At 31.6% G+C, this 66238-nt stretch overlaps 1 protein-coding gene across 4 annotated transcripts; it reads right to left on the bottom strand.

Moving 5' to 3' along the window:
* Positions 1 to 17438: 17438 nt before the first annotated feature.
* On the bottom strand, positions 17439 to 41778 carry LOC132718605 (TNF receptor-associated factor 3-like). 4 transcript variants are annotated; one of them, XM_060702320.1, is made up of 12 exons: positions 41089 to 41106; positions 38122 to 38233; positions 36633 to 36975; positions 35275 to 35379; positions 33079 to 33243; positions 32411 to 32491; positions 31710 to 31784; positions 26018 to 26137; positions 24099 to 24212; positions 23119 to 23320; positions 21818 to 22056; positions 17439 to 20295 (listed from the first exon to the last, which is right to left on the bottom strand). In XM_060702320.1, the coding sequence occupies exons 3-12, from the start codon at positions 36864 to 36866 to the stop codon at positions 19960 to 19962; spliced, it is 1671 nt and encodes a 556-aa protein (XP_060558303.1). In that variant the 5' UTR covers positions 36867 to 36975; positions 38122 to 38233; positions 41089 to 41106; the 3' UTR covers positions 17439 to 19959. The 4 variants fall into 4 exon arrangements, with proteins under 4 accessions (XP_060558303.1, XP_060558304.1, XP_060558305.1 ...); XM_060702321.1 differs by lacking the exons at positions 35275 to 35379; positions 36633 to 36975; positions 41089 to 41106 and adding an exon at positions 41473 to 41778; XM_060702322.1 differs by lacking the exons at positions 35275 to 35379; positions 36633 to 36975 and having other exon boundaries at positions 41089 to 41263.
* Positions 41779 to 66238: the final 24460 nt, after the last annotated feature.

Consider the following 66238-nt stretch of genomic DNA (forward strand, 5'->3'; position numbering starts at 1 on the left):
CAATTGTAGGATAGTACGTCATCGCGCACCTGCTGAATGCTCCCACTGAGGGATGGTTAAAGATCCTGTATATTTTGTGATTGATATTGTTACTGTGTGTATACCACTCTTGCAAAAAGTTATATATGTATATAATTATGCAAATAAAACAATTTTCAAACATCGAAGAATATGTAAAATGTGTACTGCGAATATTTGTGCACATTATACTTAATCAAAAAATTTTATGCATTCATTTCTTATTGGAAAATTTGACTTAGAATTTATAGAAAATAAATTTCTTATTACCTCCCTTTATTTACATGTTATGTTGAATTCGGTAATATATTTATAAATAATGCTTATTGGAACTTACAATATTGACAAATCTTAATTTGAGCAACATATTTATGAAATAAAACCATGAAAAAAATGTGTTACAGGATCTTTAACAATCCAAAGTTAAAAATACAAACAGACAAGGAACGCGAAAATATCAAAAAAGAAAAAAAACGAATGAAAAATTGCAAAACACACAGTAAATAACAACAATGCAAAAAGAAAACAACATAAATGTACAGCTTGATCAGTTTCATGGATACATAGGTTAATAAATTTAGTAAGTAAATCCTTAAAGAAATCAATGGTAGGATACCTGCTAAATGCTCCCACTCGGACCATTTTTTTGTAGAAAATCCGTCGACTCGGAGGTAAAATACAATTTTATTATAAGAAATATTAAGAGTATCAAAAAATCATGCAGCGCACCAATAATGGCTATAGTACTTGAGATAATTGTAAAAATTTTTTTTTATAGATTTTTGCCTGGTTAGGGCCTGAAAACGGTGTTTTTTCTCTGAATGCTCCCACTCGGACTTTTCCCGAAACATATAAGAAATAAGGTTGAAAACCTTCTTGAAAGTTATTTTTAACGTCCCGTAAACCGAGTCATGTTTACACATTTTTTCTATATTAGTTTCAAATCTTTCCATTCAAAAGTCATTTTTTCTTAATTCTTTTTATAAAAATGGAAAATGCTTCCTCTCGGACTCGATTTCAGAGATACTCCCACTCAGACCTAATTTATACAGATTTTGAAATCACATTGCTGTGTTAAGATATTTTTATATATTTTTATATTCAAGTTCATATATTCATATAATCAGTTAGAACTAAATGAAACATCATTTTTAAAATACGATACTAATATAACTTTAGTTGTGACATATTTTTACCATAACAATCTCGTAAATATATCTTCTAAGAAAACAATCTCGTAAATATATCTTCTAAGAAGATCAGTTATCGGCCTAAAAATAAGAAAAAAAAAAGTTCTGTTGAAACAATTCCTCGTTAAATCTGATCGCTGAAATGAGAAACAAATTGTTTATACATTTCAAAAATATGATAACGCTATGTTTTGCAGAAATTATTTGTACTTACGACCAGTATGGGAAATGGTATAAACCACATTGGGACGTAAGGAAGCACATGGCAGGACATCTTGGCAAGGCAAACACGTAGCTGGAACAAACATTTTAGATACAAACTGTGGACATGTTTCAGTTAGGGGGAATATCAAGAAAACACAAGAATAATGGCTGTTTGGAGTAATTGTCTTTTGTTCAGTTATTGGCGTTAATCCTTGGACAATATGTCATAAAGCATCAGACAATTAATTCAATTTATTTGAAACTTCACTGGAGGATAGATTACATTAAGTAAAATACCGCAAATAAGAATGATAACTGTGATCTTTGATTTCTAATTTATATCATTTTGTTGTTTAAGTTAAAAAAAATACGTACATATGATAACTTTCAGACATAAAATTGTCAAAGTTGTCAATCATTGTGATGCAATGGTATGGCAGTTCATTGATTTTTCAACCAGTTCTTGAAAAAAGTGATTTTTACATGTTGTTCTTTAATAAACTATTCAAATCAACCGATAGATATTGACGTACCATTATGATGTATTAAAATCTCAAAACACAAGTTAAACAAACACGAAAGTCATTGCTTTTTGTATTATTAACAAGATATTCAAGTCAGCAATTATTGAATAAATGCAGGCCTCTGATGTTGTCCATGCAGTACTTTTTAATGTTAATACGTACAAATAAAATTTCACATAATTTCACATAAAAAGACACGTCTTCTTTATCAACATCTTTCTAATAAGTACTATATCTAACTGTTAGCTATAGCTATTTTTGGTGCTATTGAAGAGCACTATATGTAAAATATCAAAATATAGGAGATTGTACTAATGTCTAGTGAACAAACTGTAGAACAGTCCACACAACAAGTTACAATATCGCAAGTTGACGCAAATGCTAAGATGAAAGCATATGTAATACTACTACAATGTATGTAGGATGAGTGCCTCCAAGTGTTATTTGGTTCAAGTATTAAAACATGTATATGTAGGATCTCACACGAGGTGAAATTAAGGAAATTTTTCATTTACAGTAAAAATCCTTCTTAAGACCACCACGGAATAAGGGCCACCTCGCTAATATTTATGTATTATTTATGGTTATCGCACAAAAGTTTTTTTTATTAATCACTCAGGCATACCGGCCTTCCTGTTTAAATACGTATTAAAGCAAATAAAATTGTGAATTATTCTGCAATTAAAAATTGACATTTTTGTCTTCAACGTTCAATAGTGGACGATTACAACAAATGATTTGCTGCTTTGTGCAAGTCCAGTAAGAATCTTAAACCAGTATAGTTCTAAACAATGTGTAATGATCTCTTTATAAAACTCCACCATTTTTAAAAATCTCAACAAAACTTTATTCTTGAGATCCAAATTGTCCATTTAAAGTCTTATAGTCCTAGCTTTGTTGTTGACAACAATTTTGAATCACCCCTTCGGCGCTGATACCAACACAAGCTCAGTGTATCTTTTTGTACAGCGATCATGTCAGTTGAAACGTTAATATGGCGCCTTGTTCCTGTCCGACGACGTCTTTCTTCAGAATCAAAGAAGTGATCTCTGTAACAAAACAGAACGAAAAAGTTAATGTCGCCAAAGTTATTGACAAAATGATATAAAAATTGTGAAAATAATCCATAAAAACTAAACAGAGCAGCGTGCTTTCAAAATCTGTATATATCTGGGTCCAAGTGGGAGCATCTCTGAAATCGAGTCCGAGTGGGAGCATTTTCCATTTTTACCAAAAAAAAAAAAAAATAAGAAAAAATAAATGACTTTTGAATAGAAATATTTGACACCAATCTAGAAAAATGTGTAAACAAGACTCGGTTTATGTTCCGGTACGTTAAAAATAATTTTCAAGAAGGTTTTCAACCTTACTCCGGTTGGGAGCATTCAGAGAAAAACACTTATCACGTTTTCAGGCCTAAACCAGGCAAAAAATCTATAAACTTTTTTACAATTATCTCAAGTACTATATATAGCCATACTTTGGCGCGCTGCATAAATTTTTGATACTCTTACTATTTCTTATAATAAAATTGTATTTTACCTCCGAGTCTACAAAAATGGTCCGAGTTGGAGCATTTAGCAGTACGAGATGACGTAGTATCCTACCATTGATTTCTTTAAGGATTTATTTACTAAATTTATTAACCTATGTATCCATGAAACTGATTAAGTTGTAAGTTTTTGATGTTTTCTTTGTATATTGTTGTTATTTACTGTTTTTTGCAATTTTTCATGTTTTTTTTTTTTGCGCGCGCGTTTCTTGTCTGTTTGTCTTTTGATTGTTTAAAATTCCTCACATTTACCTCATACTGACACATATTCAGGGAAACATGCCCTGTTTAGATTAATAAAATAGAGAAACCGTAAATTAAAAGTAAAATAAATAATTATTCTATTTATTTATCTTATTATTGTTATTATCTGTTTTACTACACTCAGAAAGTAGTTTAAAGATAATATGCTAGAAGTTTTCTGAATACTTACGTGTTATTTAAAGCAAATGTTAACAATTTGCATAGCTGTATATGTTTTCACGTATATGTATATTTGTTGTTACAAAAACAATAGATACGATTACTTTATCAATTATCAATTGTTATGCACTTTTGTTGTTATTATTGCTCTAAGTAAATAAATAGATATTATGATTTATTCGGTAAAGCATTTAATTAAACAAATGTTTACCATTTTAATTTCCCATAGCCGTATCAATTTCTATGCACTTTGGATATATATTTTTGCTGTAACAGTACATATATTTTTCTATAAAAAGAAATGCATTAATAGTGTTACAGGACAATATAATATTGTTTGCTTAAAAACTTGAAGGAAATGATTTCAATGTAAACAAATGATTCCTGGAGTCTGGAGAATGCAGTTCAACTGTAAAATTCGGGTTCCCTAATATTAAATTCAATTTGCTGACAAGAGAACTGCCAGTTTGTCAGCCCTTCAAATTTTGCTTTCGTTTAAAGGACTGTCCAGGCCTTTTTCACAAAAATTGGACGGCATGCACAATCCCTATATATGTAAACAACTAAACAAATATACTTTTGTTAAAAAATAAAATTCACTTACCTTTTTCTTTAGTTGTTTTGCATGCAAACGGGAAACCGCGCGCCTCTGAAAATTAATCAATCCAATAAAATTTAAAAAAAGACACAGTTCACTGTTCCACATTAATTCCAATAAATATAATTCATAAATGTGAATTTTTGACAGTTTCTGCACTTTAACTTAATAAAGTCAACATTTAATGACTTAATCAGACCACGTGTGATTAAGTCCGAGACAGACAAAATCTACGCATTCTACGACATTACGACGCAATTACGGCATAATCTGACCTACATTACATAACTATATGAGAAAACGGGCCGTGTAAACCTGTCAACCAATCAAATAATTTGATTAAAATATCTGCAGATCGGATCGCTCAGTACTTAAATTTATGAGAGTGACAAGAACGGTATCAGTACAATTGATTACGTAACAGATCTTTTTTTACTTTTCGTATAAATTCTTTCAACATTATAAATAAAAGATGTCCTCTGTGATTACATGTTTTATTAGATTTTGTTCCCATGTCTTTGTATGCTACATACTGAGAAAATTTAAATAAAACTTGAAAACTTGTATGTATTGCTTGCAAAAGCAGGATAATTTCTTGTTTTACATAATTAATTGTTGAACCGTGTAATAGTAAAAGATGGTAACGACCATGGGCAGATTCAATAAAACCGAGCTTTAATCATTCTAAATTTTGTCGTTTGGACGTCTTTAGTCATATTTTTGTCTAATAATTTTTTTTCTCCATAAACTGCCATGCCCAAATCATATATATTTAGCATGTAGCATTTTCATGTTACCATAAACAATTGTTTGTTTAAATCGTACATATAGGGTAAATATAACACACTACATTCGTTTAATCTTATGGTGGTTCTACTCAGGTGCCCGTTTGTGCCTAAAATAATGTACGGAAGGGCACCTGAGGTCTTCCTCCACCAGTAAAGCTGGAACGTCGCGATATGACCTATACTGTGTCGATGTGACGTAAAACCCAAAACAAAACAAAAAACAAAAAACAAAAAAAATAATCTTATGAAACTCTGAAACAAGGTTTTGTTACCTGAATGTAAAAGATTCTCTTTGAAAATTTTCTGTCATGACTTTTTGATTTTTTGTTGAAGAAAATACAATTTACTGCATTTAAAAGAAACATAATTGTAATGAGGTAGCCTTATAAACAATATGTGGTGTGCTGATGGTGTTAATTTTAATTTATCTTGATGCTCATACTACCTTTACAGCAGCAATAAATTTTAAGAAAAAGATTTATGATTAACGATTGTCTGATAACACGTGAAAATATAACTTCATGAGAAATCATTGCATTTGAACATGGAAATAACTTGAACATCACATTTCAAACCGAGTCTGCAATTCTCTTGTAATTTTGTTGTCATTAATGCTTCCGAGGGATCACTTTGTTTCCAGATTTCAACTTACATCCTTTTTTTCAAAATAAGTTAACGGTATCCAGTCATTCGTGATAATAGACGTACTCAGTAACTCTCGGAATTCCTGGTAGTATATTCTGTGATACGAAGGGTCTGTATTTATCTATTTATTTATTAAAACAAAAATGTTTGGATTGGTCGACTTTTGATAGAGAATAAATCGCTCTAGGCGTTGCAAAATTCTCAGATTAAATTGCCCTTGAATACAAGGTACAGTGCACATGTTTCTATTTACATAGGTACTTCCACTTATTACTGTACGTATATAAAAAAACATATCCATTGCATCAGAGTCAAATTACTAATATACATGTAAATGAGTTTGTTACTGGCAACTTGAGGAAATAAAGAGGTCTTCAAGATTACTTTAATTTTGCTTCAATATTTTATATTTTTTAATTTTGTATTCTTAGATTACTTATTTTTATGCCCCCACAGAGTGGGAGCATATAGCGTTGCACTTGTCCGTCCGAGTGTCCGTCCGTACGTCTGTCCGTCCGTCCGTCTGTCCGTACGTCCCGAAATCTTGTGAACGCAACTCCTCTTAAACGGGATGGCAGATTTTGCTTAAACTTCCAGGGATGAACAACCTTAATGTGTAAATGGTAGTAAAGGAAGGAATTTTTGCTGCGACCAAATTTAAGAGAATTATGGCCCTTTGTTGATTTTTTCATTATATACAATGTAGGAATTTTGTGAACGCAATTCCTCTTAAACCGGTTGGCAGATTTTGCTTAAACTTCCAGGGATGAACAACCTTAATGTGTAAATGGTAGTAAAGGAAGGAATTTTTGCTGCGACCCAATTTAACAGAATTATGGCCCTTTGTTGATTTTTTCATTATATACTATGTAGAAATTTTGTGAACGCAACTCCTCTTAAACCGGATGGCAGATTTTGCTTAAACTTCCAGGGATGAACAACCTTAATGTGTAGATGGTAGTAAAGGAAGGAATTTTTGCTGCGACCAAATTTAACAGAATTATGGCCCTTTGTTGATTTTAGTTTTCAACTTGTGGCACATGTAGTCCAAAAAATATTTGACCTAGAGTCATAAGATTGACAGAACAGTGGTGTGTGGGGGCATCCGTGTCCTATGGACACATTTCTAGTTTTCTGTATATCTGAGGCATTTGCCAAACAAATTTGTTAGTGATATAAAGTGAATGAAATAGGATTTATACATTTTTTTCTGACTTTCTTTTTAACTATGTAAATGAAGCATTGGTGAAGTTGGCGGCCTAGCGGCGTGAAGTTTACGGCCTAGCGGCGTGAAGTTGGCGGCCCAGCGACCTAACGGCCTGAACTTAAAAAGAATAGAAGTTTGGCAAAGAAATTAAAACGACTCTTAATTATTTTTTAAAGACATATCTTACCATTTAAAAGTTACATAAAAAACATTTAGACATTTTTTTATCTCTAGCGACCTGTCAGCCGGAAATTATAATGTTGTAGAAATGTTATAAATATGATAAAAACGTTACTTTATGGGGTTCTTAAGACTATTCTTGATATTTATACGGTATATAAAAAGAAAAGTCATTTTCATAGAACTTTTTTATTTTCTCATTTTTGTGAAATTGGCGACCTGACGGCCAAACATTTTAATGTTGTAGAAATGTTATTTTAACAATAAAACGGCATTTAATGAAGACAATTTTTGTTATTTAAAGGATATATACAAAGAAATAATCACTTTGAGAACACTTTTTTATTTTATCATTTTTGCGAAGTTAGCGACCTAGCGGTCCAGCGGCCTAGCGGTCTGACCTTAAAAAATACAAGTTTGGCAAAGACATTAAAACGACTCTTGATTATTTTTTAAGACATATCTTACCCTTTAAAGTTTACATACAAGAAAAAAAAAACATTTAGACAGCTTTTTTCTCTCTAGCGACCTGCCAGCTGGATACTTTAATGTTGTAGATATTTTATAAATATGATAAAAACGGTACTTTATGGGGTTCTTAAGATTTTTCTTGATATTTATAAGGTATATAAAAAGAAAAAATCACTTTCAAAGAACTTTTTTATTTTCTCATTTTTGTGAAGTTGGCAGCCAAAATTTTTAATATTGTAGAAATGTTATTTTAACAATAAAACGGCATTTAATGAAGTTTTAAAGAAATTCTTGTTATTTAAAGGATATATAAAAAGACAAAAACACTTTGAGGTCACTTTTTTTTCTTTATTTTATAATTTTTTGTGAAGTTGGTGACCTTTTAAAATTTTACAGTTATTGGAATGATATAAAAAGAAATGGTATTGAATGAAGTTTTTGTTATTTAAAAGATATATAAGCAAAGGATCACTTTGAGAGATCTTTTATCATTTTATTGAAGGTATAGCGGCCTAAACTTGGCAGGCGTTGATATTATTTTGCTTAATATTCATTACATACATACACGTTATTTCATACTTCGTGTTTTTGATAATATCGATCAGCCGAACAGAAGCACATAAAAATGACAGACTGGAACGCAGGCTAATATATGGTGTACACTTTCTGTAACAAATATGAATGGTCCTTTATGAAGTTTTAAAACATTTTTTTTTTCGGGTCCCATCCAATTAATTCTCCCTGTTTTGCGATATTTGTGTGTCGTGATGGCTGTAATGGGACATCGTGGAAATCAGAAGAAAACTTTCTGGAACAATATATTTTCCTTGTTTAGCATTTATTAGTGCATGTTCAACTTTTTTCTTTGAGAAAAATGCGAATTATGTTTATTTTATGTACTAGTATTCTGTAACTATTTAAATCATGAGATAAACAATAATTTTGAAATCCGGAAATATAGGCCTAAAGCTTTATACACCAGTATGAAATGCATACACTGTTTTAAATACATGTACTTGTATGTCCCTATAATTGTTTGAATTTGTTTTGTGTTGTCATTTAGGCAAACATGTTTTGGCCCGAACACCATCCGTTCACTATTTTTTTTGTTCAAACTTCGGTTTTACATCGGTTTTTGAGAAACCGTTTTGTGTTTATATAAAACCATTCACGATGTCAGCTTTCTTGTTACTTAACAGTGCTCCAGCCGGAAGAAGACATGGATGGGCTGGAGATGGGTGTCGTGACCCAATAACTTTTCCAGAATTAGAATATGTGACCCAATGGTTAGGAGTCAAATGCTGTATCCATTGACAACTAATACCGTAAGGTTTATGTTACTAAAGTATCGGCTGAATATACTCTTGCTTCGGCATAGATATAACTGTGGATCATATATAAAGTAGAAAAAATAGATGTGACAAATGTAAGATCTGCAACACTTGAAAAATTCAACATGACCCCAAGACTCGCAATAGATGGACACACGGAGATTCGTGCCAAATGTGCTCCTGCATTCATGAACTTATTATGAATATAAATATATAATAAATAAATATTATTTTGATCTCCAAATCGAAGAAACAGCATTTTCCCCCAGAAATTTCCATCACAACCCACCACAGTTAGTTCAAGTTCCGTTCAAAATTTTCAATACTTTTTTACTCGCTTAACAGTGATGTTCACTTTTTAGCAGGCCCTTTGTATATGCTCTTCGAGCTTGTAATAAGTTCAATTTTTGTGTTGACTTCTTATTATATATATATATATATATATATATATATATATATATATATATATATATATATATATATATATATATATATATATATATATATATATATATATATATATATATATATATATATATATATATATATATATATATATATATATATACTTGCAGTCACTTGCAGTCTCTATTTTCTTTGGAGTCTATTATTGAGAGATAATAAATTATAAACCCCCTTCATCATTTCCGATATAGGGCCTTTTCTGTTCTAATGTTGTTTAAAACCGGTTTGTACCTTAAAGATTAAAGTCAAATTGAAAAGTGATAGCGTTTGTGTAGATGATCTACGCAATTCGCGGGTCAGTGATTTCCCGCAAATATTACGAAATTTTCAAACAATATTTTTTGTGTTTATTATTTAGGTAAATGTACGGTGGCACAAAGATGACATGTGTGTGTTTTTATTTATCTCGTGGCCACGAGATACTATGTCGTGGCCATGAGATAGCTAAGTCGTGGCCATGAGATACTATGTCGTGGCCACGAGTTATTAAGTAGTGGCCATGAGATAGCTAAGTCGTGGCCACGAGATACTATGTCGTGGCCACGAGTTATTAAGTAGTGGCCATGAGATAGCTAAGTCGTGGCCACGTGATACTATGTCGTGGCCACGAGTTACTAAGTCGTGGACACGAGTTATTAAGTCGTGGCCACGAGATAGCTAAGTAGTGGCCACGAGATAGCTAAGCCATGGCCACGAGATACTATTTCGTGGCCACGAGTTACTAAGTCATGGGAACGAGATAGCTATGTCGTGGCCACGAGATAATTAACCAATCAGAATACACTATATACATATATACTCGTATATTATGAATTTTTTAAATATAACAACTTATTTTTACATGCAACATTAATCTTTGAAAATACTGATGATATTCACTTTGAGCTAAGTCGTGGCCACAAGATACTATGTCGTGGCCACGAGTTATAAAGTAGTGGCCATTAGATATTCAATTTGAGCTAAGTCGTGGCCACGAGATACTATGTCATGGCCACGAGTTATTAAGTAGTGGCCATGAGATAGCTAAGTCGTGGCCACGAGATACTATGTCGTGGCCACGAGTTACTAAGTCGTGGCCACGAGTTATTAAGTCGTGGCCACGAGATAGCTAAGTCGTGGCCACGAGATACTATGTCGTGGCCACGAGTTACTAAGTCATGGCCACGAGAAACTATGTCGTGGCCACGAGATAGCTAAGTCGTGGCCACGAGATCCTATGTCGTGGCCACGAGTTACTAAGTCGTAGGAACGAGGCCACGAGATAATTAACCAATCAGAATACACTCATTTATTATGATTTTTTTAAACTTAACAACTTACTTTTACATGCAACATTAATCTTTGAAAATACTGAAGATATTCACTTTGAGTTTGTCTTTAGGATCATTTTAGAAAGTCACCTTCCAAGGCCCATCCGACATTAATTTTGACTATAGCTCTTTGTTGGGACAATTTTAAGATCGAATTGTCTGTACGTACTAAGGCCTGTAAACCTTGTTTATACAATAACATGAGAAGGAATAAGTCCTTGTTTATTTTATTGGTAAGGGACATTGCTTGCCCATGGATAGTAGATAGCCTATAAGGTAAGATCCTTGTCTGATGAATAATTTAGAAGGGATAAGCCATGGTTTATATAACTTAAAAAGATCATTGCACCTGGTCAGTAGATGACATCTAATACTTTCGAGGTAATTGGGTCAAAGATCAGGGTCACAGTGACGCTAAATGTAAAATTATTGACAAGTCAATAAGTTGTATAAATGGCACTTTTACAGGCTGGTGAAGTATGGGTATCCTTGTACTACAGCACATGTCTAGTTAGTTAGGGAAATTCACATAAATGGTGTAATCTGATTGGTTATTTATCTCGTGGCTACGACTTAGCTATCTCGTGGCCACGGCATAGTATCTCGTGGCCACGAGTTAGCTATCTCGAGGCCACGACTAAGTAACTCGTGGCCACGCATTGTATCTCTTGACCACGAGTTAGCTATCTCGTGGCCACGACTTAGCAATCTCGTGGCCATGACTAAGTAACTCGTGGCCACGACATAGTATCTCGTGGCCACGAGATAAATAAAAACACACACATGTCACCTTTGTGCCACCGTATAAATGTGTTGAGTACGTTTAAGATAATTCAAGTCCACTATAATGGTGTAAAACAGATCATATTGTATTTATCATCTTTTAACGATATAAATAAAAACTCGTGTCCAAAAAATATCTCATGCATTTGTAACTATTTGGAACAAAACTGGTCAAATAAGAAAAAGATACATAAGGCAGCCAAATTTCATTCTTTTTACAGAGATCACTTCTTTGATTCTGTAGAATGACGTCGTTGGGCAGGAACAATGTGACATGGCAAAGTTTCAACTGACAGGATCACTATACAAAAAAGTGCACTTGGCTTGTGTTGCATCCGAAGGGATAATTCAAAAGTATTGCCAACAACAAGCTAGGACTATAAGACTTTAAATGGGCAGTTTGGATCTCAAGAATAAAGTTTTGTTTAGATGTTAAAAAATTGTGGTGTTTTACAAAGAAGTCATTATACATTGTTTAGTACCATACCGGATTAAGATTCTGTTGGACTCGTGCACATATTAGAGGCCAGCATTTATTCAATAATTGCTGACTTTAATATCTTGTTAATAATTTAAAACCCAATGGTTTGCGTGTTTGTTAAACTTGTGATTTAGGTTTTAAAACAGCATAATGGTACGTTTATGAACATAAAGAAGTCAATATCTATCGGTTGATTTGAATAGTTTATTAAAGATCAACATGTAAATCATTTTTGTCATGAACTGGTTTAAAAGTCAATGTACTGCCATACTACGGCGTCACAATTATTAACAACTTTGACAATTTTAAGTATGAAAGTTATCATGTGTACGTATTTTTACCTAAATTAAAAAATTAAAAAAATAAGAAAACAAAGATCATAGTTATTTCTTTATCACAGTCTTTACCATATTTTGGTAATTAAAGATCATGTAACTTATATTTCAGGCTGTAACCAATTGAACTTGTCTATAAATTAAATGTATTAATATTTATGGTACTAAAACAATTTTCAAACATAAAGGAATATGTAAAATACGTACTGCAAATGCTTGTCCACATTATATGTAATCATTAAAATATACATGTATGCATAATGCATTCATTTCTTTTTTGAAAGATTCAACTTACACTTAATAGAAAATATTTTCTAATTACCTCCCTTTATGAAATGTAAATTCGATATTATCTTTACAAATAATGCTTTTCGGAACATACAATATTGATAAATCTTCATTTGAGCATTATATTTATGAATAAAATCATAGAAAAATGATTTCAGGATATTTAAATGACGTTAAAATAATAACAATAATACAAGAAGGAATCACAGACAGCAAAATCCCCCGCCATAAGGAGGAAGTACATTTCAAAGGGGAAGTAACCCTTACATACGTGAAAAAATTCCAAGTAATGATACTCGTGAAAATTAATGAAAAGTTATAGCCTAGACATAATAAATCATGACAAAAATACACTCCCATGAAAAAAAACAAAGAAAAACAACAAAGAAGCATTAAGTGAACACTTCTGGTCCTTATGCTCTGCTATTCACTTCTATTAAACATGTTCTATATAAAGTTTTAAGTTTATATCTCAAATACCTTTAGAGGTATGTTCCTTGCAAACTAATGATAGTAAATACAAAGAGCAATAACTCCAAAACTGGAGAGTTGTCATTCTTGTTTGCGGTATTTAACTTTATTGAAATCTATCCTGATGAATTGATCCTTTATGACACATTGTCTAAAAATTAACGCAAAAAACTGAACAAAAGACAATTACTTCAAAGAACTATTATTCTTGTGTTTTCTAGAGTATTCCTCCTCAATGAGATATATCCACAGTTGGTATCTAAAATATTTGCTCCAGCTTTGCCGTGCCAAGATGTCCTGCCATGTGCTTCCTACGTCGCAATGTGGTTTATACCTTTTCCCATACTGGTCACAAATACAAATACTTTCTGCAAAACAAAACGTTATTACATTTTTAAAATGGGTAAACAATTTGTTTCTTATTTAAGCGACTCTTTTAAACGAGGAATTGTTTCAACATAACTTTTTTCCCTTATACTAATCCTCTAAGAAGACATATTTACGAGACTGTTTAGTAATTTAAATATTAGTATCGTATTTTAAAAATGCTGTTTCATTGAATTCTTACTGATTATATGAATATATGAACGTGAATATAAAGATATTTTGAAAAAAATAATAATATCTTAAGACAGCAATGTGCTTTCAAAATTTGTATATATTTAGGTCCGAGTGGGAGCATGTCTGAAGTTGAGTCCGAGTGGGAGCATTTTCCATTTTTATAAAAAGAATTAAGAAAAAGTGACTTTTGAATAGAAACATTTGAAACTAATATAGAATAATGGGTATACATGACTCGGTTTATGTTCCGGTACGTTAAAAATAATTTTAAAGAAGGTTTTCAACCTTATTTCATATATGTTTCGGGAGAAGTCCGAGTGGGAGCATTCAGAGAAAAACACTTATCCCGTTTTCAGGCCTAAACCAGGCAATAAATCTATAAACTTTTTTTACAATTATCGCAAGTACTATAGCCATTCTTTGGTGCGCTACATGATTTTTTAATACTCTTACGTTTTCTTATAATAAAATTGTATTTTACCTTTGAGTCGACGAAAAAATGGTCCAAGTGGGAGCATTCAGCAGGTGCGCGATGACGTAGTATCCTACCATTGTCTATAATTCACCGAAAATGTATATACACATGTATATAAATTCAAGAACAAATAAAATAGAAAGCATTATTAATATATTCGAATAACCTGGAAACAACGGAAAACTGTACTAATTAAGAAATAGATAAATGAATACATTAATGAACATCCAACTTGTATTTTCCCTTTTTACTATTACCGATTGTGGGCTGAAATTATAAAGATTGCCTTTGTTCACCAGAAGCACAGCGAATATTAACTTCAGATGCGCTTTGATTTATGAATGTATCTAAACATATCTTGTGTAATGTTTAAATAATGACCATGGTGTCATTATCGTATTTCAGCAAATGCTGGTAAAATATTTAGCAAATTGGCAGAAAGGAAAAGACAGAAATAGATAATAAAAAATCTGTCTAAATGTTTTTATGTAACTTTTAAATGGTAAGATATGTCTTTAAGAATTAATTAAGAGTCGTTTTAATTTCTTTGCCAAACTTGTATTCTTTTTTAAGTTCCTTCCGCTAGGCCGCCAACTTAACGCCACTAGGCCGCTGGCTGCTAGGTTGCCAACTTCACAACGCTAGGCCGCTGGGCCGCCAGGCCGCCAACTTCACACATCTTAAGATTTCACAAATTTATCTGATTCGTTTTAATCATTATATGAAAAACATGAAGTGTCCTTTGCTTTATCATAGTAAAAATTATCGACGAAATAAACAGCCAGGAGGCCATGTGATCTGAAAAAGCAGACTTCGTGTTATCATTACAAAATTTCTTCTTTTTCTTCTTTGTCTGCGTTACGGATATACACGGTGGAAGCAGTTACAACAAAAAAAGATGCGTTTAAATTTTGTTTGCATGAATACAAGTAAACGCTACCAATGAACCTAGTTCATTTAATGTTTTAAGAAGTTGCTTACCAAAAATTCATTGGGGAAAATCATGAATGACATAAAAAAATGCTGATTTAAATTCAGTTCGAAATATATTAGTTCAAATTACCATTAATGAAAGTAAAAGAAAGACAGTGAAGTAGCTGGAGACTTATTTATGTTTCTATATGAGGGTCATGATGGCCCGACATTTTTAAGTAGGACGTTGAATTATCTTTGCAGAGGTCAGCACTACAAGCATGTTGGTCTTTCCTCCAGTGATTTACTTTTCTCAATGTAGAAATTATTGTATTTTAAAGAGTTAAATGAGTTATATCATTTATAAGGTTATTAGGTTTCAAACATATTTCTATGACTGTCAATTTGAAAAAATTATCGAATAATTTTATAAATTTTATAAATGAAAAATGTAGTTTAAATGAAATATATTGAATTGTATGAAAGTTTTATTATCTGCAAATGAATGAAATAAAGTGAGATAAAGTAATTTTATTTCATTTTAGATGATTCAAGCCTGAAGCTTAGCTAAACGGCAAGACACGCACCATCATTATCTTTATCTCCTCTATAACTGAAGAGCATTTTATTATCTACATAAATGCTATATAGTTACTAGTCTATATATGTATTGTTCACTTGAAAATGAAAGAACCTTAAGCGTGGTTCCAAAATAAATTATGAATTATACTTAGCGTGGTTAGAAAACAGAACATCAGCAGCAAGATTAGACTAATAATACCAGTTCAATATAATACAATGTATTTTAGCCTTTACATAAACTTATGTACAATTTCTATCATCAATGTCTATAATGGCGGCACAAGACAAAACAATATATGATAAGAACATGAGTTAAAAGTTACGATTAAAGTTTCTGTATACAGTACGGTGTACAAAAGAAAGTATGACCAGGAAGGTTACGTTAAGAAAGGATATTTTACGCATGCGTTTCGACCAAATAGATCTAAATGAAAAGGTATAACTGTAAATTAAGTGAAGAAATATGTTTCAAATTATATACAACATTCAATTAAGAAACGCTTTAATTATTCTAGCATATAATTGTCATTCTTTAAATTTTGAGCATAACGAAAGATGGTCACAACTCAAAATGTGTTAAGGATCACCCTTTTGACATATATTTCAGTCCTTTTATCATCATATTAAAATCATATTTCCGCTAACGATACACCTGTACGGGGAATCGTGTACTTAAATTACCGTTTTGTCATGTACACCTTGCACGATAAGCAAGTGGAAAAGCATACCCATGTAAATTTGGTATTTTATGTACATGTGCTTTCACTTAAACATGTACAAGCAGCAAGACTTGTCTCGTTTTTTTGTAAAACCGTGTTCGAAATTAACAAACTATGGCAAATCGACAGGTTAGACGTCGTCTTAATGAAGATGAAATGAACAGGGGTATTGGAATGTTGAACAAAATCACGTTGCCCATGTCCTTGTGGTATCCCAGAACGTTGTTTCCAGGATGTGGAACCGATTCCAAATGACTGGAAATGTCTTGCAGGACCACACCGGAGGTCGGGAACGTTCAACGACTCAAGCCCAGGACCGATTTATTTTTCTTCAGGCTAAGCGCCAACGGTTATCGAACGCTACGACCTTACGTAACGACTTCCAGAACGCAACTGATGTGCGTGTAAGAACACAAACTTTTAGAAACAGGTTGCATGATGCTGAGCTGAGGTCATGGAAGCCTGCAATTTGCATTCCTTTGACACAACGCCATATTCAAGAGCGTTTGCAATGGGCGCAGACTCATTTCACATGGACAGTTAACGATTGGGCCCCGGTCCTCTTCATTGATGAGTCAATGTTTTGTGTGGACTTCACGGACAGACTGGCTAGGGTTTGGAGAAGTCCCCAGCATGATTTGCAAAACACGGCCGTTTTGCAGGGGTTCAGTCATGGTGTGGGCGGGAATAAGCGCTCAGGGGAAAACGGACCTACACATCATTGAAAACGGTACACTGACGACAGCAATTACGTAATAAGGTACGTCAATGAAATCTTAGACGTGCATTTACGCACGTACGCTGGCGCAGTCGGCCCTGATTTTATTCTTATGGGTGACAACGCCCGTGTACACAGAGCCCACTTCAAAAACTGATGTTATTGTGATATGTATAGGCCAGTTATTGAATACAATACGGAACAGACTTTTATTAGAATCAGAATCAAAGTTATTTTTTCCATTTCTCAGTACATGAATAATGATCTCATAAACTATAATATTATGTACAAATATTACATACACATATCAATCGAATAACATGTATCATTTAAAATATGATTAAATGGTAATCAAAGTTTTAACATATATCTTAACACACATACTGAACATTCATACAATCCATTTTATCATTTACTTTCATTAAACAAACATAATACTTTTTTTGTATTTTTATAAACAGAAATCTGCCTTGTAATACTGCACTTTGGGGTCAAACGCACTTTAAGGTCCGACCCCAAAGTGCGTCACACTTCGCATCTTACTTTGGGGTCCCACGCACTTTGGGGTCAAAATCGAGAAATTGACTTTGAATTGTATTTCTAAAATTAATAGATGCTGCGAAAAAATATGATGTTCTGTCAGTCATTTACTTGATATGGGTGCCATATTGAGCCCCATTTTAAATATGAAAGTTCTTCACTAACTGATCAAGATCATTTAAAGTCTTCACTGTTTCTACTATAATTCAGGGCACATTTTTTGCGTCTACTTAATACCTTGATATTATTCAAATATGATACATTCAAATAAAATGCAGTTAATATTTTTCCAAAGAACTATAAATATACTCTGTTGCAATGTTCTGGTGAAATATCAAGTTTCTCGATCGGATTATAGATAGTGATTTTTACAAATACTATTAAGCTTATCAACAAACTTAAGTTTTTTTGTAAGCTCCGCCTTACAACCGTTCGCCAGAGGCTTTTTTAATGGGAAATCTTTCATACTTCTTTAGAGTAGGCAAACATGAATTTTATAATGTTTAAATAATGGTATCAGAGAAATGTAAGATGTTTGTTACCTGAATAAACTAGTGATTAATGTGAAATAATTTGTTATAGAAGTAGCAAAATGTAAACAATGTAGTATTGTACTTCCATATCAAATACTAATTCACTAGTATGACTGTTCTTATTGCCAAAAAGCAACATATTTAAAAGGTGGTTCAGGTAATTGGCCAATGAGTAACTTTTGGAATCTATAGAAGTACACCAAAATTAAAAAGCACCCAACCATCACCTCTAGACCCCTCAATAAGAATTTTACATTTTTATGAAGTTCCACTCTAAATGTGTGACTACTAAAAGAGTTTTACTGCCTGTACGGACTACTACTACTTAAGGCCGCATCTACACCTAGTCAAGTTTCTTAAATGTCAAATTTAGATAAGCTAAATAAATGACCCTTTCAACATTTTATCAGGCACATTTTTTTACTGAAATGTGTTATTTAGATTTCCCAAGATTTATATATTTGCCTTTTCTAAGAATATCATATTTCTGTAAATGTATAAATAAAAAAACACGGGGAAATGATGCAATTGGCTAAAAACAATGAGGTTAATGAAATGTGTACATTCATTTAAAATAAATGGAATATGTGAGAAAATATATTTTGAGCTTATTAATTTATACAAATTCTTTACTTGATGAAAGCTCTTCACTAACTGATCTAGATAGTTCAAATTCCATATTGATTTTATTATAATTCAGGGCACATGTTTTGCGTCTATTCAATATTATGCTTTATTGTTATGCTTCCGATCCTTAAAGATCGTTCAGCACGACATTAGTGCTGTGCTTGTGGTAACTTTATTCTTTCTATTCGGCTATTTTCTTGCTGGGTGGTTCCAGTATTCCTCACTTGAATTCTAGGACATGTGGCCTGCTTTTAAAATTTGTCTTTTGACGTCTTATCGGTGATATGCAGGCTTGATAACCTCTGATTTCCTTTCAAAATTCCATTTTATTTAGTACCGCCCATTGTTTTCTTGTTAAGGGCACACGTATGTTTTTACTTGGGGACCATATGCAGCTTTTGATGGAATGGCACTTACGTGTCACATTGAAGGTTCCATGATAACCGCCACATGAACACATCCGCAGATGTTTCTAAATTCAAAATTGTTCCAGTTCATGTTAAAAGTTAAATTCTGCTTAAACCGGTGCTAGGGCGTGGACGGTAACTTGCATTTTCCAGTACCATCCATGAACAGGCTCAATCAAATCCAGCCTGCAACATTTGCAATTGTGCAATGTTGGACTTTCTTTGGGAATTCTTATTTTCTCTATTTTAACACATTGACTTTTGTTTACCATTGGCTTTGACTACAATATATCATTTAAAACATAATGAAAATTAATTTTTATTCACCCCAAAGTGCGGTCGTTTGTCTGATGTTAAAAATTGCATATGTACCTGTTAAACGCACTTTGGGGTCAAAATTGGACCCAAAAGTGCTTAACGCACTCTGGGGTCGAACCCTAAAGTACGTAACGCACTTTGGGGTCGGACCACAAAGTGCGTTTGACTCCAAAGTGCGGTGTACACTGTCTTAAGCAATACAGCCATATTCGATATGTTTATATGGCCGTCATATTGAATTTTAAAGCGCCTAGTTTTAACAAATATTTATTAAAATGTGTAATGTTATTTACCATTAAGTGTTTATGGATGGTTCAGATTTAACAGATCAACATGAAACTTGATCATTATTGTGTCATCTCTAACATACTTAGGTGTTTCAAGAATTGCATGAGATACAAATAGTGGACATCCAGAAGCTATATTCATGTCTGTTGTTGGTTTTCTAAAACTGCTACTGGTTGGATCTGGTCTAAACGAGTCAGAAAGGTTGCACTGTCCTGTCTCCTGGTCAAGAAGTGTCATCGTTACCTTCTGCTGGAACGGCCATGGCAACAGGTTATCATACTCACCTCTCATAACAACAAAGAACAGACTCATGTGACTTCCTTTTCCCATGCCATCTCCGTTAAGATATACCTTTAGGAGAAACCAAAACTGTTAAAGTTCAATTAAAGTGAAGATATATATAGAAAATTCATGCAAAGATTTTCAACTGAATCACTTATTGAAACAGCACCAGTAAAGCTTCTATGTAACAATCATGTATTGTAAACATGCTGATTAAAATGCATTTATTCAAATTCCCATAGAGTTACATTACACAAAGTGTTATGATTACGTGGTTTAAAATAAAATTTCCCAAATGAGTGCACAAAGGAGATAAAAACTGCCTGAATTAAAAATGTAATTGTAAGAAATGTACATTTATGAAGTAAATTTAGAAAGCGACAAATCGACACATATATAATACAAAGTTTGACAACAGAAACTTGTGACAATTTTTAGCAATAATCTAAACTATAAATATGACAGGATACAATATTTACATGACATAAATAAAAATAAGGATAAGTAAGGATAGATCTTAATCAAGAAGTATCAATCAAGAAGTATCATTAAATGGTGAGAAACATTGTCCACTCCAAAATTTACGATAATACATTTTTCGTTCATCACTTTGTTGAAAAGCAACGCATGAATTAAGCTGTTAAAGCCAAACTTCATGTGTCCAGATAAATGCCGGTAAGAAATCGCGTCATAGCCTACATTATTTCGTGTGCGGAAGATCAGGGAGCTCGAAATCGTTAGAGAAGGGGTAGCCAATACACATGTTAATTTGAATAAAAATGAACAATCATTCGAAATGCCATAAAATAATTTTACTTTATACTATTACTTATAACTCAAAGTATTATAATAACATGGATTAATGTAAAATTTCCTGAGTGAGGAAAAACCGCCAAATGGAATGCTGTCCATAGCTTCTAATTAATATAGATATGCATATGAATACAACTTACCTCTTACCTAGATATTTAAAACCAGATGAAAGTAAAATGTATCATAACAAGATCACTTATCATTCATATTTAAACGCCTACCTGCTCTCAACTTTTGCGGCATGTTTTTTTCTTACACATTAAATCCCTTTAACAATAATATGATTATCACATACCTGTGCCGCTTTTGCGACTCCGTAAAAATAGTATTGCAAGGCGGTGCATACATTTTGCCATGCCGTCATTTGCGTTTGTTAAGACGCACTAAATGTTAGCTTACACTATAAGTTATTTTTCATTTTAAACAGTCTTTATTTTGGGTATGTGATAACTAGAATATTATATCCGTGTAAGTTCATTGCTAAATTTATTGAACTCGTTGAATAAAATTTTATCTTGCTCGGCAAAGGCTTGCATATTATAGTTTTGTTCAACTCTTCAATAAAATCAGTATTGAACCTGCACTCATTCAATATCCTCTATTTACCACATAAGCAGAAACAAATACAAACACATTCTCCCGAGAAGGCAACTAAATATAAGAATGTGTGTTCTGGATCGTAACACAGTCCGCAGTGACATTCATGCATTATTGTTTTGTTGCATAATTAACAGTGGAATGTTTGGACCTATCATTATATCAAATTCAACTTACGTACCCGAGCACACATCTTATAGCCATATCTGTGGGTGTAAAATGGCTGACTGTACAACGAGAGTGTTCTCCCTTGAACTGCGTCTTGTTTTCTCCGAGCATAATCCCTCAACTTCCACATTAGTGTACCATCGTAGCTTGCTGTCTCCAGGATCTGAAATCTCAGGTCAAGCTCTGCCATCTGAACATCCAACTGTGCAAATTGGCTGTCATGCTTGTCTATTATACGCTTTAACTCTGGAGCTTTATACAAAATAAATAACTTTATTCTATACTTCTATATTTTCCATATTTTCACTGGTGTTTTGCTGGACTACTTTCTTCTTAATTCAGTCAATACACAAAATATAAGGAAAAGCCTTTCAAATTGTAATTTAAAATATTAGAAAATGTATATAACAAACATTAAATTCGTGTTTATTCAACAGATACAGTATGCATTTTCATCATGTGGTATGAAAATTATCATTTTTCTCTCCTGACTACCGCTACTCATGAAATATTTATTTTCAGACCACTCGATGAAAATAAAACCTGCATTTATAGAAAAAAACTTGAATATCCTCTATGTAAAAATAAAAATAAAAATATATAACCAATGTTGGTCATTCAAATGCAGTTTCGATTAATAATAGGCTCAATTAAATAGAAGTCATTATATGGTTTAAAAATCACAATAATTTTTGGGTGAACCTTTATAACCTACTTATTATTCAAGCGTTTTTCTTATAGAAATATATTATTTACCGAATTTTAGCCTCAGAGAAAGAAAATATTTTAGATAAAATTTCTAAAAATACTTTTCTTTACATATAAATAAGAGTAATATTAAGCATTTGATGTAGATGGTCGATTTTCATTTATGAATGATTTATATCATAGGTTTGTAATAAGAAATGTTTTGAGACAAAGAGGACAGAGCTTGAATGATCCTATTCTAAATATCTTTGTCCGAAGAAAATCAATGATGCTTAAACACTGAACTGTTGCTGCAGACAGATATTCTAACAAATATCATTTAACTTAAATGAAAACGTATTCAAATATTATATTTGTTAATTACTATGTAAATAATATTCACTGTGTTTGTGAGCTATGTAACATGCAAAAATTTGTTTCAATAAACAACTCTCTAATATGTTTAAAATGAAATAATCTTATTATAAACGACAGTGATTAAAATAATATAGAACCTATGACGATTGTACAGTATGTTATGTATCCTCGGTATATAATTATGTCATAACCCAGAAAAATTACTCTTAGACATAATGTATACTTTAAAGTTAACGTCACATATTTTACCTGATGAGATTTCACCCGGACCTGATCTTCCTTCATTTAAATATAATCTTTCAAGTTGAACAACTTGTGCCCTAACCTGTGTCAGAGATACCTGCATGGTTCGAACATCTGTATCATGACGTTCAACAATGTCTTTCTTAGCAGTATTTTCTAGTTGCTTCTCTAGATGAATTACACGCTCTGTTACTGATACCATTTTTAACTTAAATAATCAATTTACAATGGACATATTAACCTTTGTTCAAGATATTAGGGTAATATAAAAAGACAATTACAAGTGAAAGCAAGGTTTAAGATGATACGGTATATTCGCCTTCCAGACAGCAACATTAACTATAAAAACACATTAACTAACATAACTTACGCAATTATTTTACAATTATATATTATAATTAAAAAAAAAGATAGAGCAAAGACGTGATCGTTTATATTTACTTGAAATGACAGAATAAATAAATAATTAATAAAAGTAATTAATAAAACACCCTTGCAAAATCTTTTCTAAATATGTACTGTTAGCTGTGTAACGGCAAATTTATAATACTTGTTCGATATAGAAAATGTCTAATAAGAAAACAAATTTAACGGTTATAAAAGGGAAAAATGATCATGTAAATATATGTACAAATAGATTTTTATGAGCATAAACAAAAAGGCTTTATTGTCTATGAAGAAGACAATGCACTAATGAGAATCACTTACAAGAGATCGGCGTAACGTCATCATTCTACAGGGGGATATGTGTCTCTTAGTCCTAAAGTTTTCATAAGCCGTTCGTCAATGATTTATTTTCTTCCAAGTTTACCAAGGAGTTTCTTTATTAGTTAATGTTCTTGGCTAATTTGACTTCTGATGATATTTTTCTTCAATTGTGGCAAGAAAAGACATTGACATGCCATTTTTGATATATCCTTATGAATATACACATGTATTAATAAGGTCATAATTGACAAAGAAACATGTTATGTGACAATCTTTACCTTTAATTCCTTACATAAATTCATAGCCTTCTCAAAATTGTTTTTCATCAGCGTCATTTCTTTTTTCATATTATCAACCTGTGCACGAAGCTGATCTCTTTCTGATTGTACTACCTAAAATATCAGAACAATAAATACTTTAGACTTGGAATCTTACTTTTTAGCAAACAATGAATAAACTATATAAATAGGTACAGTTTTTAAAGTCATATGCGAAACCTTATAACTGCTAATGCTTCACTACTATAACAATTTTTGAAAAGTGGAGTTTCTTCGAAAAGGATAAAATAATTAATGAATAAATATATAAAATCAAAAGTCACGTATAGAAACATAACATAATTTGACGACGGAAGATCTTGACTTTACTAGGTAAAAAGAAGTTGAGGGATACCACAAACTGTACTTTGACTGTATGCCTACAGTGGTTCGGCGGGGGAAATGTGCACGGAAATCATAAGTTTATAAATGTATAAACTGACTAACCAGAGAAGATGATAAAATATTCAAAGAAGACAGTTAAATAAAATAGAGAAAAACGGAATCCAAAAGAACGCTGAAAACGACAAAATAAAAAATGTTGCAGGCTCGGTTTGATTGAGCCTGTTCATATACATCGTCGGATACCCACAATTGATAAACATGTCACATAACATGCAATCAAAATGATCAATGTTAATGGTTCGGCCATGGGTATCCGACGATGGTTCATATATGGTACTTGGAATTGCAAGTTTTTGTCCACGCCCTCAAGCACCGGCTTAAGCAGAATTCAAAATATAAACAAAAATGGTGACATTTTGAATTCAGAAACATCCACAAATGTGTTCATACGGCGGTTGTCATGGATCCTTCAGAGTGACACTTTCGTGTCATTCCATGAAAAGCGGCGTATGGCTCCTAAGTAAAAGAAGCGTGTGCCTAAAATTGTAAACTAGAACTCCGCGAGTCGGATGTGTCGCCTTGTGAACAATATTGTTTAAGAGAAATGGCAAAGACAAAAATGAAATTTGAAAATCAACAAAGGGCAATAACTCAAAAAATAAGAAATGCAGATAAGCAGTTTCTGTGCACTGCACTTCTTATCAATAAAATATATCCTCCTATTAAGTTTCAAGTCTAAAGCTTTTATAATTTACGAGAAATGGCCTGGACAAAAATAAAGTATGAAAATTAACAAAGGGCAATAACTCAAAAAATAAGAAATGCAGAGTACCAGTTCTTGGGCACTGCACTTCTTAAAGAGATCTATCACCCTATGAAGTTTCATGTCCATAGGAGAAAAGGCCTGGACAAAAATAAAGTATGAACATTAACAAAGGGCAATAACTCAAAAAATAAGAAATGCAGAGTACCAGTTCTTATGCACTGCACTTCTTCTTAATGAGATCTATCATCCTATGAAGTTTCAAGTCCATAGCTTTTATACTTTAGGAGAAATGGCCTGGACAAAAATAAAGTATGAAAATTAACAAAGGGCAATAACTAAAAAAATAAGAAATGCAGAGAACCAGTTCTTGTGCACTGCACTTCTTCTTAATGAGATCTATCATCCTATGAAGTTTCAAGTCCATAGATTTTATACTTAAGGAGAAATGGCCCGGACAAAAATAAAGTATGAAAATATACAAAGGGCAATAACTCAAAAAATAAGAAGTACAGAGTACTGGTTCTTGTGCACTGCACTTTGGGTCATTATGAGAAGCATGCATACCAAGTTTGAAGTCAATCCGACTTATAATGACTGACTTATGCTCTGGACAAGCTTTAGGGGACGCCTACAACGACGCCGACGACGACACCGACAACGACGCAGACGACGACGACAACGACGCCGCCGACAAAAGTAACCCTTATATGTCGCCTTTTTCAAGGCGACACAAAAAGAAGTAAAAAATATACGAAGAAAAAAAACTTACCTGGAGTTCCCGTGAACATTGCAAGGTTTGATCCCCCAATTTTTTAGCATAATCAGTTGTTAATTGTATATGTCCGTTCAAGTCATTGATTAAGTGATTTTTTACCTCTTCATCTGTACCCTGTTTTACAACATAATGACTTTTACCAGTGTAAATGTGGTTTATATTCAACTAACTGGTAATTTTTAAAATTAACTTTCATTATTACCCTAGGTAAAGTGTTTCATATTTATTATTATTATCATTTGATAATTGGTGATAATTTACTATTCTTTTTTGCATGTTTATGTATGTTTTATTTTTATTTTTATTTTTTTTTTGAGGCCCCATCTGGGTAACCCCGTTTATTTACCCCGTAATAGGTATGAGGGGGTCGGGGTCATCCTCCATCATACCTTACATTGTTAATATACAATATACATGTTGCAAAATAATTATATTCATGTAAATATTGTCAAATACATCTACAGTATATATTTTGCATATAAATATAAACAACATACATACAATATACATACAATAAACCCATCTATTTTCCAAAAATATTTTACCAATAAAAATTACTACTTATTAATAAACAATTAAACAATCTGTTACGAGGTAAAGTTTTGTTTCACATATTAAGTGTAATTTAAGCAATTAAGGATCTTATAATTGACCATCTATTATTTTCATCATCTGTCAAATTTGTATTTCTATAGATATTTCATGCTAATTTCAAACTATTTTTAAAACCAATACATGTAGGTAAAAAGTTTTTTCTCTTTGACAAATAAATATATCTTTTCAATTCTAGAAACAATATGTCATATTTAAAATCTTTATTTTCTGTACATTTACAACAAAGAACATCGTCAAAATTATGTAAGTTTTCTCTAAGGTATTGAAATAGGCTTTGAATTTTCTGACATTCCCAAAATAAATGTAAAAGTGTTTCTTCACAGCATTTACAAAAAGTACACATTTTATTATCAACAATTTTCATTTTAAACAAAAGTGAGTTTGTAGCTAAAGTTCTATGAATAATTCTTGTTTGGAACCACTGAATATATGAATCTTTAGAACATTTGAAAACATAACTATATATTAACTGCCAATTAATGTTATCATCTTTAAAACATGTGTTCCACCTTTCTTGACTTGTAGGTATGTCTGAATTTTTAGCTATAATTTCATAAACATATTTCTTATTGTTATTCATAGTTAAAATAGGTTTAACATAACAATTTATTATAGGATATTGAACATTAAGCAAATTGTTACTAATAGAAATATTTAACTTTTGCATGTACATTTTTATTGCCTGTTTTAAACTATGATACTGTAAAAAGTTCACAGGTTTACCTGTGACCTGTTCTAAATATATCAAATCTACAAAGTTACCCTGTTCATTTATAATATCTTTTACAAATCTGATTCCTTAATTATATAATGTCTGAATGTAAATATATCTATTTCCTGCTAAAAAGTTGTGATTGTAAAAAAGTGGCATATGTAATACTTGCTCTATATTATCTATACAAAGTTTATCTACAAACACCATATAAGCTTTTAAAACATCAATCCAGAAAGAATTTGTTATTTTACTAATAATCAAATTACAAAACATTTTTCCAGTGTTAAAAATTTTATCAATATTAAACAATGTGTTTACTAGCTTATAACATTTACTTTTGCTATTACTAACATATCTTTTAAGCCATTTTATCTTTAAACTATGTATATAACTATAAATATCAACCATGTTTAAACCACCTTCTATGTATGTTTTAATAAGTACTGATTGTTTTATTTTTGCCTTGCCTTCCCAAATGAAATCATAAAATAAGTCATTAAGTGTTTTCAAAAATACAGTATTTGGTGTTGGTAGGCTTGTGAAACAATGAGTAAATAAAGGAAGCAATATTGACTTAATAACAGCAATTTTTTCCTATTGGAGTTAATATTCTCTTTTTCCAGTGAATGATACTATTTTTTACTTTTTGAAGTTTTTCATTAAAATTTAAGTCAATCATTTTTTCTAAATCAACATCAAATATTAAACCTAACAATTTGAACTGAGTATCACCCCAAGTTAATTTCCATCTTGTCTTAATTGATCACCTAGTACTATATTTAAGAGAGCCTATCCAAATAACCTTAGTTTTGTCAAAATTTATCTTTAATCCAGAAATTTCTGTAAACTTACTTAATAACTTTAAAGCAGTATTTAGAGATTTTTCTGAACCATCTAATAGAAGTGATGTATCATCTGCAAATTGATTAATTTTATATTCTTCCCCATCTATAATTATGCCTTTAACATCCTTACAGTGTCTTATTTTTACTGCTAATATCTCTGCACATAAAATGAAAATATACGGTGAAATTGGATCGCCTTGCCTACAACCTCGTCTAACTTTAAAAAAAATTGGATAAAAAACCATTTAATATGACACAAGTTTCAGTATTATATAAAAACAGAGATATCCACTTCCTAAACATAGGACCAAAACAGAATAACGAAAGACATTTCTCAATAAATGTAAAAGACAGAGTATCAAAAGCTTTTTCAAAATCTATCATCATAATTAAACCTGGCATATTATTATCTTCAGTAAACTTCATTATATCATATAATAATCTAGTATTTTCACCAATATATCTATTCTTAACAAATCCAGTTTGATCTTTTGACACTAAAATATCTAAAACAGTTTTTAATCTATTTGCTATACTACCTGAAGCTAATTTATATACTACATTTAATAAGGTAATTGGTCTCCAATTTTTTAGAAATTGTTTTGGCCTGTTTTCTTTCGGAATACATGTTATGGTTCCTAATTTCTGATTTCTAGAAAATGAATTAGCATTATATGCATAATTAATAGCTTTCACAACAAAATGTCCAATTCTATTCCAAGAGGTTTTAAAAAAGTTAACTGTAAATCCATCACATCCAGGACTTTTATCATTTTTCATATTTTTTAATGTAAAAGAGACTTCATCGTACGAAAGGAGACCTTCTAGTTTTGCTGATTGATCCTGAGACAACATAGTAATATCACAATTCTCTAATTTTTTATCAATATCAGAGTCATCAGTCAAAACAACATTTTTATACAAATTTTCATAATAAGAACAAGTTTCTGTAAGTATATCTTTTTGATCATATATAAAAGTTCCGTCATCAAGTTCTAGGAAAGGAATTGTTTTAGCTAAACAATGTGATTTTTCTAAATTCAAAAAAATAGTTAGAAGGTTTTTCTCCTAATTCAATCCACTGTGACCTAGACCTGATCATAGCACCTTTAATTTTATTGCATCTAAGTTCATTCAATTCATTTTGTAAATGTAAAAGTTTGTCTTTATTTGTAATTGTTAAATTTTGTTCAATATGAATAATTTCTTCCATTAGTTGTTTTTCATAAACATTTCTTGCCTTAAATGAGCTATAAGAAATAGTTTTACCTCTGATTTCCATTAAAAGTGTCTCCAAAAAAAGTTCAGCATTAATAACAAAATCTATTTCTGTATTTTGTATATCTAAAATATAATCTATTTCATAAACTGGTAAACAATATTGTAATTTTATTTCATCTATTTTCTTATTTATTATATCAAGGAACTCAATGTCATGTAAAAGAGCATTGTTAAATTTCCATAAACCTTTTCCATGACTAACAGGAACAAAACAAAAATCTAAATATATAATAGAATGATCAGATCTATAACTAACGTCTATGTCACATTTACGTACAAACTGATACAGATTACTTGTTACAAGAAAAAAATCTAATCTGCCTTGTTGTATAAGGTTAGTTCGTCTCCATGTATATTTTCTGACATCACCATGTAATTCTCTAAAAGGGTCTATTAGGTCTTTATCTTCAATAGCTTCTAATAAAAAAATTCTAGCCTTAATATTATGAACCTTTGATTTATAATTATGGTAATCTAAGTCTGGATTCTGAACAAGATTAAAGTCTCCACAGAAAATTAATGAATCATTATCACTAAAAGAATCTAAAACATCAAAAATATTTTTAAAGAAATTAGGACTATCAATGTTTGGAGCATATACATTAAATAGTAGAAAATTTATTGAATCAACTGATACTTGTAAAATTATAAAATTTCCAGAGTCATCAGTTTTAACTGAATTTATCTTAATACCTAAATTTTTCCTACATAAAATGGCTACACCCTTAGCATTTGACCTTCCATGACTAAAAAAACATAATCCACCCCAATCGGAGTAAACTTTTTTTCAATTTCTTTAATAAAATGAGTTTCTTGTAGACAGAGTATATCAGCTTTTTTGGTATGGAATTAGTTAAAAATATCACGCCTCTTAATGCTATCATTCAAACCTCGGCAATTATAAGAGAAAATCTTAAGATTACTCATTGACAATTGTTATTTTTATACATTCATCATTATATATCCATTGTACAAAATAACTACACTTGACTGAAATTAATACATAAACCCAGTGAAACAACGCTAAATAATATGGCCTCAATAAAGTAAAAATATAGTTTAGCATGAATAAACTAAGAAAAAAATAAAGAAAGAAAAAAGGAACTTGCAACAACATCCATTATGCAAAAAATTACATATGGAAAAAAGAACAGAAGACAATTTCTCATACAAAAAGGGGAAAAAATAAAGAAAAAATCTTTACATACAAGAAAATGAAATAAGCTTTAAGAAAGTCAATGATAATTTATTTCATGTGTTTATTATGTTAGAGTATATAAGTTAGGCTTTTTTTGTTATTTATTTATGACACCTTTTCATTTTTGAACCAAAATTGATATGAACATGACTTTAATCAGTGATTAAAAGAAAATTTTAAAATGTCTTTAATACAATGAATTTAAAACTAAAGAGAAAAAAGAAGAAAAAGAAATGTTATATAGTTAATGATGTTGCAACTAGAATTGCGAAGAATTGCCTTCTACAGTATGATATTATGTGCAACACAAAGACATCTTTTCAATAAATATCATCAAATTCTAATTTTGTAGATGTTCCATAATATAAGTGTGATAAGCAGATGACTGGTTATAATATAGTTGTATCCTGAACCAAGCATTTTTTGTATACTTTTGTATATAATCACAATTTTTATTTGAGATTGTGTGAGAAAAAAAAGGTTACTGTGTACAGTACATAAGCAATAATGTATTTATGATTATATGTCACATGTAAATGATTTTATAGTACATATATAAATGAGTATACAACTTAAACATAAAAGATTATACAGTTCCAAATATACATATACAAATTATTGTATAGCACATAAATACATGATTATATAGTACATGTACACATGAAAGTATAGTGTACCTATAATATATACACATGGCAGTATAGCACGTATCATTCAGTCCAGCGCAGCAACGGGCTAACTATGATTAAATTTAAAGGGAATTGACCCACATGCAATCCAACATTTTACTAATATACATTCATGGATAACATTTATACTATTTCAAGTCGAAGTACGCCAATAAAACATTATATAACTTAACAGCGTTTTATATGAGATCTGTAGTTGTAAAAACAGCTTGTATGTTTTATTTGTTAACATAGATTTAATGAACTGAAATAAATATATTGGACGGTATACAATAAACTGCATGTACTAGACATCAAAATGAAATACATTATTGGTTACAGTAAAATTGAGAATTTAACTCACCATGAACGTGCAGCCAACACATTTATACTGACATTCTCTAGGCTTCATGTGGCATATTTCCTTGTGATTATTCAGCTAAAGCAAAGAATGTCAGTTTGAAAACATTTTGAAAATTAAATAATTTACTTAAACAGGAACACTAATTGTCTTTTAACGAAGCTTTCGAAGTTGATCATAAATAATATCTGACACATGTATATCATATATGTTTATTGAACTATAATAATGTTCATTATATTCACTGTTAGACACTTTCTTAGTGAGAAATTACTGTTACTCAATATCTAATTTCAAACTTATTAAGAGCTTATTTCCAGAATGCATAAACTGAAACATTCATTATCATGCCATGTTTTAATACAGCCATGGCAAAATGTTTTATATGTATTACTACTTGATGTATAACGAGATACAAGTAAATGTACAAGTTAAATAAAAAATTTCTTCTTTCTTTCTTCTATATTATACGATAACTATGAACAATCAGATGTTTCGGAGAAATAGGGAACAAACAAAACTAAAATTGTTTGTTTGATAATTAAATGACGGAACATTTTTAAGGGTAATCAGTAAATGAAAACAAAATATTGTCAATAACAACATAATAAATATTTTATCGGTAAATTAGTAACTAAAATAGAATGATTGACTGCGATTTAAAATGAATTATATAACCTTTATGTAAAAAGAAATAATTTTACCTCAACTCTCGTCATTTTTAGGCTACCGCATTGATAGGGACACAGCATGACAACAGATGTGCATTCATCTTCTATGTGGCTCTAAACGATAAGAATAAATAATAAACATAAGAATTTATTTCTTAAACTGGGAATACTTTTTTTAAGATGTATGTCCTAATAAATGTAGTTCTAGATTAATACTGTGTGTGCAAGATTGCAGATTAATCGCTCTCAGGGCTTAATAATTAATTTTACAAATAAGCCATGATGAAATGTTTCGACCTTTTTTACTGAAATCGCAAAAAATGTGCCTCCTATTCGAAACTACGTAAGTATTATAATCGTTAAAACAGCAATACATTTATTTTGACGGAATATGATTATTCTTTATTTCATGAAAGTAATATCTATTTCTTATTCTTTCCATGTATATTTTACTTTAAATTTCAGCAACCTGTATATATTACAACCTGTCGGACACATATATGGTAATATATGTTAAACTGTAGAACTCCTGGTTGACTTACATCGGTACAAGCCTTGAAGGATATATCAAAGTAAGCGGTATCAACTATGCTGTACATCACTTAATGTGTCTAAGAGAGAAACACTCCTTATACTATCATTATTCTTTTTTGAGAACATAAAAAAGACTTCAAAAATAAAATTAGAATGTGCTAAATTACCTGCATGAGCTTTGAAGGAACAAACTTTTTACAAAACGTGCATTGTTCGGGCTTGTACTCGCAATACTTCTTTAAATGAATTTTCTTTTCTTTCGGGGGTATTCTTTTATTGCAGCCACTATTTGGACATGTAACTGGTTGATACTTGCAAGTCTGAACATGATTCTGTAACATAGATGATTGTGAAAATATTGATATGAAAGTTCAAAAACTACAACATACTATCAATACGCTGAAGTTGTATTACTCGAGCCTTTAAATAGAATACGAGGGATGATCAAAAATTAACCGGACTTTGTAAATGATTCGTTACCTGTTAAATGAATTTACATAAAAATACACGGAACATAAATCGGAATCTATTCCCTAAATGATACAAAAAATACCAACAAGAAATATAAACAAATAAAAAAGTTATGCAGTTAGTGTCATGTACATATACAGCAATGCGGCGCACGGTATAATTTTGAAATTGACGTTAACGACGTCACAAGCGTATTTTCACTAACGGAGCAGTTTTTTACTCATTCACAGAGTATGCCAATAAGTGGTACAGTCATGTTGTTGATGCGGCGGATCCACTGCCTATATATATTTCTGTACAAGTGGGTAACATATTGTATTGTAAAAGAATGGATGATGATAAAGAACTCCTGTAATGACGCAAATTTCCGTTCTTTCCTTCTGTAACTTGATTGCTGGAAAAATGGCACATGCAATAAACTATATTTTGTATTACAAATAATGTAAAATAATGTTGCTGAATGATAATGTATCATACATAAGAAAACATAAAAGGATAATACAACTATGAACAAAATTGTCATTATTTTAAAATAAATAAAACGCATAGCCAGTTTTGAACAATGACTGTCTAATTGTTGACACAGTTTCTCCAAAAAAACTACTGCGTAAAATAAGAAAATAATTGATACAATTGTAAACCAAGAATACAATATATGTAATTAATGCATTAACTATTATCATTTTAAAATCCGTAGAGTTGACTGCACCGTCCCGTAGCTACTTCGAACATCGTTGACAATGTCCGCAGTCAATCGACTTGTCATTTTTCAACGTCTTGGCGATTGACGTCACCAACGTCCTTGAAAATTTCTTTTTTCGTCTCTCCCTTACTTGTTTTCTATTTCTCTATTACCTTTTTTAATTTTTTATGCTAATGAAAAAATATGCTGTGGCTTTCTGGAACTTTTCCCTTGATAGCCATAATCTTTTTCTACGTTTTAAACAGTTTCTCGTCTTACTTTTGACAAATTTTTCTTATTGATCGATTTTCGAGACATTCAGACGACATAATTTTAACGGGAGTATTTCATTAACATGTGACGTTTGAATTGTGATTGCAAATATAAAAATGATTTAAATGAAGTCATTTTTACTGACAACGTCAAAGATATGGTTCATGACGTTTTGGCGTAATTTGAAATCTAAATGTGCCATATTGTAAAATATACGCAGCTTAAAGCGCCTGTTGTCAAGGCGAATTTACGCACTGCGCCGGGTATGCGTTACCATGGTTTTTGAATTTGCTGTTACGGACAAGATTTTTGCGTTATCAGATTATATAAAGCATCAGTTTACAGGTATTGTTTTCCGGTTAAGTGTGATATATAACAATAAGTGATGTGTTGAAAATTCTTCAATTGACAGTCACAGTCCGGTTTATTTTTGATCATCCCTCGTAGAATAGAGTAGAATAGAATAATATTAAACTGAATTGAACTGAAAATAATTGAATAAAATGAAAAAAGAAAGGTATGTGCCGCGGTGAGGGTTAGATGAAGGCTAGCATTATAGTGATCATACACCATTTACATATCAACTTCTGTGTCTTTCAGACTAAAAAAAACTTAATGACGAAAGGTTAAAGCGTCGGAGTAGTAATGAAATGATTGCTGGCCGCGTTGGTTCAGAGCCCATCAGAGGCAAGCCCTTGTTTCCTTGTGCAAGAAACTTTACATGCATTTCTTAGTACTGGTTGGTACTGGTTAGTTCCAGGAACAGATTCAAGAGTGTTTCAATAAGCTTATAGCTTCGAACACAATCAAACTAAAAGAAAATTGGTATAAAAAAATGTAACTTAATGATGCATGTGGACAATTGGACTGTTTGAGCATATGACGTCACGTTTATGTTATTAAAAATCTAAAAACACAAATAAAACTAAAACTTTACAGATAACGCCTTCCATTTTATTTCATCTATGCATCCAAAGCTCACAAATTCACATGACACGAGGAGGTCTCTAATTTCTCGGCGACTACTTGGATCTTGAGTTATCTAAAATGAAACGCCTTTTGAATAAATATTAGCGGAATATCAATATACATATTTTTAAAATAGAAGAAGCATCAGAATAATAAGTTAAAATCTTAATTCCGGTTTAATTAAGTATGTCCAATTAGACAATAAAAGATTGAAATCTTGATAGCACAATACAACAGACTGCGGGACAAATATGCCTGAGACCCATAAGATACTCTGAAGGAGATATGAGACGTTGGCATAGCTGCGCAAAGCTACACGCCTAAACTTTTAAAATTACTGAATTAAAAGGAAAACAATCAAGAGAATTTTAATGAAGTTGTTATGGCATTTCTTGTCATTTAAAAGATATTAGCAGAAAAATCACTTTGATAGACGTTTTTAAGTTTATCATTTTTTATGTGAAGTTGGCGGCCAAGCTGACATTCTAATATGAGAAAATGTTTTTAAAATCTCATCATCAATTTACATATTATAATTAACACACAATATAATAAAATAGGTACACAAAAGTCATTATTTCAAAGTTCGCCTAATTTATTCAATTACTTAAAAATGAAATCAAATGACAAGATCAAAAGATGATTTTCAGAAAGGCTACCTTTAACAGTATATATCATATTTTTTCCCAGTACCTTTCATGCAAATTTTTTTATGAACAGAATAAACTACGAGTATTGTTTAATATAAAATTCGAAATCGAAAGAGAAATATAAAACTCATTTGAGCCGTGTCATGACAAAACCAACATAATGGGTTTGCGACCAGCATTAATCCAGGTCAGTCAGGATCCATGCTGTTCGCCGACAAACAAGTAGAGAAACGAACAGCATGGATCCTGATCAGACTTCGCAGAAGCTCAGGCTGGTCTGGATCCATGCTGGTCGCAAACCCATTATGTTGGTTTTGTCATGACGCGCCTCATTTATTGTTAAATGATATAGTTATAAACAAAATATTAGACAAAAAACTCACACAGGAGAAAATGACTTGCATAAAATCGTAAAAGTCTCCAACTATATAGACGTTAACGTTGTCGAGCGGGTTGTTGCTATAACTTGTAGCCCTGTCCATTTGTACTATATACATGTATCTCTTTGTGAATATTTGTTTTTGTATTAATCATGCATATTACATGTATTTATTTATAGAATACATGGAGTTGCCACAAAATATTATTAAATAAACATTAACAGATTTTTTGTTACAGATTGCTGCCTTAGCTTCATGAACTACACTATACGTGGTTGCGTTAAGAATATACTTACATCACTTTTGAATAAAACTGAACAATCTTCTTCACCAGCTGGACACGTTATTGGTTCTGTTTTATCATCAAACAATGGTTCAACACAAGTTTTACATATTCTGTGACCACATACTGTCTGCATTGAGTCTCGGAGAACATTTTTACAAAAGTTGCAACAGTGCTTGGGTTCTAGTCTAATAAAATGTGGAGTTCCCGAAGGAGTTGACTGAATAGATGAGTAATCACTAGACATACTAAAGTCTTGAAAAACAAAAATCACACACTTTTCTGTCCCATATATTTGTCCCAAATACGATTTATTCGTACAAACAACCACAACTATTTCATCTGTGATCCTGATCCTATAAATCATTTACAGTAAAAAAGATGACATACATGTACATTGCATCACATTGACCTATATGAAAGAAATATGTGTTAAAGTCGAAAGACAAAACATAAATTCAGTTATTAGCAATTACAATGGATATCCTATGGTCAGTTTAAAGGTAATATCGAGTCCTATTTAAATACGGCAATATATCTCTTTTCCATCGGGTATTTAAAAGAGACATTTTGTTCAATTTTTCGATGTCAAGTTGAGTTAAATTAGATACGTATATATTTCAAAAGACTGACCACTTTGATGGTGATTAATAAACTATCTAAAATATAAGAACAATGCCCACTCTTTTTATCAACTATGCGTAACCGATACATTCTGAAGGATATACATGTATTTAAACTCTTGAAAAAAACTCTTTATATGGATGTTTGTGTGTCACGTGAGTTATTGAATGTTCATTAAAAGTAGAATAACAAATTGAACAGAAATTGTTAAATAAATTTTTATTAACAATGACACACTTTAATTGATACTCCACTTACATTATTTCTTGCTGGCAACGTCACCAATTGTAAAACGTTCTAATTTGTGCATCTCTATACATAATAAGCACACCTGGTCAAACGTAATGGCCCGATTAAATCGTGCACCCAGTCTTTTTAAAACCGTTCTAGTTCATTATATATTTCGGACAAAATAAATTTCTTACGTAATTATAAGGTTATTGTTTAACTGAATTGAAATGTGTGTAAAATATTAAATATGTCTTTGAATTTTGCTTATTTAGTATGTACTATTTTATAGCTTTGTGTTGCTTGGCTTATTGTATGTCTTGTAATTAACATGTATTTTTACTTGTATTTGTATGTATGCAAACAGAGAATCTGTAAATTAAACCTGAAACTTGGTAACCAGTATTGCAAAAATAAAACTTACTTTGACATTTACCTTTATACTTAGGCGGGCATTGCGTAATATTTTGGCAAACTGTGGTACGAGATAGGTTAAATAATTTTGACTGATTTAATCAAACTCTCCGCAGCGGTTACTTCTCCTGATCAGTACATGGTTTCTGCCAATATATATATTGATGTATTACAAAAACTTATACTGGACAGTTAATTATAGAAAATAATAAAGAAACAATATTAAAGGTAATTACCTGCCAATGTAATAGTCTTTTATCTTCCAATAACAATGTTTTATATCTTTTAAGATGCTTTATGTTCACAAGTTTTTTATGGTTATGGTCCGTTCTTCTCTTAGACATGCGCCTGTAAAAAAAAGAAAAATTAAAAATGTATCAACTCACTCGGGAATTATCTTCCCTTTGATTTTTTTGTGATTTTGTTTTTATATGTGAAGTTTTTATATGTGTTTAACAAAGTGCAAAACAGAATATTCTTTTGACAATTTATTTTCCATCTGCATTGGTTTAAGTCTGACACTTAAACTTTTACTTCATTTTGAATTGGTCAAATATGTATCATAACTGATCTTGATCCTTCTTCACTAAAATATTCTTACTTTTACAAAATATTTCAGAGATCACCATATGAACATGATGTTATAGCACCAGGGAAAAAAAAGAAAACGAGTTCTGAGGCAGTTTGGAGAAAGGCAACATCAATGGGTGTGCAGTCTGTCAGAATGCGTCACAAGGTTGAAGAAAGATTTGAGCCGCGTTACGACAAAACCAACGTAATGGGTTTGCGCCCAGCATGGATCCTGACCAGCCTGCGCATCCATGCAGTCTGATCAGGATCCATGCTGTTCGCTATCAGTTTCTCTACTTGTTATAGGGTTTGTAAGCGAACATCATGGATCCGGATCAGATTGCGCGGATGCGAAGGCTGATCTGGATCCATGCTGGTCGCAAACCCATTATGTTGGTTTTGTCGTGACACGGCTCATCTGGCCTTTCTTAGTTTTAGAACACCATAAAAACATCTCATTTATACAAGTGAGCTATAATGTGTATATTCCTTTGTAGTTTGCTGTTCGAATGTACAATTTCATGATGCTACAAAGCTAATTGTTTTTTTATATAAATTGTAATTTGAATACTATATACATGTATGTTAATTTCACTAATTATAAAAAGTTTGCATTTTTACCTATGAATTCCCTTATTTTAGGTGGACTTTTACTACATTTATTGGAAATAAACTTGTCAACAACTCCCAACATTAAATTACAATTTGTTTACATGCTTAGTTTCTTAGCGTAGGTTAGACCGAAATACCGCATCCGTTCTGTGTATTCATACTATTGTGTTCGAGGTCGATATTTTTTATATATATTACGATGCGTAATGTAAAGGATTGAAAAACATAAATGGAAAACCAAAATGATATCATTTATTTATGTCTATATATAGACACGTGCAAAAGAATGAGACTTTTATTTCTTATTATTATAAGTATGGCTCATATTCACACATGCAGTCACGATTTATTTAAGTTTCCAAGTTAATTTAAAGGCATTTTATGCCTTAGAACAGATTTTTACTTCTTTAACATGATTATTTATATAACATTCAGATAATGATTTTTAGAGCATGTCAAATTTTTGTAACCTGAAAAAAAATAGAGCTAATTTTGAAATTATTTGTCATATAAGCAAAATGTAAACAAATTGGTAATTTGATTTTCATGCAAAATAATCAATCACATTAACTGTACTAACTGACAAAATGCAACAGAGGAAAACAATGTTACAGATAATTGGCAAGTGAGTAAGTATTTGTAAACCAAATATAAAAAGCTTTTAAGAAATAAAAATTAAAGCATTATCAAGGCATAATGGACCTTTAAATATCTCAGTAAATATGAGAAAAAAATCCAAAATGCATTGTAGATGAAAATATATTGTTTAATTTTGATCAAAATGTGGTCATTTTTAATTGTTTGTAAAATGCAAATTTAATTTTGGATTTTGTCTATTTATACTAGGATAATAAGAAACTAGCATAGGAAACCGGGCTACTTCGCCGAGATATACATGATGGAACGAAAGTTTTAGACAATGATATCCGACATGTGGGTGAGTGCACAGACACTAGGGTTGAGACCTTGATCCCCACCTTTCTCCGTGGTAACATTTTAACACGACTGTATTTCTCAGTTTCACCCGTAGCGGTTAAACATTCTCCTGTTGCTATCGCTCGTGTCAAAGTTTTTGATTTCTGTAGAATAGCACACATATACTTGGTTCGATTCAATTTTCACATGATTTTACCATCAATTCTTAACAAAGAACTTGAATTTTGTTGATTTTTTAAACAAGTTTGATGATTTAGATGGATGCTCCATTTTTGTTTGTGTCTAAAGCACTTATGTTTATTTATGTGTAATATACAACGTGGTAAGTATTGTCATTCGGCTTCACATATATATGACTGAATGAAATGTAACCCGATGTCGTTATTTTTCTGCAGTGTAAAATGTATTGAATAATTATGACCAGGGCAAGTTAGGAGCGCACGTATTTTTTTTAAGTAGGCAGAACGTGGTAATTTAAAGAGAAGTAGAGAAATGATACATTCTTGCGAATCTTCATTAAATAAGTAAGAAATTTGTACTAGCACACCTACAATTTAGACTGAAAGGCGTAGCTAGACCAAAATTGATAGTGTGAGCAAAAACGCGGGGTAGGAACTAAAGGAAATGCGTTAGGCCCCCTTACTCTTAAACGTCTTTGGAACGGCGCTACCTCTAGTAGTTTAAACATTTCGATGCTTAAATTATACATTTTCATCTAAATTAATTTTTTAAGATCAGAGTATTTCATACTTTATAATATGATTGAATTATATTTCATTTCTTGACGATGGTGGCGAGCGCCGGTAGACCCCCCCCTCCCCTATATCTAATATCTTTTAGCACTGGTGTAAAATTTTAGGAGGCGCGCCCCTGGTGCCACTTGCCAACTCCATTGAATCCGTTGGTGATGACAGAAGAAGAGAATTTTAATACTTTTATTTCAACTCTGGAGAAACATTAAATTTAGATTTTGTTGAAAAATGACCCATACCACGGGATCTTACAAACGAAACTTATTTTATAGTGAATTTGTCAAAACAAAAAATTGTAACGGGAGTAAATGATAGTATCAATAATGTATTTACCTTCCGGTAAAAGTCATGCCGTTAGAACCGCAAAAGAATCGACTGTCCGTAAAATCCTGTACATATTGTTATCACTTCAGCTTCGGACTCTCATTTACATGTATATATAGTTAAAATTACTTGTGAATATGTATAACTTAGTTAGGTATGCCAAATGGTTTCCTAAAATGTTTGGTTTCCTAAAAAAAAATTTAAATGTTTGTGAATGTGTGTTTGTGTGTGTGTGTTGTTTTTTTTTTGTTTTTTTTTTTTGTTTTTTTTTTTTGTTATTCCATTGCGTTTTTTTTTTTTTTTTTTTTGTTTTTTTGTTATTCCATTGCGTAATCTATATGGAATATGAACTAATGCCTTTCTAGATACAATAGAAGATAATATAATACGCACGTGAGAGTACAATAAAACAATATTTGTTTCGTCATAATAAAATACAGCCTTTGATGCTCTTATTCATTCGTATGCCATCCACGCAAGCCGCAAGTACTTCCTAAACTGCGTTGAGTTACATAATGTTACTCATTTATCACCAGGGTCTGACGATCACGAGTATGTTATATTGTCACCACGCCTTTCTTTTTTAACCGCATGACTGTGCATATAGGCGGCAGGTAAACTGGCAAAACAATCTTGTCCATACAAAATGTCGATTATTTCCAGTTTATTTATTTCAAATTACTTCAAACATTTTTTTCCCCTAAAAAACAAAACATATACAGTGGCTAATATAAATAAGTAGAGTCACATTTACGTAAAAGCGGAAGTTTTACATGACCTGTAAATATCTATAAATAATATCGTACGGTTTTATTGGATTTCCATGATGGGTTTCCATTATTTCACACCGAATTGTGATATTTTTTGGGGGTTTATTTATTTATTATTTATTAATTTATTTATTTATTTATTTATTTATTTATTCATTTACTTATTTATTTTTCTTGTTTTTTTTATTAACAAGTTATTTACGATTTCCGAAATAATAATTAATTGTTATGTTTATTTACGTGTGCAAGCGACTAAATAAATTAAAATAATTAACTTAAATACTGTAAAAATTGACGTTATTGAGGGTTTCGGCAAAAATAAGGGTAAGGGGGTCGTCTCGGGGCCGTTAGATCGCAACAGTATATAGAGGATATTGAATGAGTGTAGTTTAATACTAAATTTATTGAACGAGTTGAATAAAATCATATTATGCGAGCCTCTGGCGAGCATAATATTGTTTTATTCAACGAGTTCAATAATTTAGTATTGAATCTACACGAATATGATATTCTTTTTATCACATATATAAAATAAAAACAGTAAACTGTTAAAAATGAGTATTTTTTCAATGACGCTCCTATAGTGTAACGCTAACAATAGCGCGCTTTTAACGATACGTTTATTTATTACCCTTTCCAGATTTTTTCCGCCTTTTTGATTGGATATTGATCAACCGAAAGAAATTGATATAACCGAGCCAGACGGGTAATATACACACACTAAATTTCCCCGTTTGGTACACAACGTTGTAAACAACATGCACTGAGGTGATGCGCGTACGGTTCGATTTAACGCGGTGTAAATTCCGATTTAAAAGCACTTTTTAACTGTCAAATGATAAATATTTACCAAAGTAGAGTAATGATACATATTACCATCAGTATCGAAAAAAATATGACCTTGTGAAAGCTTGATATTAATTACAAAAAGTGCGTTCAATAGACTACTCCTTTTCTCTTGTTTACTTTCGTAAGGTACGGGGAAAAAATTCCCTCCCGTTTTTTTATGTGAGCCTGTTTTTGGGCCCAAGAGGTTTTTCCCAAAGGGAATCTTAAATTTTTTGACGTTTCATTTGAAACACCAAATTGGGTTTTTTTTTTTAAAAAAACGTCTCTTCGGCAGGGGAAGGGTTTTATAAAATTTTTTTTTTTTTTGGTTTTTTGGGTGATTATAATTTTTGGGGGTTTTAAACTTTTTTTATACACCTTTTCCAAATTCCCAAAATAACTATAATAAAACAAAATTTTACGTCACGTTTAAAAGTTTTTTATTACACTGGGGTTTTAATTTTTCGTTTTTTTTTTGGGGGCTTTTTTGCCGACCCCCAAAGTTTTTTAAAACCCGTTCCCCCCCAAATCTTATGCCGCGGTTTTTTTTTTAAAAAAAAGTACCTTTTTTTTTTTTTCCCAAATGACTCATCACTCATCACAGAATTTTTTTTTTAAAATAAAAATATTTTCATTCTTTAATTTCATATCTGCAATTTGTAAAGATAATAATTATCTGAAAAATTCTTGATTTTTTTCAAAATCACTACTCCGTGACGTCATACTGCCGCGGTAAATCAGGTTTAGGCATACGTACGTCTGTAATAAATAGTTCTGGTATGAAAACCCTTCTACATAATAACTTTATCAATAATTTTTTAACAAAAAGCATAAATGAAAATTTATAAGTAAATGCTTTAATTAGGTGGCAAATATTCTTTATTATTTTTGATAACAAATTTTCCAATTACTACGCAGCGACTAACTGTTTATGACGGGTCATTAACTAGAACGTTGAAACACCGTAGTCTCAATATCATGCATGTTCTTTTTGTTGATATAAACCATTAATAGTCCTTAATATTTTTTTAAAGACAAATAATGGTAAATTGTCGCTTTCATCAGAGACATGGATCGTGCTTGCGTGATAACTAAGGAAAACTAACTTATTAGTACACCCTAGGAGACTGTACGCGGAAAACGCTCATAAACCGCTATATCATATAGCTGTAAAGTGAACAGTTAAATGAAAGAAATATGTGGTCAAATATGTTTTAACAAGGAAATAATTATTTCAGAGAAAGACGCAAAGATCAGTCTTCAATCAAATGAATGACCCCGTATTGTGTAATTAGAAAGCTTATTCAATTCTAGGGCAACGCATCATAATTTGATAGTCCATGTGTAATTAAATTCAAATTTTTAATACATAAAAAATATTAAAGAATAAGAAGCTTAAAAAAAAAAAAAAAAAAAAAAAAAAAACAAAAAAACGCATATATATACAAATGACTTACAGTCGAGCATCGGGAATTCATCAACATATCTTACGAAACTTTAATTTGAAAACGATAAATTTGCGCGCGCATTGAAGTGATTAATGTTTTATTTGTAAAAGAAAATCAAATGAAAAAACTTATATGTTTGTGTTCTAAAAATAATTTCGGCGACATAAAGAGGAATTTCCGTATTCATTTCAACACTTGAAAAAAATACTGCAGAAAAAGTGTTGTTGTTTTTTTTTGTTTTGTTTTCAACAAAAAAAAGTGTGTGTGGTTTTTAAGTTTATTTTATACTCGGGGCCGGATAACCATATGTTTCCCGAGAATTATAGCATCGGGGACGTCTTTTTCAAAGCCGAAATCTTCCGGTAGCCCATTCTTCGTTCGTTGGTGGTAAAGAAGACGACAATAACTGTCAAAAGGATCAACTTCCTGACTGACGACAACAAAAACGGCATTCATTAGCGCCAAAGCCTCCAGAGTAAGTCACGACAGGTCAACCAATCACCTCTGGTACTTTTAAGATGACTTTTGAACATTAACCTGCCGTGTTGCCTTCTCCGCGACGTGCACGCCTCTGGGGGGATTTGGAGAAGTTTCAACAAAAACGTCCAAAAACACGCTATTTATAACACCAATTCATATATATAGCACTGACGCTTCGATGTTCTCATCTATTTGCGGGAAATGGTCGACAGGGAAACCCCTACGTAATAACCGCATACCCTGTTAACAATAGATTTTCCGCTGTTATATTTCAAGCTAGTGAGGTTTTTTAAAAATACATGTAGAATCTATCTATTAACTACCATAAGTTGGTAAAAAAAAAGATATAACTTCCTGATCAATTTTCACTTAGGTTGATTCAATTTTTGAATAAGCTTTGCAGATATGTATTTTTTTTTTCAAGAAATATTTAGTTTTAATAAATTTCCGAAGCCGTCAAAGTCAGCGACGAGTAATGAAATGGGAATAATTTTCTGAAACGTGATTTTATTCGAGATTTGCTTCGGGAGAATACAACTTTCTGTCCGTAGAGCATGAATATTAATACTCATCACAAGACAGTATCTTATTGATCTCAATTATGGTACATGTAAATATGTATAATTTTTATGTTCAGTAAAAATGTTGCATAACTTGCAGTTGTTATTATCATTCAATGATAATAAAATGACATAAAGTATTTATGATGAACAGTCCTAGAATATTTTGATAAGGAACAGTCAGTTGTAAAATGTTATTGTTATCTTATAATGAACAGTCGTCATACTTTCTGGTATGTCATTTATTATTGACACATTTATTATTGACAGTTTAGGTTTTTCAAAATTAGCAGTCCGAATGTAGACCTCAATGAAATGTTCTGGAATATTAACAAAATGAATAGTCAACCATATATATGAATGGTTGAACACAACAGTAAGGATAAATGACACAATGTGCATATCTTCTTATTTTGGTAATAATTGAAATAACAGCACATTTTAAGCCAAAAGAAAAGAAACTATAAGTCTGAAACATTCTGTCATAGCCTCCCCATCAGTACATTCAGTGCTTTGATTATTAAATGGCTTTATTACACTCCTGTGCCGCGGTGTATGTGATAATAACAATTACTAAATTGGTCGCTTCAAATTCTGATAACACTTCTTATAATTAGTCGTGCAGTATAGACTGTTAAAAGCGGCCTTGGGGTTTTTTTTCCTTTTTTTGTCGGAAAAACAATTCTGTGTTGTTTCAAGCATAGTATTTCAGCAATTATATCATTATTTCACTCAATTGCAACTTTTCGGCCCTTTCTGTCAGTCTTCGGATAAGGACCTCAAACACAATAGTATGAATACACAGAACGGATACGGTATTTCGGTCTAACCAAAGATAAGAAACTACATTTAAACAGAAATTAATAGTAATTTAATTCTGGGAGTTTTTCTCCTCTAATATTTAAGGTTTAAGTCCACCTAAAATAAGTAAAAAATACATACAAAAAAGTAAGCAATACATTATTTATAATATTTATTATAATGGTTGTTTGTAACCGAAAGTACAAAATGTCAACAAGCTGACATAAAGTCTGATTTGTTTAAAATTGTACATCAGTGGGCATATTTAAAGCAAAATGGTTGCCAGACATATTTCCAATCTTACTCAACTCAAACTCCACTCAAATATGTTATTAAAGTCTCATCTTTGTGCATCTTAACATATTTACAAATATTTAGAAAATAAAACAAAATATTTTACACACCATAAAGCTACTCCTACAGAAGGAGTTATAAGAGGCTGTAATGACCAAAGAGGTCAAATTTGTACATATCGTCTATAAATTATTATACTATGACAAATATACCATAGTTGTCTGAGCTAACAATTAGAGATCCAATGCAAAAAAACTTCGACACCCTAAAAAAATACTAGACCCAATCTGTTTGATTGCACAAGAATGACTGTATATTGTGATTGGTTGAGCATGTGATTGGTCCGGTGTGTGCCTCTTTGTACAGTGTGACTGGTCGTGTGTGTATACTCTTATAATTGTACATTCACTTGTCGTGTATGTACATGGTTGTACAGTTTGGTTGGTTGTATGTGTACATGACTGTACATTGTGATTGGTCAATTGTGTACATGATTGCACTGTGTAACTGGTTGTATGTGTACATGATTGTACAATGTGGCTGGTCGATTGTGTACATGATTGTACAGTATGACTGGTCGTGTGTGTACATAATTGACCATTGTAATTGGTCAATTGTGTTGGCATGTGTGTACATGATTGCACAGTGTGTCTGGTCAGCTGTGTACATGATTGTACAGTGAGACTTGGCATGTGTGTACATGATTGTACAGTGTGACTGGTCGAGTGTGAACATTATTGTTAACCAGTTGTGTATTAGTTTTTTATAATGATGACCAAATGTGTATATAATTGTACAAAGTTGGATTCTAAGTATTGATTGATTGTCTGATTATAAACAATGTTGTATATAGTGATTACACTGGATTGTAACAGTCTGTGCCGAATGAGTGTGCATGGTAATCATCACATTCTCAGATTCTGTGTATGGTTATCCCAAGAGAGTGACCAGGTAATTGCATGATAAAATGGGGAGGGGCGGCAATCTAGAAGTATCGAAGCATTGCACTAGACCCAATCAACAGAATATCACATATAATATAATTATCATAGTGGACACATGAAAGTGGCCATATAGTAAGGATATAGGGTGATCACTTTCTCCCATAACACCACTCTGTATGAATACTTTTTAATTCCTAAATTCATTTCGCTAGTACCCTTAAAAGTTAGATATAGAATTGTTGATAAAAAAATAAAAATGCTTTTTAAATCGGCAAGATCAATTTTATACCGCATAGGCCTTTAATCCGTACAATTTTCATTCTTGTTTTCTATATCAATAGAAATATTCCTATTTTAAATTATTGATAAAAATATCTTTATAAAAGCACTATAAAAGCACATTACTCAACTTATTGTACTTGTACATGTACTTACAACAATTTGGATTTGTTAAAAACATGTACAATACCATACACAATTAAGTAAAAAATACAATTCAAGTAATGACTAGATTAGTGAAAAATTAAAGTAAAATTATCTTCTACGTCTAAGTTGTAGTATTTGGTAGCAGGCTTTGCCAGAATATTTAACAATTTCAAAGTTGTTTAGTACATAACATAACTTTTCCATGTCAAATAATGTATCAAATATATTATTAATTTGGCGTATTTTCACCAATACAACAAATCTTCTCTGATATAATTATATACAGGACAGTGTAAAATTTCATGAAACTCATCCTCAACATTTGTGGTACAATAATTGAAACATGTTCTATCATCTACATGCAGATTCTCATAACAGCCTGTCTCAAACTGGATAGGCGCAAAACCACATCGAAATTTTGTCATGTAAGGGTAAATTGTACTGCTGGTATTTATTAAGAACAGGATTTTATTTAAACAATCTATATGTTCTAAGTTTATTACCATCGGTATTTCTATTGGAATTATTCCTATTTAGTGACCCTTTCCACTTATCTAATTCAACTGACCGTAACTTATGCTCGACCATTTCAACTATTCTCTTAGCACTTAAACATGAACATCATCCATATTTATCTCAATACTTCTAAACATTTTACATATTCTGAAATACTGGTTCTTAAATCTGGAAGAAGCACTCCGTCTCGCCCACTCAAAGATTTTTTGGTTAATTCTACCACTAGGCCTATCCATTTTTGACATTCTGCAAAAGTGCCTGATAACAGAACCCCACTGCTTAACTGTAGATGGTTCCCAACCCAATTTACTCTTGAAAAGACCCGGTGCTCTTTCCTTTGACGATGCAATAAACTTAGCCATTTCAGCATAATCTAAAAAGTCATTGAGAACAATGCCCAAATACCTGTAACTAAGAACAACATCAATATGGCTGTCCCAAATTTTGAAATTAAAAGACGATCAATTTTGTAATTAGTCATAGAGCCAATTTACTACAATTAAAATGCTGGAAAGCATTGGTGGCACTATGCAAAAACAAATTGGTTTATAAGCTCACAACCTTCACCTTTCTGACATTCTGAGACCCAAACAATTCAGCGCCTTCTGTGATTTGATTTTTGCAGCTGTCGAAGATTTGTTTAATTCCAAAGTATTTTGTAGATATTTTTGAATAAAAGGCACAATGAATGCTTATATTTACGATTATTTAACAAAATAGAATTTATCATATATATTGAATATTGTTTTTATCATAATGAAAATTTGTTTCAGGCTTCGATGGTTAGGAAACTACCCGCCTATATGACTGAAATACTGTTGAGAAAAGGCGTAAACTGAAGCAAACAAACAAACAAACAAGTTTCAGGCTTCATTTTCTTAACGTTTTGAAAGATTATATGCCGGAGAAACGGACATTTATTTGGCACATCAGGGATATTTTTTCTAAAAAGGAAACACTTTATGTTATGTTGTCAAACTGAATTTAAAATTTAAAGTTTCAATAATCAAATGCTCGATTTATGTTTCGGGAGGTACATGGAAACATTTCCTCTGCAACAGAAATTTCCCAAAACGGGCATAAAGTATGTTAATCAAACAATTTTTGAGTCCCAGGCTTACATAAAATGTATATCATTTGATCGAAATAAACAGTATATATCGCTGTAACTATTTTTCGGAACATGAAATAGTAAAACGCTATTCAGTGATTTATCATATAACATTCTTTGCTTTTTTATTATCATTATGATTATAGTGTCGTCCCTAAAATAAAAGAATAAGACTGTCTTTTTCTATCATTGAAAAGAGGCTGCATTTTTAAAGTATGAAGTGCTTATCTGTGTGACCTTAAATTAATTAATTGGCATGTAAACGTATAATTTAAGAATCTATGAAGTATTTAAATCTTTGAGCTATAGTGTGTGGTTAAATTCGTAGTCAATGTCGTAGTCGCTGTAGCTGAGATCATAGTTGCAGCGGTCGGTGTAATCGTGGTCGCATTCTTAGTCGTGAAGATAGTAGTAATGGTAACCGTCGTCGAAGCTTCTTAGTCATTATCATGCTACTCTAGACATTTTAAAAGTCGTAGTTGTGGTCGTTTACGAAAGAAGTCGTTGTCGTAGTCATAAAGTCGGAGTAGCCGTGGCCGACATAGTATCACATGCGCATGACTTAATTACTATCGTGCGCACGACTTAGTAAATCATGGTCACAACATAGTAACTCGTGGTCACCACTTGTGTATATTTACTTGTGGCCGCAATATAGTATCTCGTGAGGACCACTTAATTAGCTCGTGCGCACAACGTAGTATCTCGTGGCCACAACACAGTATCTCGTGCGCATGAGATAAATAAAAACGCACAAATATCACCTCTATGAACCGGATTTAGTTCTGCTGTTGATACAAAATTGCTAATAAGAATAATGTACGAATACAAAAATATCTCTCAGCCTAGATTTATATGTTGAGGTAAAAAGTGTACTATTGTCTGAATGTACGATGATCAGCATGTCAATGCAAAGAGTATACAGCACGTGAGTAGAGAGAATGATCGAGAGCATATCACATTACACAACATAAAGCTGACAAGAGCATGAATAAATAATTATAAATTGCAATGGTATGAGAATAAAAATCATAAATATTGAAAGGAAACACACTTTTTTATATCTAAAGATAATATAATATTTAAGCAAACATCAACAAAAAATATATTCGTTTGTCACATTGGTATTGTCAACACCATACTGATAATACGGTCAATGCACGGAATATATTAATATTCGATAAATATTCGGTAAGTTCCGTGAGATGTGCGCAGTAAGATGTGATAAAATTAAACTTAATAACAATGACCGTTATAAAACTACGGGTATAAAAAAAAATTGTTACAAGACCGGAAGTCAATTGAATACGCTTAAAGGTTTTTGAGACAAGCTGAGAGGAAGTGGGCTCAAATTGGGAAATGTCGTCTATTCTGTTTGGACTTGAACGTTTTGATCAATATACATATGGCAGAAATGTACTTATTGTTCAAAATGACAATAAACCATTACAGATCATACTTACAAAACCATTGGGTCAAGCGCCAAAACGACTTCAAGATATCATGAAGAATTTATTTAGATAAGACATTGAGTTTAGATATGTCAATGGATCAGACCTAGTTATTACTGACACTCTTAGCAGAGCATATATAGTTCAACCAGATCCAGAATCTTCAGTGTAGATGTTTTTGAAGAATTTCCAGATCCTCGAGTTCTACAAGTGCACAAAGCTACTGAATGAGACCTTGAGTTACAAAGTTTAATCACCTTTATAAAAGATGGATGCCCTGCGACAGAAAATATCATTCCGAACTTGAAAAAATACATAACACTAAGTGATACCCTAACTGTAGATAATGGAATAGTGCTAAAAGGAGAAGCTATGTATATTCAGAAAGAGTTGAGAAAAGAAATGTTGAACGGACTTCACTCAGCTCATCTGGGATATCACAGCTTGGTGAGGAGAGCAAGAAACAAAATATTTTGGATCGGAATTAATCAAGATATAAGACAACTAGCAAATTCTCGTGAGACTTGCTAACAAAGAAAACCGCGTAACCAAAGACAACCTTTGCTGCAGCACAACGACGGGAAAGATCCATGGGACAAGATTGCTACAAACCTGTTTACAATTGAAAACAAATCATACCTGTTAGTTTTTGACTACTTTACATATTATATTGAGCTTGATAATCTTACAACAATAACGTCTAAGCAAGTGATTGAAAAACTGAAAAAAACATTCAGCAGATTTGGAATTCCCAGACAGATAATTAGTGATGGTGGATCTCAATATTCTTCAAATGAATTCAAAGAATTTATCACCAAATGGCAAATTAACCACCATATAACTTTGCCAAACCACCCAAATTCTAATGATAAAGTAGAGGCTGGAGTCAAAATCGTAAAACAAATAATGTTCAAATGTATTGAAAGAAAAACTGACCCATATGAAGCCCTTTTAGAACTTAGAAATACACCTAGGCAGATACTGGTTTAAGTCCTCATGAAATTATGTTTTCGCTCGAACCCTTATTCCAAGTGTAGAGAAAGTAATTCCTCCAAATTCAAAACGAATCGTGAGAAAAGAACAAATTTGCAATTCACATAACAAGAAAGCAAAGAAACTTCCAAATATTGAAAAGGGAGACAACCTATATTTCGAACACAAAATAGGTGGGTACCTGGTAAAGTGAGACAAGAAATATTGACAGAAACTATGTACTTGTAAGCGAAGAAAATGCTGTGTACAAACGAAACCGCGATCATATGAGAAAAACAGAAATAAACGTTCAGATTCGAGACATGTCACCACCACAAGATACTCAACCAGAAAACTTGGGGAATGATTAAACAATAAACATTGGAATTAAAACAGATCCAAAATCAGAGACAAATGGAACTCAGAGCAATCCTTATCAAGTGAAATTAACTTAAGACCGCGGAGGGTAATAAAAACACCCGGTTATTTCAAGGACTATGTGAGATGTGTAAAGTTACAGTCAGTTTAATAATAATAAAAAAAAACAAAAAAACACTAACGATTCTTCGATAAAAAAAAACTGAATATTGTATTTGGTTATAATTATATTTCATTTTACATAAATTTGTATCATTGTATGCATGATCCAAAGTAATTTCAATGATTTAAAGTTAAATATCAAAACTGCTTTACCTCTAGTCTAAGTCAAAATTGACAATGTCATAAACAGTCCTAGTCTTATTTTGTTATATTCAGTATTTAGTTTTTTTTATTTTAAACTGTTTGTCTGTAAATAATCTTAAAAATGTGATAGTGTATTCAACCTATATCTCATGATTTAGTGGTTATTAACATATGCCACCGTCGAACGACTGTGGTTCTTAAAACGTATTTGTTGTTCAATTCTTTCCACCACCAGCAACAATCTCATCAACATAAATGTCCTACTTGTTGTATGTGCTTATTCATGACTATTTTCAACATTTTTGAACCTATGGTTGTTCTTTCTGATTTTAATAATGTTTTGCACTTTTTTTGCAAATACTATACTTTTGTATATAACATTGTGTCAATATTGAAAATTCATTCAGTGCTGTAAAGTACAATACAAAACTTGGCAATTCAGTGCTTTTTAAGTTGTTTCATAATAATCCGTGTAGACAATTTTGCAAGCGCTTGACCATTTTCATTAAAATATACTTAAAAATAAAGAAAGAATATGTCTAAAAAGAATGTTAAGGAGGGATCGACCCTCGGACCTCTCATATATTAGGTAATCACTTAATCGACTGTGCTATTGCGATTGTTACGAGAAGTTATACGTTAAGCTCGTGGGAGTTGATAACTGACAGGTCAATAAAATCAGACTATACATGTTTGTACAGTTGCACACAAGTGTTTGCTATAAACAATTCTGTGGTAATTGGAGTAAAAGTGATATATAAAAGAAACGGACATGATTCATAACTGCGTAACTCCCAATACTCAGGTCAATAAATAGTTAACCTTACGTGGAGTTCTGTGTTATATAAAAACTACATGTTGTAGGGAAAAACTACTTTCACTTTATCATTTGCGATGTCAATATTTCAGTTCTAAAACTTATACTTTCCGGAATTTATTTTAAGGGTTTTTTGTTGTTTTTTGTTGTTGTTTTTTTGTTGTTGTTGTTTTTTGTTTTTTGTAGACTTGAAAAATTAACAATTTAACCCTTTCCCTCATGAGCATATTGTGCAAAATGGCTGTTTTCATTGAAAGCCTACTGTTACAAGTTTAAACTGCAATGAAACTATGAAAAATGCTTCAATACTAATCAAACTTGGCACAAATGTTGACTGGACTGTTGCCTTTGTAACGACATGCTCAGTCTTAAATTTTCTGTTACCATGGCAACGAGAGGACATCTCAAAATTGCCAAAAATCACTATTTTGCGTTGATTTTGTCCATCAAAATTGATTTGTTAGAACATTATATTGTTTAATATTATGAAAACATCAAAACACGGGAGTATTAAATTGTCGCTTTCTCTTTTGTTTCATAGGCAAAATAGAAATACTTTCCCTGTCTTCCCAATATTAAACCCCAGAAACAATGAAGCCAATCAACAGTTAACAGGCAGTGCGGTAACTAGAGTTGGGGTAACTAATACCTGCACTCCAGACTCAATGGCATATTTAACTGTGAGACATTTTCAATAATAGGTCTCCAAACTATGTGATATGATATAAACAATAATATGTGTCGTGTTCATGCTGAGTTAATGGATGCATCCGCTGAATGTGTTTTCTCATATTATTACCATTATGCGTAATTTCTTCAAAATAAACGTTTAAAGCACGAAAAAAGTGAAAAAAACTATTCATTATTAATTATAACCGACACAACAAAAACAGAAAACAACCTTGGTTAAAAGTAAGACTATAAATTACTCGCTAGAAATAAAAAAACAAACTAATTTTGATTACTTCATTATTTCAACAATACAATTTCATGATCCGAGCAGAGTTTGACGAAAGTCCTAGCCAATGGCAAATATTGTCCGATCTCAATCCGTCCGCCCTCCTTCTGTCTGTTCGTAACACTTTCATGTCCGCTCCATAACTTTTAAACCGCTGATTTTTATTCACCCTTCGAGCAATTACCTAGACAAGCATCCTGACCATGTTTGATGATGATTGAGGCAAAAGTGTCACCACTAGAGTGTTCACATGGTTTTTTCTATATTTGGGCGTTGTTACTTAGTTTTTAATCCCAGGTGACTTGGAACTTGACCTAGAAATCATCAAAACAAGCTTTAAGACCATTTTCAAGGATATTTGAATCAAGACAGACTAGCCAGACCGAGTACCCAGACAAAGTTTGTTAATGATTGACGCAAATATGTGATCGCTCGAGTGTTCACAAGCAAATGTGGACGGACGACGGACACTCAACTATCCTAAAAGCTCACCCTGAGCTTGCTCAGGTGAGCTAAAAAAGTGACAGGAGGTCATTATAAAACCTATTTATGAAAAATATTTACATAAAAAAGAACAAACAACAAAACAAACAAACAAACAAAAATCGCATATTTTGTTAAACATTCCGTGGAGAAAAAACCAATTTACCCCAAATATCGGAGAGCATCCGATTGACCAGAACATTTTAGACATTTGAAACGGATTTACAGCCGCATCATGTTAAATATATAGACGTTTTCACGGTAACTTCTTCCTGGTCAGACCATAAACATGATTTCTCGATGTGATAACCACATTACAAGCCCATTAGGCCTACCTGTCATTCAAAATTTATGGTTGTTGTTAGTATTATATAATTAAACACTGTGAGAGGTTTTTCTGTATGGTCATACCTTGTTTATTTCTTAGTCATATTCGCTTTTCTTATGATAATCTGAATGAAAGAAAAGAGAAAGAGTACTTTATTAATAAGACCTCAATACATGATTTATGTTTACTATAATCTATGAAGTATTTGTAATGATTAATAAATCTTATGTACGTGAAATCGCACTACATGGACATGTTTATGACATAATGTTAATGTATGATTTAAGAAAATACTTATAAATCTTTTATATGTGTATAATCATTCCGTGTAAGAGAGAGGTGTAGTGGTAGTGGCCTATATGTACTGATAAACCCGATTCTTGCTAGTCTCTTTATGTATGTTTATATTTCAATTATTATTCTTTGATTTTGCAATTTTATTGAGTCTTATGAATGCAATAAAGCTATATTTAACCATCCCGTTTTGGGTTTGTACAACACTGACAACATTACAATATATACAACATGTCACTGCATGTATACTGACGTTATTCGTTTAAAATGTTAGTTTGGAGCAGCAATACTGTAAGTGGTGATAGTCAAATTTCCAACACAACTTCGTAGTTGTTGGACAGCTACAATTCTTTGGTACCCGTCTACATGGTTCAGTTTCGTATATCATCTCTAACAAGTGCTCTTTGTCAATCTGCGCCGTTACTATTTTTTGAATAATTCTCTTATTTCACATTTGGAATTTGATATATATTGAATCTAAGCTGTCTAGCTTCCCCCTCATACTTTCTATTCCATGATAGGAACATTTCAATAAAGTGTAAGCGACACTCCTTTATCTTCCAAATACAGAATTTTGATGTTATGATCGAACTCACGTTGTGACAAAACAATCCAAATATTTGAAGCATTATTTGCCATTTACTATCTATGAATTCAACATAAACTTCCACGGCAACTTCGTGAATTATAAAAGGAAGCTGAAGACAAAATATAACGGTGGATAATTTCAATAGTGAACGTGTAAACATTGACATACGTGAAACATGCTGTCTATTTAGCTTTGTTTTTGCTTTCTTGTCTCTTGCTTTTACACTAACAAAAGTGGATATCTGGGATGATATAAAAATGAGCGAGTACATAAAAGAAAGAACGAGGTTTAAGAATCGCACTGCATGTGTGCATGTAATAAAATGTTTTTCAGAACTGCAATGTTTGTCTAAAAATAAGACCGTGTAAATCCATGCTAACACAGTAACAATTGTAGGAATTGTCCAGTCCAGAAATGTCCATATTTTGACATGTTTGTTTGTTAACAAATAATTATAACGAAATGGTGTTATAACAGATACAGCTCGATCGGTAGACACGTGAGCTAAAGTAGCCCATAACACCGTTTGGCATGTCCTTACAGCAGTTATCCGTGTAACATGTAATATAATGTAGTCGTTCGAAAAGGCCTGAATTGAAGTCTGACTGAAAGCTATGGCAAAAGATATAGCCATGTCACTGACCAGAAAGCTTATGTTCGTACATTTTATTTTGAACGGTATTCGTTTGCATTTATACACAATCCAGACAGCTAAACACTGGATTACTGTGATAAATCCGTACACACCAATTAGAAATATATTTACAATCGTTATAATCATTGTCACTTTATAGTCGAGAAGATTCTAAGTTTGTACACACCTATAAAGTACTAATTAAGTATTATTTTCCTTCATCAGAAAGAAAAAAAACATTTAAAAGAAATGTATATCGTGTCCATTCATATCTTTTAAAATATTCTCACTATGCAAATAAACTATTGTTCAAAAAAGAATGAACTGTTCTCTGACGACAAAATCATAAAATCACAAAAAGACTAGTTTAAACTCCATCTTATAATTATTATAGTGACCAGCAGTCACATACTGCAGCTAATAGTTGCATGATCTAACTTTTTACTGGCAATAAATAAAATGAGAAATCTTGTTTATTTATACCCAAGAACACTTGCTCTTTATGACATTTCTTGGAAATATATTATAGAATTATATCCAATGGCGAACAACTATCAGGTATACAAGATTTTACTTATATAACAAGGAATATAAAGCAGGTATACAAGATTTTACTTATGAATCAAGACAATAGAATGGTATATGCATATTGATGTTACGCTCGTGTAAGCGATTGCACTATTGAAAAATATTTTCAACCAAATATATAATCAAAATAAATAATCAAAATAAATAATCAAAATCTCTATTATCATAATTATAAACAATATGTAAGCGTATGGAAATATTACAATAGTAGACAAATTTTCATTTTAACGATAAATCTATTGTTTTATATTTACTTTTATACAATATAAGAGATAAAACAGTTTTTACATTGATGCATTAACAGCTTTAGTCTTAAAAGGGTCGGGGTTAAAGAGATCATGTTCATGTGGACAATCCCTCTGAAAGAATTATGACGAGAAAATATGAGAGGTTTAACTTTTGTAAGTATGATTCCTTACAACACCTCCTGTATAAAGGAACATGATTGTGTGTAATACGGCTCCAATGTCCGTTTATAATACGATATCGTATTATTTTATATACAAATTAATATATCTAAGTTCCATTGATACAATAAAATAGAGAAAAACGGAATCCCTTAAGAAAGACCAACACGGAAAAATTGTAAAATGTTGCAGGCTCGGTTTGATTGAGCCTATTCATGGACGGTACTGGAAAGTACAAGTTACCGTTCACGCCCTCTAGCACCGGCTTAAGCAGAACACTAAAATGGTGAAATTTTGAATTTAGAAACATCCGCAGATGTGTTCATACAAACCATGTAAAAATGCTGACCAATGAAATTTCCCAGTCATGCTCGTCTTAACATAGCTCCTCCTCTTCTAAACAATAATCAAGTTCCATAATAACTTTCTTTTTATTTAATCAGTAAACTATGTATTAAATATTTCAACTTTATTTGATAGCTCTCCTGAAGTCGGCATTATAATTGGAGACTATAACATTTTATTAAATTTATAATTGCTTTTGTTTGAGACAAATGATCAAAACTGACAACACAAATTTCAATTAAACGTTAAATAATTACTTTAGATGTCTTATGACATGTACGATGCGAAGCCACGTATCAGTTAGTTCAAGGATTATTTTATATCTAAATATATATAGTAGTTGTGACCTAGTTCCTAGTAAATTGCCTCTCCAATCGGATTCGCTTCTTTTTCAACAAAATACTTCTCCTTTGACATTAAACTGCACCAAGAACAGTTAAGTGACAGAGATATCTTATATTTTATTAAATATTTGAAAAGAAGTTTTTAATTTTATCCTAGATGATATAAGATTAAGAATATTTTCCTTTTCATGAAAGTATCATTTCTCCGGCTGTTTAATAAGTCGTTTCTGTCAATTTATTAAGTTTCCAGTAAGCCAATAGAAAAGGTATTAAGACCAGTAAGCAATGGAATTGATAATTTAATAGTATTTCTATTTTGTTATTGACAATTTATTTCCTCTTGGACCTTAAGTTTTATCAGAAAGCCAAGTTTGTTTTTGCGTGTTTACTTTTTATAGACTATAAAGGCACATGCGCAAGATGTCCATTTTCATTTAATATTTTATTAACAACAACACTTAAAACAAATATAGCATCAACTGTGGAGCGACCCTTCCTAAAACCAACATCACTAATTTTGTCATTTTTTTCAGACCATTTTGTCACAATCTGTTATTCAAAACACCCGTAAATATCTTTGAAAAACAGCTAAGGAGACTGATTCCTCTATAATTACTAGCAAGTGCTGGGTCATTTTTTTTAACAGAGGTACAATAATACTTTCCATCTATAAATCTAGAAAAAAAGCCAGAGTTCAGAATACCATTAAAATATCAACTAAATGTGATGACAAAATATCGGACGAATTTATATAATACTCATTTAATAACTGGTCATCTGCAAAAGCCTTATTTTTCTTTAAATGACAAATAACACAATTTATCTCATCAACTGTTATATGTTCATCTAGCTCTCGTACAGTACATCATTACTAAAAAATTCTAAATTTTCACAAAATAATTCACTTTCCGCATGCAAAAAAATTGGCAAATCATTACTTAGGGTAGAAAAATACTCATAAAAATCTTCTATGGAAATACTATTCTTATGTATCGTCTTTTTAGTAAAAAATTTCCAAAATTCTTAGGTTTACAGTGACGAAGGCGTTCAATTTCTCTTAATTTTTTTAACTCATAACTACGTTTCTTTTTTAACAACATTTTTATAAATCAGTTTATTATTACAAAATTATATTCTATTTACATCATTTTTACACATATTATATTTATATACAGAACTTAAATATGCCTCTTTTGAAGCAAACCACTCCGCCTTTTTACATAGTTTACCATCGGCACGTGGCGTAATTAATGTTATTCTACGTTTACAAAATGATGGATCTGCCACGCTTTTCACAACATTTACAATGGATTCTATACATGAATTTAACATAGGAACTCTGGAACAGGACCGCATATTGCGGCGCATAAATCCGAATCCTTACCGGCTTTACATATAGTTTGTCCGACCTTTGAATATCTTTTCATATTATGCGAGCGGGTGGTCTTTAATTATCTATTCTCAATTTAATATAATCTGCTAATTTAAAAATCAGTCAAATTTACGGTATATTGAAAAAAGAAAAGGAGTGACATCCGCCATTTGCCGCAACGTTCGGCTTAAGTTATCCCCCTTGATATGCTTGATTTTTGTTTTAAATTTTCTAGTAATGAATACGAGATGAGTGCCTAAAATATTTATCTATGGATCATGTTTTAATATTCCTTTTTTCAGTTAGGCAAAATCAGTTGGACCATATTACTAAAGTGTCTGTTTTCTCCATTATAACAAATCAAAACACGAATACACCCGTTATAATGCCGCCTATACATGTCAACACAAGTAAACAATAAACCGTTAACGTTATATCCGTACGATACCTGATAGTTGACAAAAATAACGGGAACAAAATTCTGAAAAAAAAAGTAATCAATTGTAGCCAAAGGGGAAAAACTCATGCCCAAAACGTTGCGGCAAATGGCGGATGTGACTCCTTGTCTTTTTTTATAATACCGTAAAATTTGTCCAGTTTTAAAAGAGACAGATTGGGTTCAATTGGTAATATATTGTTTGAGTCCATACACTCGGATAATACTAAAAGATATTTAGATGTAGCAGAAACGTTTTTTAAAACCGTTACACGATCGAAAATATACTCCGCAATCTGCGGTCCCGTTCTCGAGTTCCTATGGAATTTAACTGTAATCTATCGTTAAAATCAACATTTTCGGTAAAAATATTTAAACGTGGTAGTTGTGATATAAGACATCTACGGAATTCGTTCGTAACTCATCATTCCATCGTAAACTTGTGCTTTCATAATAAATATCATTATCCTCGTGTAATACATGACATTTAATAGAAAATGAAACAGGAGCATGGTCAGACCATTCACAGAGAAATCGCTAACTAAATTGAAATATTGCTCTTTCAACAATAGATAGTCATGCAATGACACTAGATCCCGATGAACATATATAAGTCTATAGTTTCCAACATTACAGTCAAGACCATGCCTACCATTTGCAATACGTAAAGAACTAGCCTTGCATACATCTAATAATTTAGCCGAGTTATTATATAGACAGCCCACGGACACACGTTCTTTAGGCATATCGGGAGAATAATCATCATATCTTGTAAAACTATTGGTACGATCACAAACAATATAATCCTTGCGTCTCCATTACCTGTACGTGCATTTCAATTGTAATACCACGTTTTTCATAAAGTAAAATATCGTTTTGTACAATATCAAATAAATCACCATGGAAACAATAAAGTATGCAAGCAATCAAAAGAAAAAAGAAAAGAACAAAGAACATAATTTAATTAATGATATACAAAAACTCGAAAACAAACTCAGTTTAAACAGATGATAGAATCAATGAAGAGCCCTAACCCTCCTTTTGAAGTCTCAAATGCCTTTTTAGGCCCCCAACACTTTTTGTTTGAGAAATGTTGTTTAAGAATGTGATCACTTTTTCGGCCCCGTCCCCTATCCAAAAGATGCATCAGGGGGTGCTCGAGGGGGGATGTGCCACCTTCTGCTATAATACCCCCCACCCTCATCGCCAAGAAAATTTAGGATTTGTGAGAGGCTAAAAATGATCTCAGATCGATCATAAAGTAACGTGTAACCAACGCTGAAAAGCTTTAGACTTTATCTCAATTCATTGGGAAGTTGCAGCACATTGAAATCAGTTTTGATGGAAAAAATCAACGCAAAATAGTGATTTTTGGCAATTTTGAGATGTTCGCTCGTTGCCATGGTAACAGGAAATTCAAGACTGAGCATGCCGTTACAAAGGCAATGGTCCAGTCAACATTTGTGCCAATAATGATTAGTACTGAAGCATTTTTATTTTCGTTGCATTTTGTAGGAACGGAAAAGAGACATTTTTCAAAATATGCTCATGAGGTAATGGGTTTAATGGTTATCAGAATCGGCAAATACATTGGGAGTTACTTTTTCGACAAATAACAAAAATACAGTAAAAATAATTTTGAACCAAAACTTGAGGAATTTTATAACTGCTTGAAACAATGGCACATAGAAAATTAACCCTGATGGGCAAAGTAACTGTCATCAAGACATTTGCACTTCCAAAATTAATATACACATGTATCAAAACTCAAGGAAATTGAAAAGATATTAAGACAAGCAAGCAATGAAATATATAATTATAGGAAATTGAAAATGCAATATTTCATTTTGTTTAGGAAGGAAAACCAGATAAAATTAAACGAAATATTATTAAGCAGAGTATTGCGAAGGGGACTTAACCTTACAGATATTTCATTCTTTCTAAATCTATAAAAGTTATTTGGATCAAAAGATATTTAAATAAAGATAACCACAGCTTATGGAAATTATTTGTTAAATATAAATTATTAAATTATGGAAATGAACTCATGTTTGAATTTAATATTTCAAAACAAGATGCTGATAATCTATTTCCACATAAAAGTTTTATAAATGATATCCTAAACGCATGGTTTGAAATAAAAAGTACATTTTTTACAAAAATGTCTCTTATAAAGATATTATTGAGAATAACCCGGGTATAAAAATAGATGGTTAACTTGCATTCTATGAAATTTGGTTTATTTATGGAATATATTCATGGAACACTAATATGTAAGTAAGTAAGTAAATATTATCAGAGTGACATTGTGTTATGTACAATATAATAAACATACATATAACAAATTACAACACCCGGCCACGTGAGGCCTATAAGTCACTTTAAACTACATGTATATACAATTCATATAAATGAGTTACAATAAACCATGTAAAGCATAGAAAAATTAATCGGAAATACAGTGGTCAGTCATTAAAATTCCATATATGAGTATTGTATATACAAGCAAAGCATATCAAAATTTCAAAAGCCAGAAATTGTAAACAATGTTAAGATGTTGTTATATTTCTTGTTATATTCAAATATGTCTGGGGATTTTTACATGATTCAATACACTCAAGTTAATTTTTATTATGTAAAACATTAGTTCATTTATAAAGATATAACCTTCTTTTTTTCCATACTTTCTACAATAAACTTTGCAGCGCTAACATATTGATTTTGTATCATATAACTTAGTTTTTGAATATCAGACATATTGCCAGTCACTGCTACTCTCTTTACTTATGAAAATCAAATTAACACGTAAATCGTTGTACCTAGAGCATTTCAATACAAAGTGAGTTTCATCCTCAACAACATTGTCAGTACAAAGAGTGCAAATTCTTTCACCCACGTATCGTCCTGCGGAAGAATACCGCATCATAACTGAGCTAAATGCGACCTCTCTACTTTAGTTAAGGAAGACATGAGATATTTATTTTTCTGTGCCATAGTCTTGTTTGAATGTAACATATGTTCTCAGTTTTGCCACATTTGTAACATTGTCAGATCAATTTGAATAGTGAAAGTAAAATGTCTTGAATATTGTTTAAATCAACCAGAAGTTTGTTGTCATACAAATGTGACATATTTACTTGTTGTAGAATATGCTTAACGTCTGAACACCATGTATTTCCAACAGTAGTATAATCATACTAAAACACTTTCTTTGTGAGTCTATCATCACCCATATGTACAAATCTATTCCATGGTCTCAGTATATTAACCCAACGTCTATGCTGAGCACAAATCCACCACCATATCACCAGTAATTGCTAGTATCGGAGCAAATCTATAGTAATATCTAGGTTGTTGTAGTTTTTGAAACCCCATATTGAAGAACAATTATCAGTTACAGGCACAACACAAGGGTAATACATTTTTGGGAACCAGTCTGTTAACATACCGTTAAGTTTAACACACGATGATGTGTCCATTATAATTGACTTAATAGAATTAAAAAAATTATCATTAATATTTTTTGACAGAAGCTTGTATTAAAAATATATCTATCAACAAAGTTTTGTTTGTTTTGGGTTTTACGTCACACCGACACAGTATAGGTCATTCGGCGACGTTCCAGCTTTACTGGTGGAGGAAGACCTCAGGTGCCCTTCCTTGCATTATTTCAGGCACGAACGGGCAACCGAGTAGAACCACCGACGTTCCGTAAGCTAGCTGGATAGCTTCCTCACATGAAAGAATCCAAAGTCCCTGTCGGGATTCGAACCCACAGCGGTGAGGGGTAAGTGGTTTGAAGTCAACGACCTTAACCACTCGGCCACGGACGCCCCAATCAACAAAGTCAGATGCTTTCTGTATATCAATGATTTGACAATGAACGTTCCAAAAGTATCTTGTTTGTCTATAAAACTATTTCTAATAATGGTACAAGCTGTATATACATGTTCTTCACATGACCTTCTAGGGCGGAAACCGTTTTGTTCATCAGCAAGTAGATTTTGCTCTTCTAAGTAAGTTTTTATCAACTATATACAGTTTGCTAACAACTGACAGCAGACTAATACCTCTATAGTTTAGTGGTACACGTTTGTCTTTGGTAGTGACCATTGGTATCGAGGAAATTAAAGCAGCACGCCTCCAGATTCATGTTAATTTTCATGAAAATTTTGAAAATGTTTTTGAAAGTAAAATATTGTGAGGTGAATAAATAAAGTTATTCACATATTTCACTCGGCAGTTACAATCCATGCAAATAACCAAAAAGAGGTCAAAATATGCAAAAACAGCCCTTACTGCGTTAGTAACGCTACTGCGTTAGTAACGCAGTAGAAATTGATGATAAAATACTGCAAAATCGATCTTAAATCGAAATAACATGTAAACTAAAACATGAATCTTGAATGTTTTTACCTATTTAAAATATTAGTACATTTTTCTCAATTTTCATTTTCTTGAAATATTAATGCTCATCTGGAGGCGTGCAGCTTTCATGCTTTTTGCCATATACTTGGGATGATTTCTGTTTCAAAGCATAAACTAAACAATGATAACAAAACATCGATTATGATGGGAAACTTAAAAACTTCATACGGTAATTTATCGTACCCCGCTCTTTTCTCAATTTTTCGCACTATTGACGATTTGTTTCTTTTTCAGACCTACGTATACGGAAATTCAACAGATGATTTTCTTCAAAAATGGGGGTCTTATATTCGATCTTCCAGTAACACTTCTCCTTTAAAATCTGCTTGTAGAATTCCTTGAAAAATACTTAAATATAATGTAGATAAGGTCAATTTACTGCCTATCTATTTACTCATCCTATATTTACAAACACAGTTGTAATCACTGTAGTGAATAACTAACTGTACATTTTCATTTATTCAGGCATAATCACATGACATCATTTTCATTCATCATTATAAGAATTATGGGTATTGTCTTGTTCTTGTTGTGAGTTACTATGCTCAGTGAACTGTCTCTTGTTATGTCCTTGTTATGTTCTGTGTTGTTAAGTGATGTCCAATAAGTATCTTGTATATTTGTTAAGTAAGAATGTGATTGGATGAGAGTGATTTCATATCATTTTATGCATGGGCAATTTACATTCCTTTTCTAAGAAATCATTTTTCATACTTTGCATTGTAAGGTGAACTTCAGTAGTTCTTCATAGAACATTTTGAATATTATATTTATATAAATCAACTTTACGTTTGTTCTTTATAGAACGGATTTGATATTTATTATTTTATATAACAGAGGTCAGCCAGTTGCACCTGGTAAGATATGTTTTACTTTAAATGACTTAAAATAAATGTAATGAAATGTATGAATTAAATAATTGAAATTGTTTGAAATATGAAATGTTGAAATGATATTGATATGGAATTTGTATTTTAATTTGTGTTTTGTATTTTATGTATTTATAATTGTTTATTCATTTTATAGGTTTCATTTACACATCATCAAAATAAATATTGAACACCCAGTCGAGTTGGTCATGAATTTTACCCAAACCATACTCTACAATAAGATGTTATGCAATCCTAGATCTGTGAATAAACTTTTATATGATATGCAAATGGAAAATGTCAAGGGGAAAAAGTAATGAAACTAAATGGGGTGAAAATATACAAAAGCATATTGACTGGAAAAAGATATATCAACTGCTTTTTAAGAGCATATTAGATGTCACATTAAGAAACTTCCAGTATAAATTCCTATTCATATTCCAGTATAAATACATTTCTTTTCAATTGCAAACAGTCTGACACAAATTTGTGATAGCATTGAAAACACTGACCTCTGGGATTGTACACAAATACAAAATATTTTGTCAAAGCTACACACATGGCTAAACTCATATGAAATTAAATGTAATCTTTAGAAAGAAATATCATTCTTCGGAGAACTTAGATTATCTACATAATGCCATAATTAATTTCATTCTTATTCTAATGGATTATTACATTTTTCAAACAAAATATCAACAATATAGACCAACGATTGAAATATTTAGAAAAATGTTATACAGTAGAATACAAATAGAAGAACAAATTGCATTATCTAAAGATAAATTGGATGCGCATAAGACAAAATGGAACATCCTCTGTAACATAAGAATTGTCGTAAAATAATGCTAAAAACCATTCTTATAAAGAAAATTATCGCATGGTTTGGAACTTTTTCTTTGTTCTAATTAACCCATTATACTCAGTACACTATCAATCAATGAGCATTTGAAAACTGTGTTGATATTTAGCAGTACAGTTT

Source organism: Ruditapes philippinarum, unplaced genomic scaffold, assembly GCF_026571515.1.
Source record: "Ruditapes philippinarum isolate M1 unplaced genomic scaffold, ASM2657151v2 ctg856_1_1_1_1, whole genome shotgun sequence".
Taxonomy (NCBI): domain Eukaryota; kingdom Metazoa; phylum Mollusca; class Bivalvia; order Venerida; family Veneridae; genus Ruditapes; species Ruditapes philippinarum.

Coding starts and splice junctions, on each gene's coding strand:
- LOC132718605 (XM_060702319.1), bottom strand. CDS start 36,986: ATGATTTATAGGATCAGGATCACAGATGAAATAGTTGTGGTTGTTTGT. Junction 33,244..35,274: donor TAAAATGGAAGGCGTTATCT/GTAAAGTTTTAG, acceptor TCTATGTTACAG/AATCATGTTCAGACTTGCAA. Junction 26,138..31,709: donor GTGTTGGCTGCACGTTCATG/GTGAGTTAAATT, acceptor GTTGTAAAACAG/GGTACAGATGAAGAGGTAAA.